The following is a 72,089-nucleotide window of genomic DNA, read 5'->3' on the forward strand; positions in this document are numbered from 1 at the left end:
TCTAATGCAATTGAGGCTAATGATTCCTCTTTCTCATCTGATGGTCTTGTGTCTATGACTCCGAATGTGATTAACTTTGTAGAGCAGCAAGAAATCCCTAAAGAACCTTCCATCACATTTGATTCTAGTGAAACCATTAGAGCACCTGATGGTCCTTTATACATAGTTGAAAAAGTCAAAAATACACCTTGCCGTGGAGTGCTTATTGATCCTTCGTGCATGGTTAATGTTATTACTGAAGAATTTCTTTTTACTTTGCAATTGAATCAAGTGATCTATGACAAAACAGATGTGATTGTGAAACTATTTGATGCATTTTCTTCTCCTGCAATTGGTTCTATTACATTGCCTATTGAGGTTCATAATAAATCTCTTGATGTGAACTTTGCTATTATTCCTTCTTCCGAACAATTTCGTGTGAAGCTTGGCTATCCTTGGCTATCTTCCATGAAAGCTATTGCTTCTCCTATTCATAAGTGTTTAAAATTTCCCCATAATGGTAAAGTTGTTACTGTCAATCATAGTCTCTTTAAATCAGCCGAAAGAACCTCTAGTGTTCCTATTGATTACTTTTGGCCCAAACAATTCCAATCTCTTCCTCCGCGAAGTGATCATCTTTTTAAATCTTATCAAAAGTGGAAAATAGATATGATCCTATCTCTAAGTGAACCTAGAACACCTAAACTTGACATTCCTATCATTCTTGAAAGGAAATTCTTCCTTTGAAAGATAAAACTAATGTCTTTCCTCAAGAAGATTCCCGACCCGTCCCCATGGATGTGACTATGTCTATGCCTAATAAATCTTCTAAAAGTAGACCTATACCTCCTCGTTATGATGGACTTGGTCTTCTTCCTAAACCAAAAATTCTTCCTTTATATGGAGCAGTTCCTCCTCCGTCCTTTTATAGAGAGAAGAGACCTTCTTCTTCTCCTATTATCCAGCCTAAGAGACCACAACCTAAACACCCAAGTGATAAGGATGAGAACATTCCTCCTCCTCTATCTTCTACACTTCCTACTAAGACTAGATGTAATCGTTCTGCACGGGAACGCCGATGAAAGCGTCGTCTTAGGGCTCAAGAAGCTGCTTCTCAAACTTTACAATCTCCAAAAACATCTTCAACAAGCATTATTCCATTTTCTCCTCAGCCGGATATTGAGCCTAAATCTCCTAAACATAAGATGCATGATGGTCTTGATCCTGTGCGAGTTAAAGATCCTATTTTTATAAATCTTGATGATGATATAGATGAAAATGTTATGCATGATGAAAATGTTACTCCTCTTGCTTCTGATAGCGAATATGAACTTGTTGATGTTGATAACCATTTATCTAATGAATTTTCTAAAGCACTTATCCTAGCTTCTAGACAAGAATAATGTGGCTTGGAACATGAACATAGCTCTTGTTTGGATCTTGTGATAGCTCCATCTGCTGTGTTGGATGTTCCTCCTCTAGCGTGTTCCCTGCCTTCCCGAAACATTGATCAACAAGATCGGGGGGTAGATGACATGGTAGACTAGTTACATTAGCATAGCAGATTCTCTCCCCCTCCCTTTTGTTACTTCTTCTATATGTTATTCTCATTCTTCTATTTGTTGTCCTTAGTGTTGTCTACTTGAGGACGATGCAAAGCATTGAGATCTCTTTGGTCTCTCTCATGTTGACTCAAAAGACACATGTGTTCCCTTCTTCTACGTGACCTTCCTTGATTGGGGAATGAAGAACAATTATGCATACATACATATGATATATACATGACTTATCATACAGCATACTGACCCCGAGGAAAGCGAAGTCACCTCGTGCTTTGTGTTTTGTGTCTATTATCCTTGGGTTTATCTCACACTTGGGGGCTAAATCTTTGCGATAACATGCTCCTTTTTCCTTTCTCATTTCTTATGTGTATCACTACGTTAAAACAATCACCCCCGTTGAGGCGTGTGCGATCGCTTTAACGTAGGGGGGCATACACCCTGTCTATCCTTTCAAAGATACTTGAAAATTTCTTGGCAAACTTAGCTTTGTCTTGAAGATTTTTGGTATTTCTTTTGCATGACTCATAGTGAGGGAACCTTACTACTGACAGTCATGGTTCTTCCTCGTGATCTTCCCTTTTACTTTGTCAATCGAAGTCGTAAGATCCTTAGTCCACTGGGGGCTTGGTGTGTCTTGCCTCCTTGACGTGGTGAAAGTCTTTCAATGTTGTTTCCTTGTACTTTACTGGAAGTATGAGCATACATACTCCCGCTAAAGTGGGGGCTAAATGTAGCGTCCTAAAATTGTGACACTTGCAATTTCGACTGCATTTCAGTCTTCACGATGGCGACGCAACACGCAACCTGAATGGAGACCCCAAAACTTGCTCACGACACTGAAAACTGCATTTTTCAAGCACCATTGGCCTGAACCTCCTTGCACCCCGTTGTCCCGGAGGTGGGACCAGAGCGCCCAGCGCCCTGGTCCTCCAGGACCATGGCGCCCAGCGCCCTGGTCCCTGGGTCCTATTTTGGGCCCAGTTTCCTAAGTGATATCGGGTCTTTTTTATTGCAATTTGGAAATATACTTCCCTGGTCGGCCTAAGGTCGGGAAAATTAGTCTATCAGCCCTAATTGACAAGTATATAAACTACATTTTTCTCTCTCATTTGGGATAGGAGAAGACATATATGACGGAAAAAGCGTGGAAACTATACTCAAGCATTCAAGCATTCAAGCAATTGATCATTCCAAGTCTCCATTCAAGGCTAAGTGTTGCATTCAAGTCAAGGATTCAACCATTGAAGAGGAGATCACTTATTACATGCTACATACTACAACATACAACATCTAAACCTTTGCACATAAGGATACAAACATCCTTAGAACAAGGTATTAGTACTTGTTTTACATTACAGTCATTTACATTTACAGCACTTGCTCATTTCTTGGTTAATTCCAAAACCGGGGTTTGACCTAAAGGCAAACCCCTAATCCCTAACCCCCCAATCGTCTTCGCTTTTCTGTGTGTAGGTTGCAGGCACGCGGCTGAGATTGAAGATCTGGAATCCTTGTGCAGAGACGAACAGATCCCCCTTCGTTTCGCGGATTTTTCGGAGGACCGTGGCGCCGGGCGCCATCGTCCCGACAACTTTTTCTCAAATTTGCAGGACAGCGCCGTATCGACATTCTACTGCTAATTCTAGGTCTGCAGCTTCATCCTATAACCTAAACTCAGTTTATAAGCGAATCTTTATGACTTTCTATGCATCCTTAGCTTAATTTCCTTAATCAACATTCTTTACAAAAGAGGGTAGCTTTGCTTTCCAAACCCTTGAAATTCATTTAGCATCCAATCTTACATTGTGTGGGATTGAATCTTATGAGTTTCAACCCCTCTTTTGAATGTAAAGTCTTCCCCCTAAGTGAAAACCCATCGAATCCTAGCGAACCTCCCTTCTCTCTCCTCGGAGTTAGAAGAGGGGAGACCAACTAGGGTTCGACCGCGATTTTCCGCTTTACACTTATTAATTAAATAATTATTTAATTATTTAATTAAACTAATTAAATTCTTCTAAATAACAACCTAATCATGATTCTTCACATTATTAATTATTCATTTTCCATCCCTCAATTTAGTAATCATTTAACCCTTTCTCAAATATTAATTATTTAATTAATTACTGTTCAATTCCTTTTTAAATCATCTTTATTATTTAATTAATTCTATTTCTAATGATTAAATAATTTCATTTAAGTTATTTAATTAATTCATTCATTCTTCAGATCCCCAAATTCTAATTTCAATTAATTTCATTTAATTTCAATTCTCCAAATTCAAACTATCCCAAATTCCAATCTCATTCAATTTCAAGTTAATGTGCATTTCAATTTCATCATTTGAAAATCAAAATTCAAATCCAAATCAATAAGAAATTGAATTTCAATTCAAAATTCCTACAACACATGTTGAAAATCATGACTGATCAATCAAGTCAATTAACTAACCAATTAACTTTGTTAACTCTCCAATCTCCATTTTTAACTCCCAATCACCTTTTTCTACTAAGTCAATCGATCTGGTCATCTCCCTTGTCAATTCATTTAAATAGTTAATTTATCTAGTTATCAATCTAATCAATTGAGTTACCTCTCCAATCTATCCACTTAACAGATAATCAAAATAATTTAACTGATCAATCAAATCAGTTTAACTATCAATCAACACTTGAGTTCTATTTCTCATCCCTTTCTCTCCAAAAATCTATAAAAGCAACATCATTTTCCATTTTCAAACAATCACGATCTTTAAAATTATTGTGTCTAACTTATGCAGGAATCCTAGTACAATATCTGAGAACCACACACAACACAATATTGGAGAAGGACAATGGAAGATATTATGCAAAATAGGGAGTTTTCATTAATTTAATTGTTCAACTTGCATCTATTTCATTGATTTATGTTTAGGATTGTCTTAATTAGTTAAAGAATTTGTGATTTTCCTTTTATCCTGGTTAGCTTTGACTTCCATAATGATTTTAGACATGAAAACAATGGTGAACCTAACGTGAATGCAACAACATCTGACATTTTTTCATGTTTTTCTATGATTTTTAAAGGTTCTGGAAAATTCTATACGGATCGACATGATTCATATTGCATTTGTCCTGATAGTTTCTTGCAATCATACAAATATAATTTTGCATTTGATCTAATGCAAAAATTTGCAATTGCACACAGAGAAATTCACAATCGTATTCATATCATGTCACATTCATCTACCTTTATTCTGCACTTATTTTGTTTTATCAGTTATGTATGCAATTTCTCTATTTTTTTAACCCATAATTAGTTTTTTAAATCTGAAAATATCACTTAAAATATGTTGTTTAAAATGAACTAGATCTCATGGCAGGAAAAGTAGATTTAAGATTTCAAGTGCAAGAAGGAAGACAGACAAAAGGAGACAGGGAAGAGCTGATCAGCCAATACTAAAGGCAAAAGAAGAATCCAAAACCTGAAAGATGAAATTGCTTTATCTAAATACCATAACCTCGTGCAAAAATACTTGATGAGATACAATATGATGAATAAATCTAAAGTAATGGTCAATGTCATTCTGGGTTAATTCTCTGTTTTAAAGGTTTTATCATCTCGTTCTAGAAATTTTTGTCTAACATCTACATGTAGCATTCGTCTTGACAGGTTTTCACAATTTTTATATGAGAAATTCACAATCATTAGCATATTATGTCGCATTTGTATTGATATCATTGTGCAATCATTCTATTGTTGGTTTTCTGGTTTTACTAATATTCTGTCACAGATTTTGGTAGGAAGAATAGAGAAGGCACGATTGGTCAGAGATTTTGTATTAAACTACTAATGTGTGTTTGCAGGATGCTTAGATTTTAGTTAATCTTGAAATTTGGGGTTAAAATGGATATGTATGATTCAATATTTCATTTTGGTGCTTAAAAAGAACATGCAACACACTCTTGAATGATTGGGCTTGAAATTGAACAAGGCAATATCATCTTTGAATTTGGGTTTAAAATGGACATGAACATGTGGATCTCATACTTTGATTTTGGATTTAAAATGGACATGTGCCTATTTTACATTTAGTATAGCTCACATACTGAAATCTTAAAGGAAAATAACTCTAGAGCACTTGCTCCTTGTCTTGGGTGGACCTATCATTGTATGAAGTACCTTTCCACCTGCCTTCGGGATCTTGGGAGATTGGGAAAAGGGATAACAACACCTATATTTTTTTTTAGTAGTGAGGGGTATATTTGACTGGGCATATCATCTCTCCCAGCATACTCTCGATAGGATTTTTTGAGCTGCTATATAAATATAATAGTCAAGTGGCTAAAGTGTTGAGTGAATTCAACGTATGTGGGGGCCTTCCCTGCATCGATAATCTTAACTAAAGCCTTAAGTGGCTTGCTTTGAGAATACATCATTGGATCGGGACCCCTCAAAATTACACTAAGAACCAAAGTAGTAGCCCAAATCCCAAGTTCAATGGTTTTGGCAGTGTGCATCACACCCCATAGATACCCTTCATGTACCTTGCATGATGAGATAGAAATCCCTTGGTTATAAGATCTCTGGATCTTTGGGGTAAGAGAGACTGGCATGCCCAAGAAGTGTGTGTCATGGAGTGGAGCCAGTGTTGCCAGACTCTCTAGCTATTCGTCTTGTTTTGATATTTTGTAAGGGCCTCATTTAATGGTTTCCACTTTCCAACCTAGGCTTTGTCTACCATGATTGTCTGTGTATCATATGTTCTAGACTAGTATGGAGTCAACCTTGATATAGGCTAGTTCAGGCCCTTCCTTGCGTAACTCTGATTTTCAGAGTCTGTCAAAGCAAAATACATTGGCCATACTTTTTCACAAACAAGTGCTCTTGAGTCAGAATATTATTCACCAAAACAATCTCCCCTCAAGAAACTGATCAAAGCAAAAAACCAAACAAGATTCACACTTTTGAAAAATGAAAAAAAAATATTTTACTCTTTTTGATCCTAGGTCTCATAGATTGCATAGCTCATCCCAAGTCTCATAGATTGCATAGTTCATCCATGGTCTTCATCTTGCATGTTTTCATCCTTAAGCCTCATAGGGTCTTTTCCTAAGTCCTCAAAGTGTATGCATAAGTCTTTTCCTAGTCCACATTTTGCATCAAACCCAAGCTTCTCATCTTCACTTAGTCCTTGCATAGTCTTGATCTACACCAAGTCCAAGAACTTTCTCAAAAATATTAAGTTCAAGAGACCCCCCCTATTTCAATAAATCTCAACTTGGTTCCCTTTCTCATTGGTCTAGAATATTGTTGAGTAGTGTCAACCACTTGGTCAATAGAAAGTCTCCTTTGGTTCCATAGGTATCATATTTAGAGACTCTCCATAGCATGTGTTCCCATGGTTTTACATGGTGACAGTTTCTTCCATAGAGCAGCTGGAAGAGAAATCATTCAACAAAGACTTGAAAAACTTAGACTACAACAACAAAAATGTCCTCATCCTAATCAACCTCCTCGTCCTAATCCCTAATAGAGTGTCAAAGTCTAGCTCAGTCATTTTAGGTGCATCACAACTTATCCAAGGTCCTAAATTCCTAAGAATCATAGAAGTCATTCATGCTAGTAACCAGATCACAAAGAGCTAAAATGAATCCAAATAACAATTCATTTTTCAACCCCATGTGGAACATGGACTATCAACTTACCAGCAACTGTAAGAGAGATAACCTGTAACGATGCCTACAAGTACAAACAACATGCCTTCATTAGAAGAAATCCAACAAAACTTGACACAAGTAGAATTAGAGGTAGCTCAACAAGATCCACAAGTCTTCATGATCTTAAACATTTTTATCAATAACAATAAGGACAAATATCTTTCCCTTTTGATTCAAAATGGGGCCAAGCTACCCCTAAATGTTGACATTTCAATGATATTGCCACCAGGAGTAATCTTGACTCAGAATTTAAATCAGGAACCAAATTTTACACAAACACAAGCGACATCTTCAAGCTCAACTCATAGTGCACCTCAAAGAACACAAGCTGCAACAACCCAAAATATGATGGTTCCAACTTAGAATCCTCAGTCGGGAGTTATGTCCTCAAACATGAATGTCACGTATCAAACTACTCCCAATATTACTTCACAAGCAACATATAGTGTCCCAAACACCTTAACACAAACTTAAACAACAATAGCTTAAAATAATGTATCCTCAAGTGCTTCTCAACCCACAATATCAACTTCAGTTGGATCTACCTACAATGGTCATAATGTGAATCAAGGCTCTGTTGGAATGTACGGATCGAGCTAGCCTAATGTCGGTACCTAATTTTCATATTTCACAACACCTAGTGAAAATCAAGGCACACAGTTACATAATTAGTCAATGTTCTAGCAAGTTCTAGTATACTCAAACACCACTCCTTTTATGGGGAATACCTATATGGTTATTGCACCTTTGACCCAAACAAATATCTTGGCTCAGCAAGTGCAGAATCTCCAAAGGCAAATGACTAATATGCAAATAGAAAATGAAAAGAAGAGCTACACCATTGAAGATCTTCGTCCTTATCCTTTTTATAGGACTTTGTACATGCCACCTTTTCTACCACATTTTGAGATCCCAAATTTTGGTAAATATAGAGGAAAAGGTGACCCTCGAGATCATGTCAAAGAGTTTTAAACATGTATTAAAGTAGCTCATGAAGACACATATTTGATGTGTCTATTTCCCAAAAGTCTTCGAGGAACATCATTAGAGTGTTTCTCACACTTGCCACCCAAAATTTTATCATGGGGTGAGTTGGCAGAGTAACTTATAACCAACTTTTCACACAATATAGACAATCCACTTAATCTAATAGATTTATATGCTACCAAACAAAGAGAAGGTGAAACATTCTCTTCATTCTTACAGTGATGGAGAGCCTTGTACTGCAGATGTCTCAGTCACATTCTAGAGGTCAAACAAGTGGATATATTCATTGAAAACCCCATTCCTCAGATTAAATATCCACTACAAATGCAATGTCTTAACACCTTCAAAAAAATTACTGAAAAGGGTCTAAAGAGTGAAAAGGGCCCAGTAGAGGAAGGGATATTAAAGCATCACAAAGACAATGTACCAACTGATAATTCAAGAAATGAAAAACCAAAAATTTGGTTTAAAAATAAGAATGTGATAAGTGATGGGGTTGTAGATGCCCATGTTATCAACATAGCTCAATCACAGTGGTGTTTCTTCAAGGACCAATGATTCTTTTGTCTCCAATAGAAATCAGTCTCATGGTAGTCGTACAACATCAAAAAATATAAATGCAGTCTAGTCTAGTAATCAAAGACCTCCAAGAATAAATACACCTAGATGGAATTATACACCCCTTGGAGAACCAATTGATTCCGCTCTTAAAAGCTGATACAAACCAATGTAATCACTCTACTAGAAGTTAGGCCATATGGGCCTGGTCCTTTCAAACCCACTTGGTGGAATGACAAGGACTTTTGTGAATACCATCATTCTAAAGACATAAAACAACAAGTTGTTATAAGCTCAAAAATTTGATACAAGATCTCATAGATTAGGGTGGCATTACTATGGATGCTAACAAGGGATCTGCTAACACAGATCATACCATATTCAAGGATTCTTTTGTTAAACATGACAAAGTAAAGGCTTCCAGTTGAGGGACACAAAAGAACATTGCAAACTATACCAATGTAGCATATGATTATGCAATCAATACAATCAATGCAAGGGATGATATAGTGGCCACAATTACTGTCAACCCCAAAAATCGAGATTGTGCAATTGTCACTCACCGATCCAAAGTCACATTGCAAGGGGTACCATATAATCCTCCTCCACCCATAGTTAACTACAATTTGGTTGATCAACTAAGAAAGAATCTGATACAAATTTCATTGTTTGAGTTGCTTCGTATCTCCCCAACTCACAAGGCAGTCCTAGATAAATCTCTCCAAGAATTTGTTGTCTCTCACAACATAGATGAAAACACCTTCAATCTATAGTTGAAAATATAGCTGCTTCCCGGGTGGCATTTACAGAGTAGGATGTCCCAATAGACAAGCCCATGCACAATTATCCTCTTCACCTAGAATTGCTTGTTCACAGAAGAAAAGTTAGAATAGTATTAATAGATGGTGGAGCTGGACTCAAAATATGTATGCTTAACCTGATAAAAGATTTGGGATACTCACATCATCATATTGATCCTACTAAAAGAATAAACATTAAAGCATATGATGATGAGGAACACCCATCCAAAAGCATGGTGACCTTACCCATGCAAGTAGGACTTGTCACCATCGATATCACCTTTCAAGTTCTGGACTGATAATTGGCATATAATATGCTACTAGGTTTCTCGTGGATACATGCCATGCAAGAGGTACATTCAACTTTCCACCAATGTATTAAGTTCCCTTATAATGGTACTGAGATCACGATACATGGTGATCTGAACCCCTTTTAACATCGTAACTACCTTAGGGAAAGCACAAATAATCAAGTGGTTCCACTCACCATGAAGATGGAATCTTTGAAATTATAGACATGTCTACATCATTATTCTGCACACCTACAACACCACTGCTCCAAATCAAGGATGAAAGGTGTGATGAATATTCATGTTTCAGAACATTATCATTGGGCCAATTGTCTCCTAGATCCTTTGGGAGAGCTTTACCAAATCCAAAAATAAGTAGTCCAATTCTCAGACTCTTGTTCCTTCATAATATGGGGGGAGTCAAATGAAGAATATTTAGAAGAAGATGTAAACAAATGGCTGTATAAAGAAGGAGATGAGCACTTGAATGTTTAAATTCCTTTAGATCAATATGGAAATGGATTAAAAATGTTACAAAGACATGGTTATGATGGAACAACAATATTGGGGGCACATGCTCAAGGCAATATAGATCCTATATTACCATCTGAAAATACAAAGAATTGGGGCTTGGGATATACTGGACTGACAAGAAGAATAAGAACATCTAGACCAAATACTTTGGTTATTCAAAATTTACCAACAACAATGCCATTGACAAGTGAGGATGAGGATCCCGAGTCACCAAGCCAAACCAACCTGTGAATAATTACCTTTTCACCAACATCACATGTTAATGTAGTTATAGAAATAATAATTGCACCAACAAATAAATTAAATACTTATTTGGCACCATCATCATCAACTAACTCATCAAGGGAAACAAGTATAGCCCCAACTAGTAACCATAATATCATATTTCCTTTGTCTCTCATCTAGGCCTTGAATGAAATTTCTATCACAGAGGAAGGATATACAAGTGAGGAACTATCCCATTGTTCATAAATACTATGACAACTCCTCTTTCTCCAATTGAGGAAGTTGATGAACTCAATGAAGAAGGATCAGATAGGGAGACATACATTGAGAGTATAACTGATTCCCATGACTATGAATTTAAATCTCTTCACACCTATAACACATACTTGGCATATAGAACATATGAAAATCAGTCACTTGTTGACAATCGCATTGTTTTTTAGGACAAACATGTAGATCCAAAGTCAGTCAAGTATGTTTATGATAACAAGATTTGCATGTTATCAACAACATCTCCTCCTAATAAAGACATAAAGATTTTTCTTATGTATCCTCACCTAATTGAATGGGGGAAATAATATCATCATATTTGGATTGGTTCAAAAATGATGAGGCCATAGCTGAGTTCTTGGGTGCTAGGGATGTATTTCCCTATGATGATCACAATGTCGGTTTTTCTATAGATCTGGACAGAACAACATTCTTTGGAGAAGCAAGCTCCTCCTCTAATCTAGAGGACTTGGATGAAATAGAAAATACTACTAGAAATAGATTGGATGATATTCCTATAGATTAAGAACAATCGACATTGCTAGTAGAAGAAATCAAAGAAATCAACATTGGAGATGTTGAGAATGTACATAAAATACACTTGACTAAGTCTTTAAACCCCATGGAAAAAGAAAGGTTTATCTAATTCTTGAAGAAGTGCCCAATCAAATTTGTTTGGTCATACACAAATATGCCAGGGATAGATCTAGAGTTAGTATTACATCACTTGCCAATGTTACCAGGAATCAAACCATACAAACAAAAACTCAAAAATATGCACCCACAGATTGCATTGCTAGTAAAGATAGAACTGCAAAAACTATTAGATGTGGGCTTCATTAGACCCATAGACTATGCATAATGGATTTCCAATTTAGTACTAGTGACTAAACTCACTAGGGGCATACGAATCTATACTGACTTCAAGAACCTAAATAAAGCCTGTCCCAAGGATGATTTTCCACTTTCCAAAAAGATGAGTGTAGATTTGACTACGGGAAATGAAATGCTATCACTCATGGATGGTTTCTCTGGCCATAACCAAATTGGGATTGCACCAAAAGACCAACATAAAACAACTTTCACTTGCCCTTTGGGAACATATTGTTGGAATGTGATGTTGTTTGGTCTCAAGAACGCTAGTGCTACTTATGAGAGAGCAATGACCACCCTATTTCATGATATGATACATCATATCATGAAAGATTATGTAGATGAATTATTGGCCAAATAAAAAACTAGGGATGATCATCTTTATGTTCTAGCTAAAATATTTGACATGCTTGAACAATACAATGTCCGACTAAACCCTAAAAAGTGTGTGTTCGACATAACATATGGTAAACTTAAAGGATTTATTGTATCCAATAGAGGAATTAAGATAGATCCTACAAAAGTGAAAGCCATCTTGGAAACACCAACGCCATCAATACTCAAACAACTAAGAAGTTTGCAAGGATGGTTGCAATCTATAAGGCATTTCATCGCACAATTGGTAGACAAGTACCAACTATTTCAACATCTTCTTAAGAAGGGTGTCACCTTCAAATGGATAGACTAATGTCAGGAGGCGTTTCAAGCACTAAAAGAGTCTCTCTTATCTAAACTAGTCTTAGTCTCACCAACATATCAGCAAAAAAATCATCTTTGGGAACCCTCTTGGCACAACATGATGACCAAGGGAAGGAGAGAGCAATATAATACATCAGTAAAACCCTTATTGGATATGAGCTTAATTACATTTCCATAGAATGAGCTTGTCTAGCAGTGATCTTCACACACGAAAATATGAGACGCTATATGCTGAGTCACAAAGTTCGAATCATTGAATGCTTTGATCCTCTCAAGTACCTGATGAGAAGAGCAACACTAACTGGAAGATTGACCAAATGGGTCATGATCTTGAGTGAGTTTGACATAGAATATGTAGACAAGAAAGAAATCAAAGGTCGGATCATATCAAATCAATTGGCTAGGGCACCCATACAAGATAGCCATCCATTGTTGGTATACTTACCTAACGAGTCAGTGTTTACACTTTTAGCATCCACAAGCCGGAAATTGTATTTTGATGGATCATATACCAATCATGGAGAAGGAGCAGGAATTATATTCATCACTCAAGGTGACTCCATTCCAAAGTCATTCAGAAATAAAGTTCCCATGTACCAATAATATAGCTGAATACAAAGCCCTAGTCATAGGACTTTGTACTACCATACAATGGAAGATAATGGAATTGCAAGTCTACGGTGACTCCCAACTCATTGTAAATAAGGTGAATTATGATTATAACACTAAATTTGACAAGATGACACCTTACAAACAACTGGTGGAGGAATTTCACTTCACCAAAGTGACGTTTGAGAAAATTCCTAGAATACAAAATAAAGCAGGCAATGCCATGTCTATAGTATGATCTCTTCTAGATATGCCCAACAATGGAACTCAATTTGAGTTCATAGAAGAACAATTAATGGTACCAACATACAAAATCTCATTTTCTGAGTATTTCATATGATAGTAGGACTTGATTCACCATGGTACCAAGAAATATATGCATATCTACACAACCAGTATATGTCTCCTGATCTTTCACACAATCAATGAAAATCTCTTATACGTCAAACATCAAGACATACAATCATTGTTGATACTTTGTAAAAGAAAATATTAGATGGTACTTTTCTTCACTATCTAAACTTTGAAGAAGCACAAATGACCTTAAAAGAGGTTCATGATGGGATCTGTGGTGCTCACTCTTCTGGTCTTGCATTAGCAAAGAAACTGCTAAGAATAGGATATCATAGGCCAACAATAGAGAAAGAAGCTTACAAGTATGTTAAAAAATGTAGACAATGTCAGATACATGGAGATTTGATCCATGCACCTACCCATGACCTTCAACCAATTACATCACCATGGCCATTCTCATAGTGGGCATTGGATTTTGTGGGAAAGATAAACCCTACCTCCTCAAATGGACACAAGTTCATACTCACAGCTACTGAATATTTCACTAAATGGGTCAAGGCAATCCCTCTGACTTACACTACTGGAAAACATATAGCTAAATTCATTTTAAATTATATCATCTGCAGATATGGATTCCCCATGTGCATCGTTACAAATAATGGGTGACCATTCAAAAACCAAGAAGTGAGTGAACTATGCAACCAATTCCACATCCAACAACATTTTGCAACTGCTTACTATCCCCAAATTAATGGTAAATCAGAGGCAACTAATAAAACGATCCTGAAAATCTCAAAGAAAGTTGTTAATAAATTAGGACAAGGTTGGCATATCCAACTAAATCCTGCACTCTCGGCTTATTGAATAGGTGTACACACAATTATAGGTGCTACACCATACTCTTTAATATATGGTTCAGAAGCTATTTTTCCCATTGAGGTAAAATTTCCATCACTAAGAGTTTCCTTGAAGCACATTATATAAGAGAAAGACTATAGAGTCGCACATTTGCAAGAATTAGAGCTATTAGATGAAAAAATGACAAAATTCTTTGAATCACCTGTAGGGTTACCAAAACAGATTGAGATAGAGCTATAACAAAAGAGTAAGATAATACTACTTTGAAGTAGGAGATATAGTACTTAAATAAAATCAAAGAAACCTATTAGAATGAGAAAAACCAAGAAAATTTGAACCTAACTGGTTAGGTCCTTTTGTGATAACAAGGGTCATTGGAAATGGCACACAAAATTCAACCACAATGGAGGGAGATACACTCCCTAATCCTATGAACAACATGCACCTTAAATGATATTACATCTAAGGGTTGGGTTAGTTTATATTTTACTTTCTACATTGCATATAGTTGTTTTTAAGAATATAATATCCACAAATTTCATAGCATATACTTCCTGCATTTGTATATAGATGCATCAATAATGCAAGGAGATTGTCTTAGTTATTCACCTGTCTGTACTAAAAGGAGCAAAGGTCATCTCATTTCTTAGATACTTACACATGAAATTTTAAAAGTTCTAAACCATTGATCTTCAACGTCACCTTGTGATTGAGCTTTATCTATGGTTGGGTAGAAGTTTTACTATTTAACCTTGTTACCCAAACTGTATCAATTGTTATATCTCACACACTAATTATTTTATCTAATGCATTATAGATACCCAGTAGAGTTGATCATGTGGCTAGTGAAAAGTCCAAAATTCTACTTCAGCGCCGCTGTAATTACCACACCCATGTAGGTTTTATTACTTACAAGCCAAGGAAAGATTAAATAAAAAGAAAAGAGCTATGTCTATTTACAAATCAAAATATCAAGGCAAAAGAGAAAAGATATATAACTGAAATATCATTTAATAAAATCTTGGATATGGGAACATGCAGACAACTCCATCAGTGCTATGAACGCCTACTGGAAATGTAGCAATATTCCAGAGATTATATTGTATAATCTTTTTGAGGCTATAGACATTTGACTAGCAGCAAGGCTCTATCCAGGATGCTTTTGAAGTTAGAAGAACTCACATAGCTAATCATATAGGATTCTAAGGGTCTCTAATTATTTTTAGAGTCAAAATAAATTCAATTGCACACACAGGCAAAAGAAGATCAAAATTTTCAAGAAACAGTGGGGAAGTTATCCGCGTCTCCATTCTTAAATCCTAGTTACATAGTGTGCTAATTTAGATTGTCCAAAGCCTTTTGAGAATGGATTGAACTCCTATCTTTGAAATGTTTTGAGCCTTTGATTCATATTAAGTGCATTATAGAATGATAAGCGCATACAATCATCCTTTTTCAAAAAAGGAAATGCATCCTCATCTTGCATCCTACATTAACATAATTTCATATAGAAAATTTCATTGTCTCCAAGTGCATTATGTAGATCATCATGTCACAACAAGACTGCATAAAAGCGACATAGCAAAAAAAAAATCCTAAAAACCAGATAAAAAATCTTTGAAAAAATCCTAAAAATTAGATAAAGTCCTGAAAAAATCCTAAAAATCAAATAAATAACCTGAAAAAAATCAAACAAAAACTTTCAAATAAAAACCTGAAAAAAGCACCAAAACATTCAAATACAAACCAAAAAAAAGCACAAAAACATCCAAATATGATCCTGAAAAATCCAAAAACATTGAGAAAGCTAAAAATACAAAACATGAAGAAAACAACAAAAATGAAACAAAAACATTCAAGTATGATCCTACAAAAATCCAAAAACATTGCATAATCTCTCGAAAAGAACTAAAAATAAAAAAACAATAAAAAAAACTTGCAATAAAATGTCTCACATGAAACAAACACTCTAGTAGATATCCAACAAATGCTTCACACAAAGTTTGCAAAGGATAAAATTATCTAATCAATATCTAAAATCAAGCTAATCAAACTATCTTATCAATCATATCAATTATCCATATCAAGTGATCATTATCTTGTCTTAAACAGAAGAGGATAACTCAAAATCAAACAAGCCAGTCTTAAATGGGGTCCACACTTTCTGAGATCAAACATTATCAACTATCACATCAATAAACTAAGAACAAAGGAACGAACCAATATGGCTATTGGATTTTTTTCTACTTGGTCTTTATCTTTTATCAATTAGAAATAAATCATGTTACTATGCTACTCAAGGATGTCCACAAGTGACTAGAGGAGTTGTGATGGGCATGATAATTTTCTTTGTTTTTTGTTTGTGGTGTGAACTGATGAAGTTATGGGGCAATAGTTCCAGTTGGTGTTTGTGTTGGTACGTTCATTCAAAAAATATCTCATGCAAAATATCATGGATAGTTATGCTTGTGACTATCGCACATACCTCGACCCTTGGCACTATTCCCAGAATGGAGGGGTTCACTCCTTGTTTGCTACGTGTTTGTTTCTGCAATGAGTTATCTTTACATCTTGGTTCCTCATACCCAGATGTACAAAGCTTCATTGTTACATAATAAGGCTCAATGATGAATATATACTGCATTATAAATAAGGACACAAAAGTTTTTGTATCCATCATCAATCTGATCACGCAGATTGTATGAATCAAACTCAGCCCTTTTATGACACATCTTTTCTTGGATCAACTGTTCCATTCTATCTAATCATTCATCTAATATAGTCTCTTTCATAACTTTTTAATCGAATCTATTTATCTCACTAACAATTCTTCTAAGTTAATTGGGTCAAGAGGTAAACAAGATTCTGACATATTTCAACATGAAGGTTCATTTAGTTGCATTCATTAAATCACATAAGTGCATTAGTATAGTTCATTTAATTGCATTCATAATTGTTTAGTTACATTATCATATAGTTTTTTAAATACATGCCTTACATTACCACATAGATTCATTGCATTAGGTCATTTAAAGTGCATTCATTTAAATTGCATTCATCTAGATTCAAGTTATACTATAATTAAATCATTCATCATCATAATCATATAGAAGCATCATATAAAGCACATAGAATCACACATCACATAAAGAGAAAAAATGCATATAAATCAACGCCAAAACTGCATATCATATATCTATATCTCAAAAATGATAATATGTCAGAATATACATCAAATGCTTGAAGTCTCATATAAAATGATAAAACAAAGTGTCAACCGACACTGCCTCTATCGTGTGGTGGGCCCTTCCTACTATAACCTACTCTAGGATGTCCCGATGGTGCCCAAGGTGGACCCATATCTCTCCCACTACTCGCATCTCAACTCTAAGGCTGTGATCTATTGTATGATCAAGAAGCCTGATAGCTAGGAACTCTCTGACCCTCTAGAATAGCTGCCCCATAATGTTGACGCCAATACATTGTCTCATAGCTGCCATGGAAGAGATTGTGAGACATCTAATGAGAATCAATACCGATAGTAAAATGTATCTGATATGAATCTATGCATAACTATTCCCTCTACACAACATCATCTTTCTCCCTCTAGGGATGGTCCCTCTCAGTAACAATAGCTTTGTACTCTTGATGAAAGGTATCCCGGCCATCTCTGTGTCTCTTCCTTTCTATGGTTAAGGAATCCTCTAGGCTTTGGATCTGTTCTTTAAGGACCTCTGGATACTCATCCTCATCATCATCCTGACCTCCATCCCCACCTTGTGCACCTGCCTCTACAATAGGCACATCCTCAAGCTCTGGCATGTCTGAATCACCAAAGCTATCTCCCCCATCCTTTCTCGATGACCCCGATGAAGAATCATCCTCATTCCCACTTCTGGAATTGGTGTCACCACCAATGTCCACATCCTCCTCCTCCTCTCTCATCTCCTCATTCCCCTCCTCATCTCTTACTATAGAAATGGCCACAATGGCTCCTCTCCCTCCAACCCTGCTTCCATTTCCCCCTCTCCCACCCCTGCCACCCTCTCCTCTACCACCTCTCCGCTGTCAAATCTTTGGTGTTGTTATTGCAACTATATGATCAGTCAATGGAATAGGCCTATGTATGGCCCACCATCCATCATACTACTGAGTAGTACCTAGATCAGCAACCCTACCTCCTCAATCCCATTGAACTACATGTAAGGAATTAAACTTAGTAAAAGCAACATGTGGCTGGATGCAATCTCCCCAATCAAAGACCTCTTGCGCAACCCAAGCAAAGTATGTTGTCACTACAAGTACTCCCTGTACCTCTCCAGACTATCTAAGAACCCATCCTACCAAGTGCAACTGAATGATCCTATTAGTATCAATGGTCCATTTGATAAGGTACCTTTGCTACCTGAAAATGGCAAATGTTGTACATCATCAACCCAACCAAGGCAACCCAAATAAGGTTTGCAGATAAAATGTTGTAGAATGTCGATCTAGAACCTCCAGTACATAATGTTACCCAAACCTCTATTCTTGATCTTGAGTGTATATCTATATGCATATGACTCCTCAACCTGAAGCTCGACATGTATAATTGGTCTAAATATGGAAATGTGCTCCCAAGCCCAAACTTGGAGCAAAGTGACACTATAACTGATAGAATGATATGTCAAATAGAATATACCATGCATCTAGTAGTATAGCATGGAAAGTAAGAAAGGATCTCTATGTGAACAAGCATCGATGAATGATCATATCATGAATAAATCTACTCCATCCAACAAGTAATTTGTGGCATCTCCTATCAGTAATAAGAAGACCTCCTATCAAGATGCATAGGACCATAGTCAAATCATCATAATCTACCTCTAATTGTTCCCAAGAAATCTCGTAATCACTGCTCATATGGAGATCACCCTCCTCGCACTCAAAGAGATCAAATAAAGATGTAACACCTGCTCGAGGATCATATAATACTCTCACACCATGTATCAAATTATGTAATATGCGCCAAACATCCTCAAGAGTAATGGATGCCTCACCTATCATAAAATAAAATGAGCATGTTTCAAAATGCCAACACTCTACCAACATGGTAATCAAGGACCTATTGGATGTAATATTTGGTAAATGTACAACATGATAAAGACCAATATGTCTGAGAAAAGCAACATCCTGAGGGATCAACTAATCCCGAAGATCAAGACTATTGGGTCTAGTCTATCTCCAACCAAGAAAAACAAGATTCTCCTACAAGAAAAATGATGAAAATCTCAAATATTATCTTCGCAAGACAAAATTATACTCATGCATGTTAAAAAACCAACTTTTCTAATGATTGTGAAATGATTATCACTTTTGCGATGCATTTACAACTTTTGTGAAACACTTATGATGAATGTGCAACATTTGCAAATTTTTGCGACATGATTAGCAGGAATGCAAATTTGACAGTTGAATGTGCAATGTTTAGAACCAATGTGATACATTTATACTTTTGTGATAGACTTACGATGAATGCGATACATTTAGGATGATTGCACAAATATCAACATATGATTGTGAAACACTTAAAGTCATGAGATCTGATAAAAAATTAAAATATTTGACAAGAAAAGGAAAAAATGAGAATATTTTTGGAAGATTTACCATGCCTCCTGTACCAGGTGGTCTCTGGTATGAACGCACTCGCTCAGACAGGTGATGTCATGCTCTGTAGCTAGCCATAATGCTCAAAAGGATGCAAGAATGCTTTGAAAACACAAAGGAATCTAAGAACTCAAATGAATGCAAATGAGAAAATAAATGGGTAAAATTTCTATTTATAGCCCAAAATTAGGGGTTTTCTCTCTCTAACGGTCGTGGCCCCCCTAAATTTCAACGCACTTGTAGGTCAGTCAAATTGACTCAAAATCACATGAACTGGAAACTATTACTCAACAGTACTATATCGTTAAATTGGTCTTAATTCCATAATTTTCCGACCAATTTTTTGAGGGGGCATATTTACACCCTAAGCATCATCGAGGCATACTGGGGTAGATTTGTTTCATTTTATTTGAAACAATGTTGTCTCAACATTGTCTCAAAGAGGGGCAAATGTTCACACCTAAAAATATCTCATTAATCATATACTAATTATTCATCTTATTAATTAAATAATTCTTTAATTATTTAATTAAACTAATTAAATTATTCTAAATAACACTCTAATCATTATTCTTTTGTTAGACACAATGCACCACTGAGAGGGGGGTGAATCAGTGGTTGTTAATCTTTTTCCTTTAACTATTTTAGGTGAGAATATTGGTTAACAGATTCTAACTCAAAGCAGACTTACTGGTTAGTGAGGAGACTAATCACAAATGCAATCACACACAAAGGGACATCACATAACACTAGAATGTATGAGGAAAAACCAAGATGGGAGAAACCTCGGTGAGAAATGTTGCTAGAGTCTACTGCTCCAATCTAGCCTCACAATGAAATCTATTACAAATTTTATGGCACCAACCCAAGGAGCTACAACCCCTGATTTAGGGCACCAACCCAAGGAGCACCAACCCCTAACTAATTTATGGGCTACAACTCCTGCTATTTCATGGGCACCAACCCAAAGGAGCTACAACCCCTGCACCGAGCTACAACTCAGTGATCACAATGATAGCATCAAATACAAAACTAATCATTTTGTTACAAGTGAATCTTGTAACCATTTCTTATACCTTTCTCTGCCAGTGAGACACCTTCTCTGCTACACTGATACACCTCTCTCTCTCTCTCTCTCTCTCTCTCTCTCTCTCTCTTCTATTGTTGCTTTACCAGTTCACCTTTCTCTCTCTCTATCAGTTCTCACTTCTTTCAGCTACTCTATTGCTCTCCACTGGTACTACACTCAACCGGTTCTATGTATGCCTTCTTTGCAGTTACCTTTTCTTCTTCTCTGCTGGTATGGATACTACCAGTTTTGCACTTCTACTGGTTGAACACTTCAATCTCGTTCTCCCTCACACTCAATCTCTCCTCTATCTCCTTGATGAACACTTTATTGATCTACTCTCACATGCAACAACCCTATCTTCTTTTGTTCAAAGCAACCTTCAATGATTTTGGCTTCCTTATTTATAACCTAGTTTTCCCGCCAAAAGCCAATTCAAATCTCAGGCGGTTAGGGTTTCTTCCACCGATCAAATCTTCATCAGATCTGATCCAATATTCCTTGGATTGATCACCTACATCAGAGGAATATATCTGTACACATTTTTCATCATCCAATGAATATTTTCTAAAAATAGAAAATCTAACCTTGTTCTTTTGCCTCGAAATCTGTCGACACATTTATGATCCAGCTGTTTCCTTCTTGAGGTCAATCTGCAGTCAAATATCATACATCGTTCATGGTGCCAATAGATCCCTGATCTTCCTCTATCATTCATCTTTCATCGAGCTGCACACACTACAACTAATCCATGATTGTCACAATCAACATTTAATGTTGACCAATCACAACTACCTCTTTGACACTAGACACCACCAACCTCTGCATATATGCCACCTCATCTCCGTGTGGCATCACAGTCGGTATGCACCTCATCACACTACTCTGTCGGTTCAACTTGGTTAGTGACCACACACATAACCAGGAGACCCATATCAGTTCACTAACCCTACTGACACAAATCACCTTGTCGGTCATCGTTCTTGCCATCACCTTTTCTATACTGCTAGTGTATCTCTTATGTCTGCACATCACTGCTCTGCCAGTGTAACACCTCTATGAATATATTCACATACCAACACCATAGAAACTCTGACAACTCTCCTTATTCTTCAGTTTGCTGCCCTCCTCTTTATCAGGTGAGAACCTTATCTTCCTTCTCTCTTCTTTGATATTTCACCAGTTGACATAACATGTCAACTATCACCAATGCAAAATCAGGTAGATGTGTCTATAGGTGGACAACATACTTTCATTCTTGTCGGTGAGACACATTGATGACACTAAGTCGTCACCCTCCAACTATTCTACATCAAATTTCCTTCAACATCTCGATATCACCATGTATATTCCTGCAGACTCACTAGCATCCTTCTTCATCAAACCAGTTCTCCTACCAACTAGTTTATCAAGATGACAAACACACCATCTCAACTCCTCATTCTTCCTTCATAGTCCCGAAAACACATCTTGTTTGCACTTGCTTATACGGTGTGCATTTCTGATCTCATGCTCCAGGGGCTTCCTTATCTTCCACTTGTACATCCAATCTCTGCATTCAATCACCTATCTATCTCAGGGAATCATTCTGCCAGTACAAGTGACATTACCAAGGAGAGGATACATCTTCAACATGACATATGTCCCAGTGGTTTTCCATATGTCATCTTGCATAGAGAGGCAACACACTCTGTCAACCTATCACCTAGCCTGTGATAGCTTCTTCATCCGGTGGGAGTCCTGCTAGTTATCCTTACACTAGCAATCTGGTGGCCTGCACAAAATTCACCTTCGGTGTCGATGTGATCCAAATAGAATTCCACCACTTCAACACAATCAATGCCCATCATGCAGTCTCTTCATTCCGGTTATATGCACCACCATATCAATAACCCTTTTACTGAGTGGAGTGATCACTTTATTGCACCTCTAGCATATCGGTACACACTGGTTCTTCCTTTTGCATGAAGATAGTCACCTGGTTGTCACCAATGACAACACGTCAACTCTTCTCCCATACTGGTCCATCTTCAATTTTAGTTGACATCACACTCTAATGCCAATAGCCTCTTGTTCACTTAGTTGACATGAATGTCAGTGATATCGGTAACATCCTATACCAGTTGACATCAATGACAACACAATGCCAACATCTTCACATTATTAATGATTCATTTTCCATCCCTCAATTCATTAATCATTTAACCCTTTCTCAAATATTAATTATTTATTTAATTACAATTTATTTCCTTAATTAAATAATATTATTATTTAATTAATTTCATTTTTTATGATTAAATATTTTTATTTAAAAAAATTAATTAATTAATTAGTTCTCCAAATCCCCAAATTATGATTTCAGTTAATTTCATCTAATTTCAATTCTCCAAATTCAAATTCTCCGAAATTCCAATTTCATTCAATTTCAAGTTAATGTGAATTTCAATTTCATCATTCAAAAATCAAAATTCAAATCCAAATCAATAATAAATTGAATTTCAATTCAAAAGTCCTACAACACATGTTGAAAATCATGACTGATCAATTAATTCAGTTAACTAGCCAGTTAACTCAATTAACTCTCCAATCTCCATTTTTTACTCCCAATCACCTTTTTCTAGCAAGTCAATCAATTCAGTTATCTCCCTTGTCAATTCAGTTAACTAGCTAATCTATCTAGTTATCAATCCTATCAATTGAGTTATATCTCCAATCTATCCACTTAATAGTTCAATCAAAAGAAGTTAACTGATTAATCAAATCATGTTAACAATCAATCAACACTTGAGTTCTATTTCTCATCCCTTTCTCTCCTAAAATATATAAAAGCAACATCATTTTCCATTTTCAAACAATCACAGTCTTTGAAATTATTGTGTCTAACTTATGCAGGAATCCCAATGCAATATCTGAGAGCCACACACAACACAATATTGGAGAAGGACAATGGGAGACATGATGAAAAATAGAGAGTTTTCATTGATTTAATTGTTCAACTTGCATCTATTTCATTGATTTATGTTTAGGATTGGCTTAATTAGTTAAGGAATTCATGATTTTCCTTTCATCCTAATTATCTTTGATTTCCATAATGATTTTAGACATGAAAACATCCATCACTTTAGGGTTTTCAAAACATTCCTCAAAAAGTTGATATTTTGTACACCTAGAAACTGCAATAAATGTTCTAGATCAACAAATCTATCTAGAGACCACAAGAAATGACTTCCTAACTTCTGCTATGTTGAAGGAAATTCAACATCCAAACCATAAGGGGGCACAAGAGATCTACGTTAAGTTCTCCCCCTCAAATAATGCTATCTGAATCAATTTCCAAAAGAGGGTTCAACACCCATAGTAAGCGTGGATCCATCTTCAGTCTTCTCTTTAGCTTTATCTTTTTATTTCTTTATACCCGTCATCTTATTTTCTCCTTCTACTCACTAGTATCAGTTTTATTTTCTAGATCAATTGTCTTCTCATTCCTCATTCATATTATTTTGCAATGTGTCCCATTTCATTAAAGCTAAAGCATATCATAATTTGTTGTGATTTACTTCCATTATGTTAGAACCCTCAAAAACCCTTGAAAAGAATTATGATTTTATATACATATTTTAAATTTTTACTCTTCAAGCCACCTCCTTAGTTGGTCATTCTCGTTTATATCTCTCATCATTTTTCCTAAGTTTCTCTATTCACCGTACTTGCCATGTCCTCTAGGCCCAAATATTGCTCTGTCATTAATTATCACAATCCTGTAGGACCCTTGCCTTATCACATTAAGTGGTTAGTGATATGACGATAAGAAGAGCAAAGTTTATAAGGTTGTCGCAATATCACAAAAAGGGTGCAATGTTAAGATAAGGATGTTGTGATACAATGATGAAAGACTAAGTGAAAAGGTTATCACAATATCATAGAGAAGGTGTAAACACCAAGGTAAGGATGTTGTGATATAGTGATAGCCCGGAGTAAAGGCATCACCAAAGCTTAGGGTGTTGGCAATTAAGAAAAGATGCTACTGTGATATAGCGATAAAAGTAAATTCATATATCATGATATTGCAAGAGCCAGAAAAAATAATGGAAAGAAAGGTTGCAGTAACGCAGTGACCATTATCAGAACCCCGCAATGGTAAAAGAAACTATCAAGAGTGAGCCTGCAATATGGCAATAAGTTGAGAATTGAGTCTATTTGGAAGTGACGTCACCATGTCATATCTTTGTTTTTGGAAAAGGTGGTGGAGGTGTTAATTTCATAAAATGGCACGAATGAATTAAATAAGAAATGAGTCTCACAAGATTCCATTAAAGAACTAAATTCTTGCTTGTGAAATTCATTCATAACTTGAAGATTGAATGGTGCAAGCTCTGTGATGAAGGGGAAAGGGTCAAGGTCATCAGCAAATTTACAAGTACTCCATTGTCTCAGATCCTTGTTGAGTAGTGAACTTGATAACAAGTCTAACTAAATTTGAAGTAGACTATAAAAACAAAAATTCCTAAGAAGGGTGAAGGTGTAGCATCGTAAATTGTACACCCTTAATTAAGGTTGTACAATTTCACGCTTAGGTTAGCACCCGCCTTAGTGTGTTGCATTTTGCATTTTAAATATTCCTTTAAGAATTTAATTAATTAATTTAATTAAATCTAAAGAACTCTCTTATCATTCCACTCATTATAAAATTGGGCCCTTAACCCCAAGTGTGCCCCTTTTTATTTTATCTTTTTTAATTAATTAATTAAATAAGTCCTAATAAGGTCCCATTGTATGGAATTTAAGTAGCAGAACAACTTCCTACAATAACCTTGAGAAGAGGGTAATGCAAAATTTTTATAGATCATTACAACAGTTACAAAAACAACAAAAATGAATGTAATATCATGCATACCACAACATAGTGATTTGCGTGGGGAAAATCCTTTTGGGAGAAAAACCCCACACTCCAAAAGTAGCTCAATATATTATTCAACAATCAGTAACAGATTACAATATACTTGGAGATAAATCTCTCCATAGGAGCATCACTAATTAGATATTTAGAGGTAACTCAATAGCCATAAGACTCTTACACACAACCTCTATCTCATGCACCTCATATATAGGAGATACAATACAAGAAATCGTCAAACTATATTACAAAACCATAGGCTAAAACCGCCCAATAAAGTAGAGCCAACCTTATCCCCATACTAGATTCCCTATGACATGTTAAAAAACACATCAACATGTGTTCCTCCCTTTTATATCCTATTTATGTGTTTGATGCATTTTATATTTTCTTATTTCAAGAGTCCAAACTTTCAGAGGCCATAACTTGTGAACTAGGTGTCTGATTGAGGAACCGTTTGATGCACCAAATAGATCGTCAAGTTCTCTATCACCTTGTAACCCACTACATGTGTTATGCCACTTTTTAGGACATTTTAGAGGGTCTAAAGTCCTCAAAATTAGATTTAAACCTTTTATCGCACCTTCCAATAATGAAAATTTTAATATCTTCAAAAATAGTTATGATCTTGCAGTAAAAATTTACCAGTATGCTTATCTAGCCAGTCCAAAGCTTTGGGAAGAATTTCACACCATTTCATGGTCAAACAAAAACTTACTATAAATGCAAGGTTGAAACATTATTTTCCCAACACTTATTTCAACATTCAAGGCTCGAATTCACGTATCTAAACACATTGGATTGTTGCACCAAGCTAGGATTAACTTTATAAGCATGATACCTTGCATCCCTAAATTTTTTGAAAAAAATCAGTTGGACCATGGTGATTTGCCATGGTCTCAACTTTTTCTCACATAATTTTGGGATCATGTTTTGGTAGTATTATAATGTTTAAATCTTTATTTGTGTGAAATTATATCAATTCTAGGTCAGTCTATGATTCAAAATAAAGTTAGGTTTTCATATATATAACCTTTTCTTTCCTCATTTTAAGGATCCATCTATTAGGAATTGTAGGATACCTCTTATGAAGTGAAAGAAAAGGTTTATGTGGAGTCTACAATCAGAAAAACTTGAGCATTCATTAAGTCTTCATCAACCTTCTTCATCATCAATCAAAGCTTAAGAATGTTGAAGAATAATAAAGAGGTCACTGATTGTTGATTGGCTTGTACCTCTCCCTTAGGGTTTGGTATGGTTTCACGTAATTTTCATATCTCTATGTGTTTCATATCACTCATTTTCAGATTTACATTATTGCTTTAATTCCATATTTCATTTATGATTTGAAGCAATTACATTATGTTCATTTAGGGTTTTTACTCAAAACATAGGGTAGAACTCTAATTTGCATTTAGCTCATTTAGGATCTTACAGACACATGAGATTCTAGGGCAAACACACTTTTCAATATTACATCAGCTATTTGTGGTGGTGGAAATCACCAAAACAAGGGGTTTGACTAAGGCAAAACCCTATATAGCCACTCATACACCATTTTCAGAAGGTGGGTGTAGGTACAAGATTCTGACAGAGCTGCAAACTTCCAAGAAGCTAGGATTTGTAGGTACAGGTCCAGATTTAGAGGAAATCCCTGGGACCAAGGTGCCTAATGCCTTGGTCCTCTACATTTTTTGACAGAATTTGGCAATTTTGATCCAGAGCTCTTCAATCTATAGATTTCCAATTTTTAGCTCAGTACAGTCTTTGGGACCAAGGTGCCCAGCACCCTAGCCCTACCAGTTCAGGCTCAAATTTCTATGCTTGGTGCATGCTAGAATTTCCTCTTTATTTTTGTACTTCATGTCTTAGTTTCAATTCTGTATCTTTCTGTTATTGCAGTTTACATAGTTGCTTTTTTTCATTTCTTTAGTTTTAGCTTATCATCACCTTACATTTGACTCATTTCCCTCATATCAACAAAGGAACTGATGCAACAATAATTGGTAAGAACCCTGAAAAAGAGTCATCCGACTTATGCAACAAGAGTAACACAATGAAAGAAGTAAGAAAACATAATAAATTCATATAAACAAAACATATTCAAGTCATAGAACTTCCGACAATCATCAAAGAACATCCGATAATTAATCAGTTACATGCAAGCTTCAAGCCAAAAACAGCCCAACCAAGACTCTAAAGATTAACCAGATCATAATATGTGAATCTCAATCCTTATTCTAAGTTCTACTTCATCTTCCCTTACAAATGATTACATAACATCATATTTATACCCATCAAAACATATCTGAGTCAGCCTCAAAAGATTACATTCACCAATGCAGGAAAATGAAACGTTTAATTAGGTGGGCCCTAAGATTTAAGAAATCCTTTAGGAAAATAACAACCAAGTGATGTAGAACAACAAGAAGATCGACCACATTCCAAGGAACATCAGACAAGACCCAATATGGATCCACATGCTAAGAATTGTGTTGGTAATGAAGGGAAACCAACTAGTAAGCACAATAACTATCCCAGAAACCCAGAAACAACCAACCGGAAGCAATAACTGATCGAAGAAGAACCCAAATGAACTATAAAATCTATAATAAACCACATGAAACTGCAAGGAAATTGCCAACAACATTTTCCATGAAGAACAAGCAACTACCAGTACATATCGATAAGAACATAGAAAACTGCACAAGGAACTAAGCAATAACAAAACTAAAAGGAAATAGTATTGGTTGATGCAAAATTTCTATCGACCGGGGATGCTCCTACATCAAAAAACCCAGGTAGAAAAAGATGTTCCATGAGAGGCAACTCATGAACATCTAAAAATTTTCGGAATGAAGACCCCATGCTCATTTCTGATCCAAACATCATTTTTATCTGTCAACCTCTACTCTATCTCTTCCTGTGCCTCAACCATCTTCTCTAACCTATGACTCTCTTTGTTTCTCTTTCTTTGCTTTAGGTCTGCACATTCTCCCCGTGTGCTGCCTTCTTTCTTCTACAACTCAAGATTTATTCTGCCACAAGACTTCATCCGGTTTGTCACCATGAGATCTTTGTTGACCGATTCCATCTGTCCATCAAACTCATCTATCAGATCCTTCTTCCAACTCATTTCACCTTCTGATATAATCTCTACAACTGGTTCTATCAAATCTTTCTTCAAACCTTCTAGTATAACCTCTGCTACCAGTTTCCTGTAACTTTTCTCAGGACTCAGATTCTTCACCTCCTTCTCTTTCTCCTTCAAAGAAATCAATGTGAACTTCTGCCCATCCTTTTCAATAGTAACTAGGTTTCTTCTACAGTCATAAATAGCTCCTCTATCATACTACCAAGGTTTTCCCAATACGAAATGACAAACATTGATAGACACAATATCACATAAAACTTCATCTTTGAAAGGCCCATTATTGAAACTCACCCAACACTGCTCCTCTATCTCTACCTTCTGATAATCTTGTTGTAGACACCTAAAATTAATATTTAATTAATTTAAGCCTATCAACATAATTAATTAACTTAATTGTGTTATTCTTATTCTTCTCAGTGTTAATTAAATCTAATTTAATTAATCCCGTCACTATTGTCCAATAATTAATTTATCAAATTATTCCCCTATTCCTCTAAAGTCCCCTCCAATAATTATTTCCTCTAAACCCACTCAGTTAATTAATTCTAATTAATTAACCTAGTCATATGATTCCTACAAATGACTTTTCCTAATCCCACTCAACCTAATTAATCCTTCTAGAATCTTTCAGAATCAAGATTATCATTATTCCTGCAACTTTTTAATTCCCACTCATGTCACATCAACATTGAGTCTCTCAAAAAAATTCAAATTTCTTTGAATCCCTCAATGCATCCTTATTTTGGAATTTTTAATTCCTCATATTTGAAATTCAAATTTCTCCCCCCTTTTTCCAAGGAATTTTATATTCCTGTTTATTTTTCCAAGGTACCCTTGCTCCATGCCTTCTATCTAAAATCAATCTCAACCCTTCATAATCAAATCAATCTTGGCCCTCCATTGGCCTCATCCAATCTATAAATTGGAGCCTATTCTCCTCACAAATAATCCACTTCTCATGCATTGTCATGCTGCTCTTTTCTCCTCTCTCTCTTCGTAATCCTCTACCAAATCCATCCATCTTTAATCCATCACTCAAATCCAATCCATCAATTATTGTTGAGAAAAGGAGATTAATCCACTTCCAAATCAAGCAAGAAACACATCAAGTGGAGCATCAAGGCACATCCTCATCATCCACTTCATCAAGCTCAATCTGAGGGAGAGGTAAAAATAGCAAGGTATAAGCTTTGTCTTCATGCTGTTATGTGGTTTTATGCATGTTTCATGTTTTAATATCTTTTAGTGTTTTGTTTGTGCACTAACCACCTGAATCCACCTTGCTAGTTTTTCCCCTCTTCACTTGTAACCAACTTATCTCATAAGGACAAGGATGCTCAAGCCTCTTCAATCCAAGCTTCTCAACCATCTCTTTAGATACTAAATTACCAGTACTTCCACTATCAACAATGACCTTGCAACACTTACCACCTGATTTGCATACAATCCGGAAAAGACTCTTCCTCTGAGTAGATTCGTTATCCTTTCTTCTGAACATAAGGGATTCTCCTTGATCTAGTGCTCAGTCAAATCCGGTACCATCTGGTTCCTCACTTGCCACATTAGTTCTTGCCATTCCTTTCTTACATTCGTAGGATCAATGTCCGGTTTCTCCACACTTAAAATATTTGTCAGGAAATTCTCTACCGATACTACTGCTACCCTTCCTTGGTGTCTTTTGTTCTAGTTCTTTACTCCACTTAAGTTTTGACTCCTCTTCTTCAACCGGTTTCTTCATACTATCATTCATCTTGAATTTCTCCTTTCCCTTATTCGGTTGTCTTCTTCTCACCTTCTCCTTAGCCTTCAAAGCATACTGGTAAGCTTTTTCAATTGTTGAAACCTTCAACATACTCATCTCATATTGAATGTTAAAAGAAAGCCCATTGATGTACCTTTACACCTTTTTCTTCATCCATCTCTCTATGTCCAAATCTAATTACCACCTTATATAATTACTCAATATATTCCTTCACAGTCATGTTTTTCTATTTCAGGTTCTGCAACTTCTTGAACAACTCCATTTCATAGTCTCCCGGTATGAACTTGGCCTTCAACCTTGCAACCACCTATCTCCATCAAGTGATCTTCAATTCACCATTCTCCACTCTAGATTTTTGTAACTCTTTCCACCACAAGGTAGCATGCCCTTTCAACTTGGTCTGTGCCAACTGAACTTTCTGGGAGTCCTTGACATCCTAAAACTCAAAATAGTCCTCCAACTCTTTGATCCACTCGATCAGATCCTTCGGGTTCAGCATTCCAAAAAAGTTAGAAACCTCAAATTTATACACTTTACTTGCTTGTGCTATTGCTCTTAGGAATCTTTCCTCTCTCTCATCTTTTGGTCCTTTAGCTTCCTCAAGATCTTCACCGACTTCCTCATACTCATCCTCAGAGTCAAGGTTTCTTCCCAAACCAGCCAAAGCATTCTAGATTTCATTCCTCACTTCATTCTTGAATTCTTCCATCATCTTCTCTACCCTCTGGGGGTTTTTTCTCCACGACAGCATCTCTCCTTCCACTCTAGTGAACTGCCTCAACTCGGTGATCTGACTACCAGTTTCAATTGCCTCCCCTTGGCGATCTATTGAACACCAATGCATCCTACCTCTAATCGATGATCTGTCCACCTCAAGGAATGCCTCAAATGACCCTTCCACCAGTTGGTCCATAACCTGGCTCTGATACCAATTGATGTAGCCATAACCGACAAGAACCCTGAAAAATAGTCAACTAGATTATGCAACAAGAGTAACACAATGAAAGAAGTAAGAAAAGATAACAAATTCACATAAATAGAACATATTCAAGTCATAGAACTTTCAGCAATCATCAAGTAATCATCAGATTATCATCAAAGAAAATCTAATAATTAACTGGTTACATGCAGGCTTCAAGCCAAAAATAGCCCAACTGAGACTCTAAAGATCAACCAGGCCATAATATGAAAATATCAATCTTTATTATAAGTTCTACTTCCTTTTCCCTTACAAATGATTACATAACATCATATTTATACTGATCGAAACATATCCGGGTCGGCCTCAAAAGATTACATTCACCAATGCAAGAAAATAAAACATGTAATTAGGTCGGCCCTAAGATTTAAGAAATCCTTTCAGAAAATAACAACCAAGTGATGTGGAATAGTAGGAAGGTCAACAACAGGCCAAGGAACATTGGACAAGACCCAAGATGGATCCACATGCTAAGAATCATGTCGGTAATGAAGGGAAACCAACAGATAAGCACAAGAACTATCCCAGAAACCCAGAAATAGCCAACCGAAAGAGATAATTTACCAGAGAAGAACCCAAATGAACTATAAATATAGAATCAACCACATGAAACCACCAGGAAATTGCCAACAAGATCTTCCATGAAGAACAAGCAACTACCGGTACATACTGGTAAGAACACAAAAAATTGCACAAGGAATTAAGCAATAACAAAATTGAAAGGAAATATTTTTGGTTTATCCAAGATTGCTCATCAACCAGGGATGATCCTACATCAGGAACATAAACCCTAAAGATATGCCTTGACTCTCTTTCATAAGAGGAAGTCAAAGTGAATAATCTCCTTAGGCTCTTTTGTATTCTGATGTATGGAGGAAAGTAGGGTTAGGTCCTAGTTTACCCGATCCCATTTTTCACCAACACAGAAGGGTCTAAAATGGGTGAGAGTTCAAAGAGGGGGAAGGGCTCCGAGAAAAAGGCCCAACCATTTGATCCTATTGAGAAAAAGAGGCCACTTCAAAAATTCATGTTAGATGCATTGCCAAGGGCAAAAGACATTGAAGCTAAACATGTCTTTAAGGATAGTAAGAAGGTTGCAGAGATTCTTTGATTTTCATTACTGGCAGAGATTTATTCTGGTACTTTTATTAAAACCATGATGGGAAAACCCTACTTTCAAACCCTTGGATTTTGGATGTAGCTAAGTTGATTGTGCAAAATGTTTTAATTCATGTTGAGTTAATTTAAGTACTGACCAAAAAATATCACCCTGTGACTCGGATGATGAGAATGCCTAGCAAGAAACCATTATTGGTAGTAACAAAGTCATCCATTGTTGACTGTTTCATGCTGAACAAGCAAGCCCTAACTAGGGTTGATTTCGAAGAAATTAATCAAGACTACACTAGGCTAAGAAATACTTTTAGGAGAGATGAGCTCCCATTCTACTAGAAAAGCGGTGTGTATAATTGGCCAATGGAGATTGTGAGCAATGAGCCTTTCCTAGTTGATGAATTTCTTGTTTATTTCCAAAGAATATACTTTCCTTTATGTTAGATACTAGGAGAAGATGCTAGGGTAAAAATGCCAATTTCTTTCATGTATATGGCTATCAAGATTCAAAACTCTGAGTTGAATATCGAATTTGATTTTTTCCTAGAGGTGGAAAGAAAAATTCATATAGAGCTTGTAGCTTGGAAGGAGAAGGAAGGGCGTGAGTTTCACCACTACTCTCGGTTGTGTTATTTGATTTTGTACTAAAATAGATAAGAGTTGGGTCAACAAATGAAGTTAGGAGTGGTGGACAAAATGGGAAACATAGTACTTACACACGTGTGGTGTTATATATGGGATAAGAGATGTAGAGACAATAGCTACAAGGTTTTTCATGATGCATTTATTGTTTCACTTCTTCATTCCTTGAATCATCAAGTTAACGGGTTATCACCACAAATGATGAAGGTAATAAGGCTATTGGCCATAAATCCTGAGGTGGGACACACACACTATTTTGGTGATTGATTTTATATGGGGGATTACACTCTAATTAGAGTATATGGATTCCCTCATTCTCCCCATTTGTTAATTGTATTTGTATTAGACAAAATTGCATTTATGAAACTTATGTGGGAAATGATGTGGTTGGAGAAGGAGATCATGGAGAAAAGAAAGAAGGGGATATTCTTGCCCCATGTAACCAAATGTGTAGGGTTCTTCATTAGATCTAATGTTATTAAAAAGTTGCAAGGATATATAAAAGCAAATTATTCTTTGAAGCTTGGTCAAGAGAGACTGTGTGACCCAAAGGGTCACATAAATCCTATTAGTTGAGCTATAACTCATGAAGTGCTCCTAGATGAAGATTTGATCAAGAACTATGTAACATTTCATGAAATTGTTCAAAAGAAAGAAATGGAATGTCTTGATTTAGTTAGAGGAAGATAAAAGAAAAAAGGACCCAAAATTTCCTATATTTTTTGCCGAAGAGCCAGATGTCTTGAAGAGAATTGATTTGTATAGATAATTTTGAGAAATTATATGGAAAATCAGTAGGCGGTGGCTCCCCACCTAAAGAGACCAAATTTCTAGTGAAGAAATCCCAAGGGGTTATAATTTGTGATGCACTCAATGCTATGTCAGTACAAGAATCCTCACCTATCCCATTGCCATCAAAGAAGAAAAAGAGGGCTGACCCTTTGCCCTTGGTATCATATGATGATACAAAAGGAGAAGGTGATACTAATGAAGTTGTTAGTTCATGAGGGCCTTGAAGGGTGGTAAAGAGGTGGAGACTCTTAAATGATGAATCTTCGCTTGTGAATTACATTTCCCTCTTTTGAAAGGAATTATCCTGAGTATGAATTATTTCGTTGTTAAGATAATTAGCTTATTGGATTAATCATGTGAGTTAAGTGAATTGTGATATTTAAGTAATCTCGTTGGGAAACTCTTTAGGAGTTAGTTGAAGTCTTCCGCTATGTAATCTGAATCTTTGGTATCTTGTTGCATCTTATGCGTTGTAACTTTAAAAAAAAAATTATTGCACTCCATTCTTGTGTTATTTTGGCTTATCCCTTCGGGGTTTCCTGGCGGGGCATTACAGAGACACCACACATGTATCCATTGATTAATAAAGAAGAATTATATGGCTATGATACCCAATTTGAAGAGGATGCAGAGCTAGTAAATCATGTAGATGAAAGGGTGGCACTTTAATTAAGATTTAAAGAAGATGATGAATTCATCAACACTCCTGAATTCAAGGATTTTTGGATAAAAATGAAAATAAAAGAATTTATGGAGAAGAAACAAATGAACTTAATGGGTGTTGATGAGGTGGAAACAAAAAAATTCAAAGAATTAAGGTTTGATGAGATAAATATTACCCATGCCGAGGCAAGGGAAATGGTATTGAAAAGTAATATGTTAATTGTTCCTGGAATGACAATAAAACAAATATTTTTATTAGACCAAGTCAAGAACTGGGAAGACAATGCTTGTGGTAAAATTTGATTTTGAGGAAGGGGTAAGTGGCACTGGATATAATCCAAAAACAAAGATTTTGGTGGCTTGGGTAAATTTCAAAAAGATTTTGGTGGCTTGGGTAAATTTCAAAAGCACTGATAAGCCCAAATTGGTAGACATGGTCAAAGCGACCAAAGACACAACTATATTAAAAACCTTGAAAGATACCTCCCCATTGGAGACGGGCACCATGAATATGCATTCTGCAATGTTCACTAGAGATGCAGTAAAATATATGCAACAAAATTTTATTGAATATGAAAAGGGACAAATTGAAATGAATGACAAAATCAATAGAATGTATGTTTAAAGATCAAATAAAAGGACAATCAATCAGCCACAACAAAGATATTGTCCTTCATAAACATGCTACACTCAAGCTATTTGAGGGCCCAAAAGACAATAAGGGATGGCTTGAAGCAAAACATAAATATGAAAAGGAAATCAATGAATTGAAGAAAGCCAATGAAGAAGTCCAATAAAAATACCACATCAGATCCTTAGCACTTTTGAACCAATACTGATACATGGGGTGAAGTATGTCATTGAAAAATTGGATGATTTCTATAAGGGTTATGAGTCCTTTCTAAAGGTGTTAGAGACATTCCAAGAAAATAAACCCGTATTAGAGAGATTCCAAGAAAATAAACTCGTATTAGAGACATTATCAAAAAATGGCAGCTAGTTCATCACACTCTTGTCACTTTGTGTAGATTTGTACATAGGGATTCAATTGTCCCTCCTAGTATAAAAAGAACTGATAAAATGGTGAACATGGTTATTGAAGAACTCAATTATTTTTCTAGTGAGGAGACTAAGGTGAAAGCCAAAATATATTATTTCCACACATTCAAGTTGTAGTACCCCTGCCCTAATCAGATTCTAATCTCGGTTTGACCTTGGTTAGTTTACCATGATGTAATGTTATAGTCAGATATTAGGATTATTATGCGTACCTATTAATGTGGTTTCTGCATAAATTCTTATGTAAGTTTATTTGTTCTCCTGATTTGTGTTATTAATCTCGAGCTAACACTTTCATTAAATATATATGTATGCATGGTACTCATGGTTGCAGGAGATTATAGGTACAGTACCGCATAGGTACGAGGTTCATCTCCACCTGGATTCGCAGGTTTGAGTGTACCTCTTTGGTCCTTAGAGATTGGATTAGGTGGTCGTAAGACCCTTGTTTTACCCTAGTCGTGCTCAAGTGAGCATTGTCAATCGTCCATCAGTATCCCCTTTGGTTGGGTGTGCGGATCATGTATCTGGTTGGCTTTCTTGGGTTGCATGTTTGTGTGTGGTAAAATTGAGTATTTAATCCTTAGTAATAAATTTGTTTTAATGTGTTCTTTTACGCATTATTATTTAAGGGACTAAATTAAATAGGACCCCTTTGTGCGATTAATCATTAATTAGAATTGCTCTATTCATGTTTGTAGCAAGTTCGATTAAATGGTCAATTTTAAATGATGAATTTATTTAGTTTATGCATTTTGAAAGGAAAGATTAAATTTTATTCGAAATAGAAATAATTTAACCTCTTTGGCATTTTGGAAATAGAAAGGTTAATTTTAATTAATTGAGAAAATCAATTTTTAAAAGAAAAGCAAGTTTAGTATATTTGATTTGTTTGAAAAGAATGATTTTTTATTTTAATTGAAAGAAAGTATTTTAAATCCAAAAATGAGAATTTTGGTCAAACATTCTTCCATTTAACCTAGGTTTGGAAAATATTTTTAGAGGATTATTTTGGAGAGCTATTTTGGAAAAATATTTTTGGATGGAGAAAATTTTGGGCATTTGGGGGAAGAATGATTCCTTGAGCTTGCAGGTTGGGCTCTTCATCAAATCATTTTCCAGGAATGCTGAATAAGGAAGGATTCTTGTTTACTTCTTGGGTATCTTTGTTTAATAGAAAATGTTTTGGATTTTGAGGAAATCTGGTTGTGAATGTTGGAAATCCCATATATTTTGGGGAAAATGGAAGAGTGATAAGTAAACCTCCTATTCAAACCCTCCTTGCTTGCTTGACAAACCTCCAGATTAAAATTTTGGTTGTTCTCAATAAACTTTGTTAAAAATCCATTGAATGTTCCCAGATTTAGTTTTAAATTGGATTTTAGTTTGGGGTTTGGTAGATTGGTTGAATAATGTGTGAGAAATGATTCTTTTTGCCCAAATATGATTTTTGGTTGAGGAAAGTTGCCTATTTTAGTCTGGTTATTCAAAAAATTGTAATATTTAATAACCATGGACATTCTGGAAATTTGTTTGAGTCTTTGTTTGAGACTGTGAATAAAATAAGACCGGGGTTTCCTTTTTAAAAGTTTTTAAATAAAAAATATATATATAAAAAAATTTAAAACGAAATTTATTTTTGGGTGGATTGGGTTTTGGAGGGTGGAGGAGTCGAGGCTCAACCCACGCCCCCCTCCCATGGCCCACAGCCTTGGAGGTTTGCAACCACCGTGTGGCCATAGAGCTTTGTGACCACAGTGTGGCCAAAGACACCTATGACCCCACTGTGGCCGCAGAGACCTGCGACCCCATGGTGGCCGCAGAGTCCCATGTCCACAGTGTGGATGCCATGGGTCTGCGTCCACACTGGTGGCCGCAACCTCTGCGGCTAGGGCACAACCTCCACTCCCATGGAGGGAGGTGGGCCCCGCAGTTTGCCCTATTTTTATTTAAAATAAAAATAAAAATGCATCGCTATTTATAATTTGGTTTATTTAAAAAAGTTTTTAATATTATTTTATTAAAAAGTTTTAAATAGTTTTTTTTTAATTATTAATTAGTATATATTTAATTAATTGCACATTAATATATATATATATATATATATATTAATATTTAATTTGTATTAGTATCAATTTATTTGGAAAATGATCATCGATTTTTATTTCCTTTAAAATGTATATTTCCATTTTTGGAAAGTGTATATTTGTGTTGCAAGAGATGAGATTAGATTATTGTTTTCGACAATATGGAATGGTGTTTTATTTTGAAAAATAAATATCGTATATTTAGTTGATTAATGTTTATTTAATTATATTCATGTGAATTTGGTATGAAAACTCATGATGACAAATTATGTTATTTTATGGTGCAAAATGAACTTTAGAGAGTTAGTAAACCATGAGCGACATGTACCTAGGCAAGGTAGAGAATTCACAATCAAATTGGAACAATTAGAAAACTGGATCGATTGTTGTGTTTAAACAATATGGAAGAAGATTGTATTTTCTGATTTATGCCTATGCATGTTTAATTTTTTGTATTCACATTTGATTAAGAAATGGCAAGTCCTTGATTGTGATTGTTGGATATTGTCACATGTTGATTAGGGTACCTTCTTATGTCCTTGATCTCGATTTTTGACTGTTTTCATGTGATGGTTTTGTATCCGGTTATGTCCTTTATGCGGGTGTCGAATGTTGGTTTGTGGTTGACCATAACTGGTCAGGTCTCTAGTTAGAGTACCATCAGTTAGTGCACCTCGTATGAAGTCTTGTTTGACCAAGTGGGTATTCCTACCGTATTGAACTTTGTATGCTTGTCCTAGTGTATACCTAGGTTTTAAGAGTTCGTTGGTTTATGGTCCAGTGTCATATGGGAAAGTGGCTTTTGATTGGGGGTCGCGCCCAAAGCGGTTGCTGGGTAACCCGTCGAAAGTGTGTCTAAATAAGTGATAACTTAATAGCATATTAGAAATTTAAGTTATTGAAAACAGTAAGAAGATAAGTGTGCCTCACGCATGGGATGAGTGCTAGTACAAACTCGACATGCAGTGAGAAGGTCTGAAATGACAAACCAACAACCTTGTCTTCACGAAAGGATGTGTTGGGTCCACATGGGACTTGGATGGGCCAGAGGTTTGGAATAGGTTGCCAGGGTAACCCAGTAGATGGGGCCAGAACCTATGGAGACCTCCCATGGTAACCATACCAAGTTATGTGATGACACTTGTCCCTTATGTTCGCTATTGTGTTGGTTGTGTTGTCTTTGTTAGGAGCACTGTTGTGGAGTCATCCTATTTTTTATGCCCTTGCGAGAACCTGTTATTCATGTTAGACCTTGGGTTGCTTTTGATGGGTTGCGAAGACTTAGTTTCGTGGGTGCTCCAGTTGATATTTGAATTTGCTTCTTATCATGTTCAGTTGGATCCTTTTCCTATTCAAGGATCACTCATGTATCTATTGGACCGATGTGGTTGTATGTATTATTAGTTTATGTACGCTTGATGGAAGAATGTAAATGATGTGAGCCTTATATATTCTTCACCCTATTATTTATTAGAGGGGTCTTGCAGTTAAGCAGACCCAAAGATGTAGCCCACTAGGGGTGAACTCTGATATCATTTCGGTGTTATGTGGTATTTATGTTCTTCTGTTTCCTTTTTAATTTAGCATGTATGGATGACATTATGGTTAAATGTATAATGTGGATTAGATGATGTTAATCTTAAATGCATGTATGTAGTCATCTTATTAAATGCATTAATTAGGATCATGAAGAATGTAGATTTGAATAATGGAATGTATTTGGTTATTGATAATGCAATTAAAGTATGCATGGAAAGTATTCATTAGTTTATAATGAAATTAAAGTATGTACTGAAATTAGATGCATGACTTATGTTTTAATGAAATTTTGAACACAATGTATGGTTAAATTGTAATGGATGAACTTAATCATGTTATCTTTATTTTTAACCTTAATGGATGAACTCATCATGTTATCTATAATTTTATCTTACAAGAAAAAATTTATCCTTATTTAAAGTTTTATCATGTCGTTAAGTTAATCGACTTAATTGGATTAATTAGCATGAGTTCAGTTAAGTGTTGAATTAAGTAGTCACATTGGGAAACATTTTAAGTGTTATTTGAGTCTTCTGCTATGTTATCTGAGCTTATGATATCTCTTCATATCATTATGTTGTGTTTAATTTAAAATAAATAAATTATTTGCACTCTATTCTTGTGTTTTAGCTTTATCCCTTCGAAGTTTCCTAGTGGGGCATTACACAAGCACTAGACCATACCATAGATTATTGAACAAGATGAGCATATTAGAGACTTCAATGATTGGAAAAGTGACTTCCACCAAATGGTGCCCTGGATCACAATGCATATGAGGGAAGAGTAGCATATTATTGTCCAAAGTTTCAATCTATTCATGGACAAAATTGTGACACTAGATGTTGTATACACTAGATTCATCATAGAGGTATGAGCTATACTGAATAAGAGATGGAAAGAACACTTGAAAAATGTGCTTGCCATTCAGAAGCATAAGTAGCCAACTGATTATGATATCTACCAGTGGGAGAATACATATTTTAAGCCCTTGGAGTATTGATGCAGTAAAAGGCAGGCTGGTGAGCATAGAGTATGTTCTTACTTAAAGTAGAACCTTGCCAGACCCATTGGTCATGGGTTGCTACTTGAAAATATAAAGACAAGGAGCACACTCATGTTCACTGGCCATTTCCATGTTTTATTTTACTTGAATAAAAAAATCTTTGTTTTAATTCACAACCTCTTTAATCTTTTAATTAAATATTATTTAAAGTTAATGAAAGGGCATGTCCCTCCATTTTGAATAGTTATTTTGCAATGGTTTGAATCTTGTTGCTTCTCCCATTTTATATATAAGGGAGAAACCATGACTAAAAAAGGTAATATAGATATATAGAAGAAAATATTGGTGGCATAAAAAAATATTGTATTTTCTTACAATGGCTATAATATAATATAAAAGCTCTGATTTCTACTCTCAATTACTTGTTCGGTTGTGATTAATTCTTGTTATATAATTGTCTCTAGTTTGGTATCTTCCTATTTGTTTAAGTCAAGCTATCAAGGATATTTCTAATTTATCAAAGAAGCATTCTTGCTCTATGTAACTAGGCTGATTAGCTTCTATAAGGCAAAATTAAATCTCATTTAATAAGATTACAACAATTGGAAAAATTAACTGTATTAAAAAGAAGAATCTATTAATATTACATTAATGCATGTTTATACAAGGTATAAATAGTTAAGTGCCAAGTAATTTGAAAAATGGTCAGAAAGTGGATGTGAATGAGCTCTATTGCCATATAGGAAAGGCACCAATCTTGGTTATTTTGATAAATCATTTTTTAAATTAACTTAAATTCATTTTATTTTCATTTTAGTATTAGTATAAGTAGAAGGAATAAAGAGTCATCTATTTCAAATCTATGCCATTTTGAAGTAGATTCATGAAGGGTTTCATTATGTAGCATCCTAAATTGTACTCTCACAATTTAGTCCATATTTTGGGCCCTCACCTTAGTGTTCATCTCCCAATGCTTAATTAAGACCTAATTATGCTTGCATCATGCAGATATGGCCTTATTTTCATTTTACACACTGCATGGCCCCTTGGTCTGGTCTTAAAATAGGGTGGGACCAAGGCATGACACTTTGGTCCTCACTAGGACCAGGGCGCCACACTTTGGTCCTCCTTATTTGGGCCCTATTTCAAATCCCTCTTGCATTATCAAATTTGAGTAGGAAATCTCTCTCCTTGTCGGCCTATGTTGGAAAATTAGCATTATTTTTGATGAGCAAGTACATAAAGAGGTTTTGCCCTCTCATTTGCATATACGAACATCATAAGAGAAGGAAAAAAATATAATCATCAAGCATTCAAGCATTGAAGTATTCATCATCAAGCATCTCTAGAGGTCTTCAGAGGTTGCATTCTTCATTCATTAATTGTGGAGTAACATTACATCTTTCATATGCAAGCATGTGTGTGTGATTAGGGTTTTGTCATGTTCATGTCATTTTATATAACATATGTGATTATATTCAAGAAGCAAAGCATCATTATTAATCATTGTAGATCTGAGGTATATCCTTCCATTATTTATTTTAGTATTTGCAATATTTCAATCAAGGTTAATTCCTAAACTCAGGTTTGACCTAGGCAAGCCACTATTTCCAACCTATTTCCCTTTCTTTATATGTGTAGGAAATAGGTACAAAGCTACAATCTTTAGAATCAGAATTATTTACAGAGATGAATCAACCTCTTTTGGTGTGTGAAAAGTTATGACTAGAGCGACGGGTATTCTAGTCCCAACATTTTTGGAGCTTTTTCAAGGATCAGATCTGAATTTACTTATAATCTGCATATCTAGGTGTTTGTCTCAGTCCTGCATCTATAGCTCACTGTTTCCATGTTTTTATCTTCATTTTCAACTCTTTGCCCTAATTTCAGCAATCCAACTCACAAAAGAAGGAAAACAAATACACCCCTTGAATCCAATCAATATTTTCATTCCTTATCATTACTTGTTTGTGACTAAATCTATTTGATCTAACCCTCTTTTGAATGTAATGGGTCACTAAGTAAAAATTAGCGATTTTGATTCTTCTTGGAGTGGAAACCCTAATTTTTCACCCATTACATTTTGGTGAGCCCGACTCATTACAACTTTAATTTTGATTTATGTTCTTATATTTTAGTGTTTATGCAATTTAAAATTTAAATTTACATTTACAACTTTAATTTCTAAGTGAATTTTATAAATTTAGAGGTTAATTTAAAACAAAAAAACCCCTAATTTTTAAATTCTAAAATTGAGATTGTGATTTTCCTAATTTGGATTAATTGTTTCAGATATAATTTAGAAACACTTCAAAATTTAAATTCAAATTCATAGATCTCATTTTAATCAAATTGTATAAATTTAGAGGTTTAATTCATAAAATAACCTAATTTATTTTGATTAATTTGATTTGTGAATTGCTTCAATTTGTCACATCAATTTTTCAAATCTGATTTTAAAATATTCATTATGGAACTCAATAGATTTTATTTATTTTCTATTTCACATATGATTACTTTGCTTTTCACTTATATTTATAAAAATTATGTGTTGGATAATGGCTTCTTTCATTTCACATTGCTCGTTTTCGTTCATAGCACTTTGGCATATTGTGTTTTTAGGGTTTCAAAATTCCTTCAATCAATTTGATCTCAAAGATTTCATATATAGTGCATGTTGTTTTATGGTGATGTTTTTAGGAAAGTGCATTTCATATATAGATCACCTCAAAGCTTTTGTAGATCCCAATCCTAGAGATGCTAATTTGTTACCTAATACCTGTATCTCTCCTAGGGTATCTAATGTGAATGAAGAGAGATAATACTCCTATCAATGATCTCTGTAATGGAGAGAAAGCATTGAAGAGAAACATGGCACCATCTTCTTCTCATACACATACCCTAACGCAAGGGGGGTAAAATCACAATATTGTTATTTCTCTCTCTTTAGATCCTTCCTATTCTCCTAGAGTCTATCTTAATCATCAAAAAATTTGTAGAGAAGATGATTTTATGCATTTCATACATTATCTCTCTCCCCATATAACATTAAGTTAAGTGTTGGCAATATTGCATTATAACAGACAATGAAAGATTGTTGGCATTTCATAAGGATATTGAGAAGGTTGTTGATGCTTATGGATATACCTGATTAAAGATGTTTACTGTCTTGATATTATTATTTTGTCATTGATGTCAAGAAATTGATTATCTAATTCAGTATGATGTTGCCATATCTCGAGAAGTATGATATGAAGATTATAAAGATGTCGGTAAAAGACACAGGAAAGAATATGATGAATAAGGGGATGAATAAGGTATTCAATGGGCAACTAATACCGAGTCAGACAATGATGAGATCATGATGTTTAGATTGTTTTAACATCATACATATGTTGTAAATATAAAGGTTAATACTATACTATGTTATCAAGCAAAGAACCTAGTCGGTAAACCCTAAGGAACCTAGTCGGTAAACCCTAAGGTTATCGCTATCAGTTAATGAAGGTGGAATGTCTACCGACTGAAAGTTTAGTATTCACCGAGTTGTTAACGAGTTGTAACCGAGCTATAACAAAATGCATTAAATATTTACATGTGTTATTTAATGAAGGAAGCTGATGAGCTGGAACTGATCAATGATTGGTGAGCCGTGAATGAAGTTTGTTAATGAATCTAAGGCAATGAAAAGTCGGCATGAAGATCTATAGCTCAAATTGAACCGCAATACCTTGGCACAAGTTCCAAGACTAATATGCAAGTTCCAAGGTGGGGTAAAATGTTTTCAGATCGAAAGATGCATTGAACCTGGACAAGATTGAAGATCTGATGGCTATGATTGATCATGGGAAATGTCAACAAGGAGATTGAGTGGTTACCTAATTGTTTATAAATAGGAAACTATTGATAAACAATGTATGCGGGCAAGTGTATGCATAGGGATGCTACATAGTGATTACCGAGCATAGAAGCTTGAAGACCTGTTTTGAATAACAAAGTATAGAAGCCCAGCAGATAGACAAGATTAGTTCTATGTCTAGATTGTATTGAACAAATAAGAATCTACTTTAGCATTTTAGATGTGAAGTTGTAGATAGATTTTATTACTGTTATTTTGTGAAAGTGACAAAAAATCTCTTAACCGAGTGGACTTAACAGTCTTATTTGTAAAACCCTCAAGCAAGGTGACATTCTGATTGAGTGTTTGAAATTCTTTAACAAGGTCACTTCTAACAAGGTGAAGATCCTAACAGATCTAAGGGAAATCCCTTAACCGGGTCACATCTAGCAATGTGTTTGTAATCTTTAACAGGATTTGCTTTTAACCAAGCATACTCTAGAAGAGTATATTTCTTAGTGGGTCCAAAATCCCACAGTGGTTTTTCCCTATTTGGGTTTCCACGTTAAATCTGGTGTTATGAGGTTTATGATGTTCCTATGATTTTGAGTTTGCATGTTTAACAGTTTTGGTTATATTACTGAAATATATGTTACCGAGGTTGAATCTGATGTTTTTATGGAAGATTAAGTTTGTATGATTCACCCCCCCCCCTCTCATCTTGTTGGCTATTGGATCTGTACTTATATTAAGTATCAAAACTATCAATTGGTATTAGAGCTTTGGAGTCCGGAAGGAAAGTTTAAAGGCACTTGAGTTAAAGATCCAAAGATGTATAAGAGGGATGCACCAAAGCTGAACAAGTCAAGTTTCTCTACATGGCAGAAAAGGATGAATCTACGTCTATCAGGAGTTGGAGAATATGCGGTATACTATCTGGAGAATGATTTTGTCACACAAAGCACCTATCCATTGACTATGGAAGAGATAAAGGAAAAGTAAGAACATATTCAAGCAATGATTGAAATAACATCTGCATTGACCGATTCAGAATTTAATGATCTAGAAGGCTACAATGATGCAAAGGCAATGTGGGATAAGCTCATATTAGTATATGGAGGAGATGAACATGTTCAAAGAGAAAAAGTAGATAGTCTAAGAGGACAACTTGAATCTATGAGGATGAATGAAGGTGAGAACATAACTCAGTATAGTACAAGACTAAAGGAGATTGTCAATCAAATCAAAGGAGCAGGTGGAACTATTGAAGAAAAGGATATAACAAGTAAGTTGTTAAGAACCCTTCTACCAACTTATACAATCCGAGTCTCTGCAATCAATGAATTGAGGTCTGTACCTAATATGCCAGTTTCTTTAGATGCTACTATTGGTAAGCTACATGCATTTGAGTTAAGTAATTTTGATAACAGTAGATCTTCGGTAAATAAAGTTGAATTTGCATTTAGTTCTTTTCATCTTGATGAATCTAATGATTTCAATGAAAGAAAGTATAAGTACTTTGAAGGAGATCACAGTGGAGCAAGTGAAATATTTCGTAAGAACATGGAGGCAGTACACAAATTATATGAGGAAATCAGAAAGCGAGAATAGTTTGAAGCACTAGTAGCCAAAAGGTTACCGAGAGGCAAAGGTAAGTATAAAGGAAAACTACCTTTGAAATGTTTCAATTGTGATAAAATAGGACATATGGCTTCTAACCGTCCTGACAAAGATTCTACTGAAAAGAGAGATTACCAAGATGATAGACAGAAAGATAATCATTATAGAGGACACCGAGACTTCAGAAGAAGAGATAGAAAGACATGCCTAATAGCTGATGAGGAATCCAATGATGATAAATCAGATGAGATTGATACAGAGGAAGTAGTTTTTGTGGCTATCAAGGATGGATCAGATGAAGAGAGGTATGAAGAAAAAGCCCTAATATCTCACATAAACACTAATGATTCTTGGATTATAGATAGTGGATGGTCACATCATATGACAGGAGATAAACACAAGTTTGTTATATTAGAAGATTATGATGGAGGCTATGTTAGATTTGGTAATGATGCACCATGTCCGGTGAGAGGTAAAGGATCTATAACACTTCTTGATAATGCAAGATGCAATGATGTTTATTGGGTTGAAGGTTTGAAATACAATTTGTTGAGTGTAGCACAACTAAACAACACAGGTTACCAAATAGAATTTCAGAAGGGAATTGTCAAAGTTCATGAAAAAAATGGAAAGTTAGCTGCTACCGGGACACAAACAAAAGGTAACATATTTCACCTTGACTCAACTCGGAATAAGTGTTTGCATGCAAAGTTAGATGATACCTGGTTATGGCATAAAAGGTTTTGTCATGTCAATTTTGATAATCTGATCAAAATAAGAAAGAAGCACAGAGTAAGAGGTCTACCAAGTCTTGAAAAACCTAAGAATGCTATGTGCCAAGGATGTCAGATGGGTAAGATGAAAAGATCAAGCTTTACAAGTAAGTCTTACACTTCTAAAGGAATTTTAGATCTAGTGCACACTGATCTTTGTGGTCTTATGAAAGTTCAAAGTTATTATGGTGATAAATATTTCATACTATTTGTGGATGACTATTCAAGGATGATGTCAGTAATGTTTTTAAAAGAAAAATCAAAAGCTTTTCAAATGTTTAAATGGTACAAGGCAAGAGTTGAAAATGAAACAGGAAGACAACTGAAATGTCTTAGATCAGATAGAGGAGGAGAGTTCACATCTGATGAGTTCAACTTATTTTGCAATGATCATGGTATTAAAAGGCAAGTCTCTGCACCGAGAACTCCACAACAGAATGGAATAGCTGAGAGAAGAAATAGATCTATTGTGGATTGTGCTAGAACACTGATGATTGAAAAGAAGGTGCCACAAACATTTTGGAGAGAAGCAATAAGCACAACAGTTTACACCTTGAATTGAGTTCAATTGAAGAAAGGTACTTTGAAGACACCATATGAAATCTGGTATGATAAGAAACCAAATGTAAGTTATTTTAAAATCTTTGGAAGTAGATGCTATGTTCATAAAGATGATAGAAATGGCAAATTTGATCAGAAAAGTGAAGAAGGAACATTTCTAGGTTATTCTTCTAGAATCAAAGCATTTAAATGTCTGATCAAATCATCTAACAAAATAGTAGAAGGTGCAAATGTGAAAATTGATGAATTTGCAGAAAGAAATGATGAAGTAAATTCCAAGGAACCAGAAGACTATGATGAATTTGTCTATGTTCAACCGAGAAGTCCTACTGAGAAGACTATTGAAGAAAATGAAGAAATTATCCAATTACCGTGTGATGAAGAAGATCATATAGAGCCTACCGAGCCTGCATTAGCCAAGTATGTCAGAAGACATCATGCACCAAGTCAGATTATAGGAGATAAGGATGATCCAGTGATGACAAGGAACAAACTGAGACAGAACACATGTTTGATATCTGAATTTGAACTGAGAATAGTGAAAGAGGCATTTAACAGTGAAGATTGGATAAATGCTATGATAGAAGAGATTGATCAAATCAAGAAGAATGACACATGGACACTACTCCCAAGACCCAAGGACAAAAATGTAATCGATACAAAGTGGATTTTTAGAAACAAGCTAAATGAAAAAGGAGAGGTCATTCAAAACAAAGCAAGACTAGTTTGCAAAGGTTATGCTCAAGAAGAAGGAATTGATTATGGTGAAACTTTTGTGCCTGTTGCGAGACTTGAAGGAGTAAGAACATTGTTGGCCTATGCTGCTTTCAAAAATTTCAAGATATATCAAATGGATGTCAAATCTGCATTTTTGAATGGAATATTAGAAGAAGTTTTCATTGAACAACCTGAAGAATTTGTTGAAGACAAGAATAAAGATCAGGTATGTAAATTGAACAAAGCTTTATATGGTTTGAAACAAGCACCAAGAGCATGGTATGAAAGATTGCACTCTTATTTGATTAAGATTGGTTTTATAAGAACAAGCGAGAACAACAACATGTACATGAAGAATGATGAAAATGGAATACTGATCTCAACCATATTTGTTGATGATATTATATTTTGTGGAAATGACTCTTTATGCAATAACTTTGGAAATGAAATGAGCAAAGAATTTGAGATGTCATTAATTAGTGAGATAAAGTATTTTATAGGTTTACAGATACTGTAAATGAAAAATGATATTTTCATTACTCAATCCAAGTACATAAAGGAAATCTTGAAGAAATTTGGAATGGAGGATTCAAAACCAGTAAGTACTCCTATGACTACCAACTGCAAATTATCAAAGAATGATGAATTTGCATCTGTTCATGAGACACTTTACCGATCCATGATTGGAAAGCTACAATATATTGTTCACAGCAGACCAGATATAGCACATGCAGTAGGTATAGTTGCAAGATTCTCTACAGATCCTAAGGAAACACACATGACAACAATCAAAAGAATTTTTGGACACTTGAAAGGCACAGAGGATTATGGCTTAGTATATCAGAAAGGAAATGATTTTGATTTAAAATTTTATACTGATGCTGATTGGGCAGGCAACATTGATGACAGAAAAAGCACAAGTGGAGGAGCTTTCTTTTTAGGAGAAAGACTAGTGAGTTGGCTTAGCAAGAAACAAGGATGTGTTTCACAGTCAACAACAGAAGCTGAATACGTTGCTGCAGCATTGAATTGTACCAACATTGCATGGATCAAACAACTATTGGAAGGTATAAATGAGAAAGTTACCTAGCCAGTAACTATATTCTGTGACAATACTAGTGCCATTAATATTTCAAAGAATCCTATAATGCACTCTAAGACAAAGAACATATCTATCAAATATCATTATCTTAGAGAAGATGCTCAAGAGAAGAAAGTGGTATTGGAGTATGTTAACACAAAGAAACAAATAGTAGATATCTTCACCAAACCACTACCAAGGGACACTTTTGAATATCTCAAAAGTAAGTTAGGGGTCCTACCCCTACCTTCTACTCACTAACCGAGTTCGGTGAAAGCATCAATCCAATGACTCTAATGAATATCTTTTGGGAGTTGATGCTGATTTATACACTTTAGGATGTTTTCTAAAGGTGTACATGAAATAATACAGGAAATACTACAGGGAACAGGAATTGAAGACAAATGCTCTGACCAAGACTCAGTTGATACACAACAGCAGGAAATAACTTCTTACAGAAAGTAATTATGTTTTAGTTCTTTACTTTTTGGCATTGTTGTCAAATGGGAAGAAGACTACTATAAAGAGGAAGAAGACCTGTCAGGGGAGAAGACTAAAGAAAACTGAGTAGACTACATATTGGAAAGAAGACTGAAAACAAGAGAAGTCTAATGTATGGGGGAGAGCATTTCAGCATTTCAGAATCACAGCAATCCGAATCTTTTAAGGTCAAATCAATTGGTTTTTCCATCAATGCCAAAGGGAGAGATTGTTGGCAATATTGCATTATAATAGACAATGAAAGATTGTTGGCATTTCATAAGGATATTGAGAAGGTTGTTGATGATTATGGATATAACTGATTAAAGATGTTTACTGTCTTGATATTATTATTTTGTCATTGATGTCAAGAAATTGATTTTCTAATTCGGTATGATGTTGCCATATCTTGACAAGTATGATATGAAGATTATAAAGATGTCAGTAAAAGACACAGGAAAGAATATGATGAATAAGGGGATGAATAAGGTATTCAATGGGCAACTAGTACCGATTCAGACAATGATGAGATCATGATGTTTAGATTGTTTTAACATCATACATATGTTGTAAATATAAAGGTTAATACTATACTATGTTATCAAGCAAAGAACCTAGTCGGTAAACCCTAAGGAACCTAGTCGGTAAACCCTAAGGTTATCGCTATCAGTTAATGAAGGTGGAATGTCTACCGACTGAAAGTTTAGTATTCACCGAGTTGTTACCGAGTTGTAATCGAGCTATAACAAAATGCATTAAATATTTACATGTGTTATTTAATGAAGGAAGCTGATGAGCTGGAACTGATCAATGATTGGTGAGCCATGAATGAAGTTTGTTAATGAATCTAAGGCAATGAAAAGTCGGCATGAAGATCTATAGCTCAAATTGAACTGCAATACCTTGGCACAAGTTCCAAGACTAATATGCAAGTTCCAAGGTGGGGTAAAATGTTTTCAGATCTTAAGATGCATTGAACCTGGACAAGATTGAAGATCTGATGGCTATGATTGATCATGGGAAATGTGATCAAGGAGATTAAGCGGTTACCTAATTGTTTATAAATAGGAAACTATTGATAAACAATGTATGCAGGCAAGTGTATGCACAGGGATGCTATATAGTGATTACCGAGCGCAGAAGCTTGAAGACCTGTTTTGAATAACAGAGTATAGAAGCCCAGTAGATAGACAAGATTAGTTCTATGTATAGATTGTATTGAACAAATAAGAATCTGCTTTAGCATTTTAGATGTGAAGTTGCAGATAGATTTTATTACTGTTATTTTGTGAAAGTGATAGAAAATCTCTCAACCGAGTGGACTTAACAGTCTTATTTGTAAAACCCTCTAGCAAGGTGACATTCTGATTAAGTGTTTGAAATCCTTTAACAAGGTCACTTCTAACAAGGTGAAGATCCTAACAGATCTGAGGGAAATCCCTTAACCGGGTCACATCTAGCAATGTGTTTGTAATCTTTAACAGGATTTGCTTTTAACCGAGCATACTCTAGAAGAGTATATTTCTTAGTGGGTCTGAAATCCCACAGTGGTTTTTCCCTATTTGGGTTTCCACGTTAAATCTGGTGTTATGAGGTTTATGATGTTCCTATGATTTTGAGTTTGCATGTTTAACAGTTTTGGTTATATTACTAAAATATATGTTACCGAGGTTGAATCTGATGTTTTTATGGAAGATTAAGTTTGTATGATTCACCCCCCCCTCTCATCTTGTTGGCTATTGGATCTGTACTTATATTAAGTATCAGAACTATCAATAAGATGATTCCTTAGATGATAAGGATCTCTCTTCGCAATCTACCAAAGAGGATATGCATAATGAAAGAAAGGAAATTCTTCCTACACAAGATATTCCTTCTTCATCTACTAATCCCTTTATTTCTTCTAAACATTCTTACACTACAAAATTCAAATAAATTTATCACAATGTTCCTCTACCTTATCAATTAAAGGATTCTTATAGGAGCGACTTTAACATGATATCAAAACAAGGTTTTAGAGGATGAGGACTTGGAATATTTGAACAAGGAATTAGAGTCCCTATAAACTCTCCTACACAAATTACCACAGAAAGCCTAGGAAATGATAATAAATCTCCTATGGATGACCTCTTTAGGATTCAAGGATTCAAAGACCAACTTGCAAGACAACAAGCCATTCATTTTTCACAAAAGTGGTTCTTCTTCAAAAACTCCTTTTTGTTCATTTCATGAAACTCATGATCATCATGATAATGATTGTCCAAATTTTAAAAATACAATGAAAGGACTTATTGATAGTGGAAAAGTTAAAATCATAGATGATAATCCTTCTTCTAAGAACCCTTTTCCTCAATATCAAAAGAATAAGCATACACCTATTGATAATCAATAAAAAATTGTTGGCATTGGATTGGCATTGATGTCAACTGGTGTGCAAGATATTGTTACTGATATTGGAGATTGTTGGCATATTGATGTCAACCGGTAAGCAAGAAAACCTTGTAAGTGAGCAAGCAAACCTAGTAAGTGCAGTCCGATATAACATGACCTAACTGGCAAAATAGTGAAGTGCACGATATGAAGGCTAACCAGTTAGTGTATACCGGTAGCATGTTCAATCGGTGACCAAAGTTGAACCAACACAATAAAGTGAGATGGATGCTGACAGAGATGTCATGTGGACTCCAGGTGGCAAATGTGCATTGGTAGGTGAATGGTGCGTCGGTGAGGTAGTTGTTGACTAAGTCCATATTAAATGTCAACTGCAAAAATCATGGATCAGTTGCAGAGGATTGCAGCTCAAAGAAGATCGAAGGGTAGAGATTTTATTATTTGTCATTATGATTGAAGAAGGATATCTAATCATCTTGCTGATTTGGAGAAGGAAACTGCTAAATCATTTATTGATCAACAAAATCAAGACTGATGAACAGATTCCAGTTTTCTAAATATAGAAAACGTTCATAGGAAGAATAAAAGAGGACATATATTTTTGTTGTACTATTGTAGGTTTTTTATTCAAGAAAGGTGAGATCTGATTTGATATGGATTAAGGTTGGTGAAGAAAACCCTAAGTGTGTGAAGTTTGAGTTTTTGTTTTGGTGGGAAAGCATATATATAAATATGCAGATCAAAAACTTAAGTGTGTATATAGAGGATGCTTGATGAAAGACTAATGATACAATGAATCCTTGTGAGGCAAGAGTTGATCAGTTTGAGTGAGATAGAAAATATTGAAGTGACTGAGTGTTGGAGAAGAACCGGTAAGGAAGGTTTAATCGGAAAGGGTAAGGTAACTAGTAAACTATTACAGAGGTTAACAATTTGTTAAACCGGAAGTGTCTGAACCGATAAGAGAACAATAGAGAGTGAAGGAGAGAAAAGTGAAGGTTGAAACTGAGTTGTAGAGGATTCAGAAAGTAAGAACAGAAGACCGGTAGAACATAGAAGTAGTGAAATAGAAAATAAGTTTAACTAGCAGAGTGAATAGTTTTTAGGTGTTACAAAACTCATTTGTAACCAAGTGTTTATCATTGTATTGATTTTATAACTAACTGTATTTCACTGAGTGGGTGATCAGTGCAGGGGTTGGTGCTCCTTGAGTTGGTGCTCAAAATAGGCTAGGAGCTGGTTCTCCTTCACGTAGGTGCCCATAAATTGCTAGGGGTTGGTGCTCCTTGGGTTGGTGCCCTAAACATTGTAAAACAGTTATTTCACTGTGAGGCTATATTGGAGTAGTAGATCTCCAACAGCATTTCTCACTAAGGTTTTTCCCACATTGGGTTTTCCTCATATATCTGGTGTTATGTGATGTGCTCTTATGTGTGATTGCTTGTTAAGTGCTTTCATTATATCCCACCGATTGCACACATTGTTTAAAATATTTTATAATCACTGATTCACCCCCTTCTTAATGATATCTTGTGTTCTACAAAATTGACTACTAGAATCTTTTGGAAATTGAAGTATGACAAGAATGTTGTTTTTCCTTTTGTAAAGTTTAGCACTAAGTATAAAGAAGGAAGTTAATATTGCCTTTTTCATCATGGTGGTTCTTATTCTCTTGGAAAGTGTAAAGCATTTCAGGAATTTGTTCAAGAAGAATACGATCTTTCTCATATATGTCTTTCAATAGATCTTGCTCTCTTTCTAGGTAAAAAGGTAGTGCCTTAGCACTCCTTTCCCTCTCATGTTGCTCCTCACCCTATGACACAACTAGTTCACTTAATTGGGGGCTCTTTGTCATTAGAAGTGGTGCTTTTTCAATTTCAAATACCTTGGGGTAGCAACATGTTTTACTTTTATCTCTATCCTATCTCTTATTTTTAAAGTTTCACCATTTCCTTTATGGATTGCATTATTCATAACTTGATATACTTTCTTGCATAGAATTATCCTTCATGTGAGTACATATGTGCCCCTTGTTAGGACCTATTATTTTATTGAAACAACATGTCTCTTATGAATAATCTCTCCTAAGGAAATGTGTGATTCTTTCCCCTAATCCATCCTTGTCTTCTTTCTTGTGGGGGCAAGGATGACATTCTTTTTCTTTTTCTTTTTCTTTCTTGGTAAGAAATGTGTCACTATTCCCTTTAGCGGTTGTATTTTTCTTGTGTTGATATATCCTTTATTGCATTGAAAGGTATGTCTACTACGACTAATCCCTCTTTAGGGGAATCAACGATCTCTCTCTCTCTCTCTCTCTCTCTCTCAATATTTCCACTTATTTAGAGTTACATTTTACATATTCTAATGTCTTTTCTTGCATTAGATATTTATTCATGTGAGTATATTGTGCATTTGCTTATGTTTTATCTCTCCTTACAGGTTGTGTAATTATTCTTATTGTCCTTAGACTTGGGGAGCAATGATTTCTCTATCTCTCTTATCCTTTCTAAGGATACACTTTTCCTTTGTTGAGTGGTGTTTTCTTATGATTCGATGTTATTCCTTGTATGAAGTTTTTGTTTGCTCAAGAATTCTCTTATAAAGAGGTGTAAGTCCTTAGTTACAACCTCTCCTTCACTTGGCAATTCATATCTATTATAAACTTACCCCTCACATTGGGTCAAAAGTGTGTCATCCTTCATCAAGTATCTCTTTCACCTAGCAATAGGAGGAAGGTATGCATTCTTGTTCTCCTTCCTTTCTTTTGGTAGAAGATGCTATATTTGTTGAAGAAATTCCTCTTGGAGATTGATGTCATTTTATCAAATATCTCTTCTCCTCCAAGGATCTCCTTTAAAATTGTTGCAAGATATCTCTTTTTCAACTATCTTATCCTTGCTTGAAGAGTATTCCCTCTTTGGCTTGGATTTATGACATTGTTGCCTAAATGATACATCCTTGGCATTGAAGGTAGGTATCTTTGTTTTTTTATTCCTTCCTTAAGACATCAACATAGTGCTATTTTGACATCTTAAGGGGGGGGGGGGCACCCACATCACTCCCTTTGTACAATGTTGTACTATATTTTTGCATGTCTTAAATGGGGTGTTCATTCTCAAAACCAGAGTAAATAAACTCTTAGAGTGAGGTGCTTCACACTCAAATCTAGATGTGGCATTGATATATGCCTTAAGAAAGGTTACACATCACCAAAACTATTACACAAGATGTCCTCAAAACTACATGTGTCTGTTTCAATCGAGGTTACACATTCTCTGGAACCAGAGGAAACTCTTAGAGTGAGAAGTTCCTAAAGTTTGGCATTCGCCCCTTGACACTCACATAGTCACCACTTGGAATTTGCATTTACATTACATGTCTTAAACAAGTTGATGCACACTCGATATAGGGTGCTATATAGTTGAAACCAAACATCACTTTCACACATGCATGGAGATGATTGGAACTAGCTAAAAATAGCTAGACTGCATGGCCCCTTGGTTAGGCCCTAAAATAGGGTAGGACCAGGGCATGGTTCTTTTGTCCTCACTAGGACTAGGGTTCCACACTTTGGTTCTCCTTATTTGGGCCCCATTTTTAATCCCTCTTCCATGATCAAATTTGAGTGGGAAATCTCTCTTCGTGTCAGCCTATGTCAAAAAATTAGCATGATTTTTTATGGTCAAGTATTTAAGGAGGTTTTACCCTCTCGTTTGCATATACAAACATCATAAGAGAAGTGAAAAAATATAATCATCAAGCATTAAAGTATTCATCATCAAGCATCTTTGAAGGTCTTCAAAGGTTACATTCTTTAATCATCAATTGTAGAGTAACATTACATCTTTCGCATGCAAGCATGTGTGTGTGATTAGGGTTTTGTCATGTTCATGCCATTTCATACAACATTCAAGAAGTGAAGCATCATTACCAATCATTGTAGATCTGAGGTATATCCTTCCATTATTTATTTCAGTATTTGCAATATTTCAATCAAGGTTAATTCCTAAACTGAGGTTTGACTTAAGCAAGCCCCTATTCCCAACCTATTTCTCTTTCTTTCTATGTGCAGGAAATAGGTACAAAGATGCGATCTTTAGAATCATAATTATTTATAGAGACAGATCAACCCCTTTTGGTGTGCAAAAAGTTAGGAGGACTGAAGTGATGGGCATTCTAGTCTTGAAATTTTTGGAGCTTTTTTAGGGATCAGATCTGAATCTATTTATAATCCTCAAATCTAGGTGTGTCTCACATTTGTAGCTTGTTGTTTCCGTGTTTTTATCTTCATTTGCAACACTTTACCCTGATTTTAGCAACTCAACTCACAAAAGAGGGCAAAAAAATACACCCCTTGAATCCAATCATTATTTTTAGTCCTTATCATTACTGGTTTGTGACTAAATCTACCAGATTCAACCCTATCTTGAATGTAATAGGTCACTAAATAAAAATTGGCGATTTTCATGCTTCTTGGGGTGGAAACCCTAACTTTTCACCCATTACACATTATAATTACATGAGAAGTTAAAATTTACTTAATTTATCAAAGGGTACACCTACCAAGGCATAGCAGAGCCTAAAGAGCAGAAGATATCTACCTTTGGGAGATTCTTGTTCATTGGCCAAATCAGTTGTGGACCCTGATTATAGAAATTGGCACACTCTTAGGGTTTTACAATCTATTGATTTGGGAACCAACACATTCATTTTGTCATTTCTACTTATTCCAGAACTCCTATTTGATTTTCACTCAACAACTTTATACCCATATACATTACAAACATAATGGTATCCATTGAAAGTTTGAACATCTTAGCTAAAACTTGAATTTCCATATCTATTTTAATTCAAACTACTTCTCCATTCACTTTCCTTGTATCCAAACTTATTACATTAGTAGAAAATTCCATTAAAGGATTGATTTTTTATATGAATTCTACATTCACTAGCTCTATGTACAAATTTATTGCATGAAAAATAGTTACTTTTAAAATATGAGGAATACCTAGAAAGAGTAGGAGTGGGTCTTTAAAGCTCTTCAAGTTCCAGAAGCTTTGGAAGTTTTGGTCCAAAATGAAATCTTTCTGATCTTTTATTTTCCTTTATCTTTCTTGCTAGATGTCTTAGAGTATCCACCATTTTCAAAACCAAGTCCACATTTATCCTTTGTTTTTGAGAAATAAGAATAGCATCAAGTACTTCACTACCACCTCTAAGTTTCAATCCATTATCAATTTGATCCTTTGCATATTTTAATTCCTTCTTAAATCTGATCACTTCTTATTCAAGTCATGAGAATTCTTTAGTTTTCTCATTGATTTTTTTTAAGTCATCAACAAACTTTTCTCCTTTATCAAGCAAACTTCTCAAATAAGAAATCTTTTCATATGCCTTCTTTCATTTTTCTTTGCTTTCATCTAGGCCTTCCAATGTAGATCTTAACTATCCATCCATATCAACTACACCATAAACATAATACCAATCACTCTAACCCATAACATCCATGTTATTCAATTCTTCTTCAAACATAATGTTCAAAATCTCAAATCTACCTTAGTGGTTGAACTGTCTCTGTAGGAACCAAAGCTCTAATACCAATTATTGAATACTACCAGATGTTGAGAGGGTGGGATGAATTAAGATTTGATAAGATTAAGAACATTTACTCCATTAAGTCTTCATAACATCAATCAAAACATATATACGAAAGTGAATAACTGAAAAAACAAAGACATCTACATAGGAACACCAATATTTTTAAGTGGAAAACCCAAACTGAGAAAAACCACAGTGAGAACCAAAATCATAATATATGCAATAAGTGTTTACAAATATTTAGACCACAAGCCAAGGAGTTCAATACTCTAGACTTATAGGCTAAGACACACAACCTTAGGGCAATGTACAAAAGAGAGACTTGCTCAACTGAAGACCACTTCTTCAAGGCAAGATACAAAACATTTGTCCATATAAAAGAAGAATAATAGATTGAACTGCAAAAGAGAATATCATCTATCAATATGTGAATAACAGTTCACAAAATAATCATTTGATCCAAATTCCATCTTTACACTACAACACATTCATACCTCTATTGGTATTTTGGATATGTTGATATGGTTTTGTCATTGATGTCAACACTTATCAACTCTGGTCAGCCTACTAAATTAGCAATGTTAACCAGCAAGCGACTTATGCACAGTCACCGGTATCTTGTTCATCGGCAGGATATATTGTTCACCGACACTTGGAATGACATGGAAAACACTTGGTTATGTCAAAGACATCGTTTGGACACTTTGTCTTAGAGATTTGTTCATTGGTATATTCATGTTTGCATATTTGTTGTTACCGGAAAATAGGTCCAGGATAAGCACCGATAGGCTTATCTATTCCAGATCAACAGGACACACTATGGAGATGATTTATTATTATTGTAAATGCATTAAGCTGACATGTTGAATCGGATATTGCATCGGTTATTGTTTTACTTGTAAATTGTTTTTATTGTAATATATTTTGTAAAGCCGACCTATACATTTTGGTCCTAGGCTTCGGTATATATGTAAGATCTTATTTGATTGAAGAAAAAGTAAGGAAAGTGAATGTGAAAAGGATTGTAATAAGATATATGCAAGAATAAGTAGAGCTATACATGCTGACATCATTTGAAGGTAGAAGGAAGGTTTTTTGAAGACATATCAAAACTGAACCGGTACTGAATCCAGCATATGAAGATGCTATTTTGAGCAGTACATCATTATTGGATTTAACCACCCAATTGTAGTCAGTGTGACTCCTATTTGTGTTTGAGAAGTGAGCTCTAGGTGCTTGGACTTTTTGCATGTGCATACCCCCTATTGTATACACATACTATCTGCAGTAGTATCATCTGATTGTGGGTAAGGTTTCCCACCATGGTTTTTCCCCTTACAGGGTTTCCACGTACAAACATTGGTGTTATGTGTTGTGATATTGTTGTCTTTCTGTTTCATGCAATAATCTTTACTGGTACTGCAATTAACTAATAAACTGTCTACCGACATTAAGTTTGGTTTACCAGTATTAAGCATTGATTTTTGGTTAAATTAATTTTGGTTTAAATTCATTTGACAACTGATTCACCCCCCCCACTCTCATTTGTCTCCAGGACCTAACAACCTCTATATCACCTCAAGATTGCATCATATTCACACACACCATCTATACTTTCTCACATACACTTCATATTCATGCCTTATACACACACTTGTTAATGCAATTGATCTGTCCTTTGTATACAAATCAAATCATCAATAACCTCTATTAGGTTGGAATAAAGATGTAGCATGTATATGGATCATTGAACCAAAACATTACATGTAGAAGGAAAAAGAAATGTGTGAAGATTCACACCATGTCAGTACACCTTCCAATTATCTCCAAAAATGGTTCTCTAGGCAATCACATGAATCGAAGACACATAAGTTGGATCATATAAATTTGTCTCACCCTACCATTTAATATGGACCCAAAAATAAAATCCGCAAACAACCGCAAAAGAAAAATGTGCTAGGAACATAATCCAATGATCCACAACATGCTTAGATTACTAGTAAGATGAGGAATGCAGCGCATTGCTCTGCAGCATTCTGAAACCACACAAACTCCAAACAAGGACATAGATAACTCTCTTAGTAAAACATTTGTGCATCTAAAAATTCCAATATAAGAGGAATTGTCTATCATAACCATTCTACCCTAACTTAAAAATCTATTTGATACATATTCAGTACAACTAGACAAAAATACCATCCATCATAACAACCACTAGAGATAGTCGCACAGTTTCTAGACCAAGAAAAAAGACATGAATCCTCACGATACACAAGATATCATCAACACTTACATCAAATGCACATAATCTACATATAAATCAACATCCTTTCACTTACTAGATTCAACCAATATCAAAGACTCAACCAAAATACTATCAAACCATACACACTTGCATCATGTCACTTATGGACCAGCATCCAGACTACCAACAAGATAAGAAATAGATCAATGATATACTCCATGCATCTCTACATTATATTACTTCCAAACCAACTTCCAGATTTCCAACAAGAATCACTAACAAAGACCACCAAGAAACACCAACAAGTTTGACATCAATGACAACAAAGACATATGTGCAACAGGGAGACCCATTCAATGGATCATTCTCCTAGACTTCAAGGAAAGAGGTGCATTACATAAGCATCATTATAAGTATCCTCTAAGAGAACTATTTAGATTTTTTTGATATGTTCTCATAGATCACCCTTTACCTTGTATTTATCAAAGTTTGGTATTTCAAAATTGAGAGGAGGGTACCATTGGTATAGATTTTCAAAGGGATAAGGACATGTGTCCTCAAGAAAAGTTATTTTGATGTGTCTCATTTGGATGTTTGATATTTATTGTTGTAAATCCTAAGTTTAGTGTGCCAAGTTATTTGGATGTGTGAAGGTGGGTATGCTAATGGGATGGTTGGCTAGTGTGTTGTGATGTTAGGGGATATAAGTGTTTGATCAAGTGGTGATGGATGATTGAATTGTTGGAAAAAACAAGGAAGGAAAACTGAGAGGGGGGGGTGAATCAATTTTCACCAGATTAAACCAATTAAGAACAATCTCAAATCTGATCAACTGTAGAAAAAAGAAAGATAACAACAATAATAGAAACACACATAACACTAATATTTTTGACGTGGAAAACTCAGTTACGAGAAAAACCATGATGGGAACCTACCCATAATAAGATGATACTCTGCAGTAGTATGTGTAAATATTACAATAGGGAATGCACATGCATTTAGGCACACTGCCTAGAGCTCACTACTCAAACCACAATGACCTAGAAGGCTCCAACCCTTAGGTAAGGTTCACTACCTTACAATAATGATCAAACTACAATCCGAAAAGAATGAACTGCAAAGATAGCATCTGCTAATGCCTGATGATAGTTTCAATTAAGCTCATTTGTCTTCCCATCACCAATCTATGCTCAATACACCATACCGAAGGATGAATTCATTTGATTGCACATACACCACTCTCTGATAATGCAAACACAACATCAATACCCAAATTACATGAATACTACACCCATTTATACAAATCATCAACCTTGACTACAAGGTCAACCAAACCCTTAACACTTAATTACAAATTTACATCACCTGATACATAAATCAACCACTAGACCAATACAATGACATAGATAACACACCATGGACCTAAATCAGATCTCCAAACACTCATTTGTTCGCAACAACAAGAAGGAAAACTAAGAGGGGGGGGTGAATCAATTTTCACCAGATTAAATCAATTAAACACAATCTCAGATCTAATCAACTGTAACAAAAATAAAGATAACAACAACATACATAACACCATTATTTTTGATGTGGAAAATCCGGTTAAGGGAAAAACCACGATGGGAACCTACCCACAATAAGATGATACTCTATAGTAGTATATATAAATATTACAATGGGGAATGCACATGCATTCAATCACACTTCCTAGAGCTCATTGCTCGAATAAAAATGACCTAGATGGCTCCAACCCTTAGGGAAGGTTCACTACCTTACAAAAAGATTCAGACTACAATTAGAAAAGAATGAACTACAAAATAGAATCTGCTAATGCCTGATGATAGTTCTGGTTAAGCTCAAATGTCTGACCTTTACCAATCTCTTCTCAACAAACCACATCAAAAGGTAGATTCACTTGTTCACACGTACACCACTCTCTGATAATGTAGACTCAACACCTATGACCTAAATTACAAGAATATTACACCCATTTATATAGATCATCAACCTTGACTACAAGGTCGGCCAAACCCATAGCACCTAATTATAAAATTATATCACATGATACATAAATTAAACATCAAAATAATATAATGTCATAGATGACATAGAATAGACCTATAAATCAAACTATCAAAACTCGCACCACCACTGGAAATCTTGCCAAGAACAACTGCAACATGTTACACCACCAAGGATACCGCATAACACAAATAATATCACTGGACCATGAAGATCATCAAGAACTCACACAATATTCAATGTGGATCACCAAGACAAATAGGACATGATTAGGAAACACCAACAAGCATGTTAGAACCATCCACAATAGTTGCACTAACACCACTTATGCAAATCTTCATTGATCAACATGCTAACATTAAAGAACACTCAACAATAGAAACTCGGATAAGAAAGATAGCTTCCAGAGAACCAAATCATGAACCACTTGAAATAAGGATACACACAAACATCCAAACCATTCTCCCAAAACCAAAACATAAGATATGATCATACCGGAGCTCACCAAATCAAAAACTAGACTCTACCAACCACTGAATAGAAAGACCAAAACTTAAATCAAATCAAATGATATGATCAAGTAAACTTGTGGATTATTGAAACAATTCTCTATAATACCAAAACACAGGAATATGTTGACATAAATGACAAAACAATATCCTAGCAACAATAATGTCCAACAATGTCCCCCTTTGGCATTGATGGAAATATATAAATATGAAAAATAATCAATGCAAAGGAATAGATCAACACCAGCAAAATCCAACAGGCTCCCTCTAAGGTCATGCACACAAAGCTCCAAAGATAAAATAGTTTTTCACATCCTTCTCTCCCCCTTTGACAACAAAGTCAAAGATATAAATTAATCAAGCTTCTCTCATCCAAACAATATAGTCATAGCTCTGAACAACTCACTAACTACTCCAGCTGCGTAGCAACATCAACTCATCAACCCAGAGAAAGAGATAAGATTGTGAAGTCAACTAGATTGATGCATCTCAATGCACTTGGTTCTCATTAGGAGAGGTAGAGACCCCTAATTTTTCTCTCAAATACACAAATATATCTGTAGGAAAAGGCTTAGTGAAAATATCTGCAATCTGATCTTTTATAGATACATACTCCAATTTTACTTCTTCATCACTAACTTTCTCCTCAAGAAATGATACTTAATTGATATATGCTTAGTTTTAGAATGCAGTAACAGATTCTTGGAAATATTAATAGCACTTGAATTGTCATAGTAAATAACAGTAGGTTCATAATACACAACTCTAATGTCTTTCAGCGTCTATTTCATCCAAACTACATGAGTACAATTTGTAGCAGCAACAATGTATTCATCTTCAGCAGTAGATAAAGATATAGCATCTTACTTCTTTCTTTCCCATGACACCAACTTTTTCCCCAAAAAGAAAGCTCCATCGGTAGTGCTCTTTCAGTCATCTACATCACCTACCCAATCAACATCAGTATAGGAACATAGCATAAAATCATCATTCTTTGAATACCACAGCCCATAGTCAGCAGTTCCCTTCAAGTATCTAAAAATTCTTTTAACAATAGTAACATGTGTCTCTTTAGGATCAGCTTGAAATCTAGCACAAAGAAACACAACATGCATAATATCCAGTCTAGTCTAAGTTGGGTACAACAATCCACCAACTATAGATATATACAAAGTTTGATCATCATTCTTAGATAACTTGCATCTAGTCACCATAAGAGTTCCAATAGGTTTAGTATCAGCTAACCCAAATTTCTTCAACAATTCCTTCACATATTTAGATTGAGAAATGAAAATACCTTTACTAGTCTTAGTAATCTACAGTCCTAAGAAGAATTTCATCTCACCTATCATAGATATCTCAAATTCCTTTTGCATATCATCAGAAAACTTCATACTCAAATCCTCATCTCCTCCAAAAATAATGTCATCTACAAATACTTCAACAATTAAAATGTTATCATTCTCAACCTTAAAGTATAAGTTACTATCAATAGTCCATATAGTGCTTTCTTCAATCTATATACGGTGCTTCCTTCAATCCGCATACAATGCTTCCTTCAATATACATACCATGTCTCCTTCATCAGATAAGGAAAATCCTTCTAATTTCTCAATGTAGACTTCCTCCTCAAGATCACCATTCAAAAAGGTTGACTTGACATCAATTTGATAAACCTTGAAATTCTTGTAAGAAGCATAAGCTAGTAGTAATCTAATAGCTTCAATTCTAGATATAGGAACAAAAGTTTCTTTATAATAAATACCTTCCATCTGAGAGAATCCCTTACATACCAATCTTTCTTTGTTTCTTTCCACTTCATCGACTTCATTCATTTTATTTCAGAATACCCATTTAGTGCCAATCAAATTTTTGTCTTTAGGTCTCGAAACAAGCTCCCAAGTGTTATTCTTTTCAATTCGATTCAACTCCTCCTCCATAGATTTATCCAATTCTAATCCTTACATGCTTCAACAACATCTATAGGCTCAATCTTAGAAATCAAACATATCTCTTCAATAGCAAGTCTTCTCCTAGTCATCACACCCTTGTTCTTATCACCAATAATCTGATTCTCAGAATGATTCAATTTTACATACCTCAAAGTCTTCAAATTATTCTGATTCTTAGGCTCTTGAAGTCCTTCATCGGCAACAACAATATTTGGATTAACTGTCTCTACCAATTTAATTTGCTTCAGGATCTCAGTCTATGCAGGATTAGGGACAATATCTTGTTCATCAATCTCATATATGCATGCTCTGATTTGCTTATCAAAACATTCATGAACTTTAACATTTGCACTTTTTACTATTGTCTTCAACCTCTTATTATAATACTGGTAGGTCTTTCTCTTAGTAGAATATCCCAAGAAGATTCTTTCATCACATCTTGCATCAAAATTTCCTATATCCTCATCTCTTTTGATATAACATTTACTTCCAAAAAGTCTGAAATATCTAACTGTAGGAACATGACCAAACCATAGCTCATAAGGAGTCATACCGAAATCACCTTTTATATGCACCCATTTGAATGTGTAAACAACAGTGCTAACAACTTACTTCCAAAAGGTTTACACAACATTTCCTTCAATCAACATCGTTCTAGAAATATCCAAGATTGTTTTGCTCTTCCTTTCAACAACTTTGTTCTGCTGAGGGGTTCTAGGAGTAGGTAACTGTCTTCTAATTCCATTCCCCTCACAGAATGTATCAAACTCACCGAACATGAATTCTCCTCCTTTGTCAGATCTCGGACACTTCACCTTCAACCCTGTCTCAATCTCCACCTTTGCTTTGAATATATTAAATTTCTCCAATGCTTTTGATTTCTCCCTTATAAAAGTCACCCACATTATTCTAGAGTAATCATCAATCAACAATATGAAATACCTGTCACCCTACATGCTTCTCACTCTAGTAGGACCACACAAGTCAGTATACACAAGATCTAACAATCCATTAGATGTATACAATTTTCTTTTAAATGATTTTCTTGTTTGCTTCCCCACCTGACATTCTTTACATACAAGATTAGAGGGCTTCAGAATCTTAGGAAAATCTCTAATACCTTGAGTATAACTTATCCTTACCATACAGTCAAAGTTAACATGACACAACCTCCTATACCACAACAAACTTTTATCTATCTGAGAAATCAAATAACTTTTCTCACCAACATTCAAATGAAAGATATTACCTTTAGTTTTAGTCCCTATTGCAATCTCTACACTGGAGGCATTCATAATCTTTCATTTACCATTCTTGAATTGAAAATCATATCCTTTGTCAACCATTTGTCCAACACTTAGAAGATTATGTTTTAATCCTTCAATATATAAGACATCATCAGTGTTATTCTTACAATCAAAAGATATAGAACCTCTACAACAAATCACACAAGCTTTATCATCTCCAAATCTTACTATACCACCATCATACCTTTCGATACTCACAAATTTACTTTTATCACCTATCATATGATGTGAACAAGTGTTGTCAATTACCCATTCATCTTTCTCTTCAATCTTAGCAACCAAAGCTTTCTCCTCAACAATGTAACTTGTAGGATTCATAGGTACCAGATCATCTTCTTTAATAGCAATGAATACAAACTCATAACCTGAATTCCCATTGTCTAATTCTTTGTCTGTCACACCTTCATTAGCAGCATAATAGCATATCTTCTAATTTTTGTACTTCTGGTAGGGCTTGTAGGGCTTATCATGCTTATCATGCTTCTCATATCTATCATGCTTATCAAATCTATCATGTCTTTCATTCTTATCATACCTAGACATTATTTCAAGGCACCTAGAAGAAAAATGTCCCATCTTATTACAAGAGAAACATTTCAAAGGAAACTTTCCATCATACTCTGGCTCCCTTAGGCAATCTCCAAGCAACAAGTCCTTCAATCTCATCCAACTCTTTCTCATGTTCTTCCATCTCTCTCATCTCTCTTTTATATCTTGAAATCCTAGATGAATTCTCTCTTGGATCATATAGTTGCTTCCCAGATACAAAGACTATGACTGCAGTCTTAGATTTACCATGTGATTCTCCAAACTCACTCAACTCAAATGCAACAAACTTACCAATCGACATATCTCTTGTCACAGTAGTCACACTATGAATCTCATCAATAGCAACAAATTTATCTTTATAAGCAAAAGGAAAGGATCTCAATACCTTAACAATAATCTCATCTTCCTCAAGAGTTCCACTAACACATTTGATGTTCATAACAAGCTCATTCACTTTATCCATAAAGAAATTTATGTTCTCATCTTCTCCTATATTTCATATTTTCCCTTCAAACTCTACAATTTAGGAACTTTAACTTGTGCGTATCCTTCATAAAAGACCTCTAAATTTTTCCATATCTCATGTGCAATCTAAAGTCCCATCACATTAGTCATCTCTAAATCAGTCAAAGTACTCAACAATGCTTCCTTAGCCCTTATGTTATGTTCAACTTCCTTGATCTCATCAGCAGTAACGGGTCCATTCAAAGGAACATTCTAAACATTCATTATAATCTTCCAATAATCTTCTGCAAGACACTTCAAATGAACTTCTATCTAGTCCTTCCAAACCGTATAATTATTTCCATCAAATCTAGGACTCTCCTTCTTAAACACATAAGCCACCATCTCACATCTCCTCAAGTGGTTAAGCTTCTTCCAGAGGATCTAGCTCTGATACCACTTGTTGGCAACATCAAGAAGGAAAACTGAGAGGAGGGGGGTGAATCAATTTTTAGTGGATTAAATCAATTAAGAACAATCTCATATCTAATCAACTGTAGCAAAAAGAAAGATAACAGTAATAATAGCAACACACATAACACCAATATTTTTGACATAGAAAACCCAATTAAGAGAAAAACCACAGTGGGAACCTACCCACAATAAGATGATACTCTGTAGTAGTATGTGTAAATATTACAATGGGGAATGCACACACATTTAGGCACACTACCTAGAGCTCACTGCTCAAATTACAATGACACAGAAGGCTCCAACCCTTAGGGAAGGTTCACTACCTTACAAAAAGATCAGATTACAATCTGAAAAGAATGAACTACAAAAATAGCATCTGCTAATGCCTGATGATAGTTATGGTTAAGCTCAAATGTCTACCCTTCACCAATCTTTTCTCAACACACCACATTGAAAGATAAATTCACTTGTTCTCACATACACAATTATCTTATAGTACAGACTTAATGCCTATGACCTAAATTACATGAATATTACACCTATTTATACAGATCATCAACCTTGACTACAAGGTTGGCCAAACCCATAGCACTTAATTACAAAATTACATCACACGATACATAAATCAGCTACTAGACCAATATAATGCCATAGATGACATAGCATGGACCTAAATCAACTTCTCAAACATGCACCGCCACCATAAATCTCGCCAAGAACAACCGCAACACGTTACACCACCAAGAATACCGCATAACACGAAGAATATCATCGGACCATGAAGATCATCAAGAACTTGCACAATAATCAATGCAGACCACCAAGACAAATAGGACATGATTAGGAAACACCAACAAGAATGTTAGAAGCATCCACAATAGTTGCACCAACACCACTTATGCAAATGTTTATCAATCAACATGCTAACATTCAAGAACATTCAACAACAGCAACCCGGATAAGAAAGATAGCTTTCAGAGCACCAAATCATGAACCACTTGAAATGAAGATACGAAAGAACATCCAAAATATCCTTCCAAAACCGCAACACAATATATGATCATACCTGAGCTCACCAGATCAAAAACTAGACTCTGCTAGCTACTGAATAGAAATACCAAAACTTAAACCGGATCAAATGATATGATCAAGTAAACTTCCGGATTACTAAAACAATTCTTTGCAATACCAAAATATAGGAATATGTTGACATCAATGACAACAACATATCCTACCAGCAGCAATGTCCAACATCATCACCACCAGAAATCTCGCTAAGACCAACTGCAACACGTTACACCACCAAAATACCGCATAACACATAGAATATCATTGAACCAAAAACACCATCAAGAACTCACACAATAATCAATGCAGACCACCAAGACAAATAGGACATGATTAGGAAACACCAACAAGCACATTATAGCCATCCACAATAGTTGCGCCAACACCACTTATTCAAATCTTCATCGATCAACACGCTAACACTCAAGAACATATAACAACAATAACTCGGATAAGAAAGATAGCTTCTGGAGCACCAAATCATGAACCATATGAAATGAAGATACACATGAACATCCAAAACACTCCCAAATCTGCAACTAAAGATATGATCATACTGAAGCACAACGAATCAAATACTAGACTCTGCCAACCATTGAACAAAAAGACCAAACCTCAAACCAGTTCAAATGATATGAACAATTAAACTTCTGGATCACTAAAACCAATAAGGAATGAAGAAGAGACACTAGAGATACTTCATACTGAACCAAAAATCCAAATCAATTCTCAATAATCACCGGAACACCAAACAACTCTCTGCAACACAAAACACCCAAATATGTTGACATCAATGACAACAACATATCCTAGTAGCATCTACCCCTTTGGCATTGATGGAAACATATGAATGTGAAAAGAATCAATGCAAAGGAATAAATCAACATCAACAAATTCCAACAAACTCCCCCTAAGATTATGCACACAAAGCTCCAAAGATAAGGTAGTTTTTTACTACTTGTTGGCAACAACAAGGAAGAAAAACTGAGGGGGGGGTGAATCCGTTTTCACTAGATTAAACCAATTAAGCACAATCTCATATCTAATCAACTGCAGCAAAAAGGAAAGATAACAACAATAATAGACACATAACACTAATATTTTTGACGTGGAAAAATCGGTTAAGGGAAAAACCACGATGGGAACCTACCCACAATAAGATGATACTCTGCAGTAGTATGCATAAATATTACAATGGGGAATGCACATGCATTCAGGCACACTGCCTAGAGATCACTTATCAAATTACAATGACCCAAAAGGCTCCAACCCTTAGGGAAGGTTCACTACCTTACAATAATGACCAGTCTACAATCCGAAAAGAATGAACTACAAAGATAACATCTGCTAAAGCCTGATGATAGTTTCAATTAAGCTCATTTGTTTGCCCTTCACCAATCTCTGCTCAATACACCACATCAAAGGATGAATTAATTTGATCGCACATACACCACTCTTTGATAATTCAGACATAATATCAATACCCAAATTACATGAATACTACACCCATTTATACAAATCATCAACCTTGAATACAAGGTCGGCCAAATCCTTAACACCTAATTACAAATTTACATCACTCGATACATAAATCAACCACCAAAACAAGTGACACAGATAACACAACATGGACCTAAATCAAATCTCCAAACACTCATCACCACGAGAAATATCACCAAGACCAACTACAACATGTTACACCACCAAAATACCGCATAACATGAAGAATGCCATCGGACTAAAAAGATCACCAAGAACTCACACAATAATCAATGAAGACCACCAAGACAAATAGGACATGATTAGGAAATACCAACAAGCATGTTAGAACCATCTGCAATAGTTGCACCAACACCACTTATTCAGATATTCATCGATCAACATGCTAACACTCAAGAACACATAACAACAATGAGTCATATAAGAAAGATAGCTTCTAGAGAACCAAATCATGAACCTTCTGAAATGAAGATACACATGAACATCCAAAACACTCTCCCAAATCCACAACTAAAGATATGATCATACCAAAGCATAATGGATCAAATGCCAAACTCTTGTAGCCACTAAACAAAAAGACCAAACCTCAAACCGGATCAAATGATATGATCAAGTAAACTTTTAGATCACTGAAACCAATAAGGAATAAATTAGAGACACTAGAGATAGTTCATATTGAACCACAAATCCAAATCAATTCTCAGCAATCATCAGAACACCAAACAACTCTCTGCAACACAAAACACTAGAATAAGTTGACATCAATGACAACAACATATCCTAGCAGCAACAATATCCAACATGGCCTTGGAGAAATTTTATTTAGGGGTTTATATTCGGGGGAACATATTTATGGTTTTGTGGGATATAGGTGTTTGTAGGCAATGTTGATCAGGTGATAGGATTTGATGGTATTAGTTGTTGGTTTTGATGTGGTATGGTGTGATGAAAATTGGGCAAACAATTGAGAGGTGGGGGGTGAATTAGTTGTCACCAAATTTTATACCAAATTACTTTAATCTCAGATCTAATTATTAACAGTGAAAGCATAAATCAACAACACAAAATGAACACACATAACACCAAGATTTTTAATGTGGAAAACTTGGTCAAGGTAAAAACCATGTTGGGAACCTACCCACAATATGATGATACCCTGTTAGAAATATATGTAATATTACAACATTTGGGAAATGCACATTAATTCAGGCACACTGCCTAGAGCTCACTGCTCAAAAACAACAAAGGGAAAGAACCCTGAGAAGACTCACTATCTTACAAACGCATTTGGATTACATCTGGAAGATCATGAACTGATACAATTGCATCTCCTCATGCCTGGTTACAATTCTGGTTAAGAACATATAAATTCTTCTTCTCACACTTCCACTCTACCTCTGAAAGATCAGTACATTCTTCATATAGACACTCATCCATGGCACACTCAATTACAAAGATATTATATTTATTTATACATGACATCAACCTTGGACCAATATCATCAAGGTCATCTCAATACATATCACCTAGTTACAAAAATCTAACTATACATGCTACAATATCACATTAAGACCAAAACAATGTCGAATAAGACATAGCATGGACCTAAATTACCAATTTACCACCCTGAATATGAAACATTTCCAAGAATTATGCCTTGAACATCTGCAACATGCTACAACCATCATGTCGACCAAGAACATGAAGAACACCACCAGACTAAAAAAATCATCAATAACGCACTCACCGATTAATGTGGAACACCATCACGAATATCACACGATCTAGAAACATCCACAAGAATCATGAATTACCACAACAACATCCACGCCAACTCAAATTACTAGAATCACATCATCATCATATCTAACTTCAAGAACAATAACTGAACTGATTGTTAACTTGGAAAAATCACTTGTGGAGCTCTAAACCATGAACCACTTGAATTGAAGACATACACCAACATCCCAAACATATTTCCAATTCTACAAACCAAGATATTACAATGCAGAGCAATGCAGATCAAAATATTGAACAAAAAAAAAATTGGCCACAACACAGATAATCATAACTCACTAAAATCTTCATGTGAAACTTTGACACTTGCACTGAATCAACTAGAGATATCACTCTACAAACCCTTTAATCCACAAGCACTGATCATCAATATACAACATAAACCAAATAACTGAACTCCATTGCATCACTACACTAGACAGAGAAAATATGTTAACATCAATGACAACACATTTCTCAGATAACATTATAGCACGTTTTTGTAGCATACAAACAACAATATCCAATAATCTCCACCTTTGGCA

The sequence above is a fragment of the Cryptomeria japonica genome, chromosome 2 (genome assembly GCF_030272615.1).
Source record: "Cryptomeria japonica chromosome 2, Sugi_1.0, whole genome shotgun sequence".
NCBI classification, from domain to species: domain Eukaryota; kingdom Viridiplantae; phylum Streptophyta; class Pinopsida; order Cupressales; family Cupressaceae; genus Cryptomeria; species Cryptomeria japonica.